Source organism: Coregonus lavaretus (genome assembly GCF_964263955.1).
Source record: "Coregonus lavaretus genome assembly, chromosome: 1".
NCBI lineage: Eukaryota > Metazoa > Chordata > Actinopteri > Salmoniformes > Salmonidae > Coregonus > Coregonus lavaretus.
This window is the reverse complement of record NC_139988.1, coordinates 71,236,143-71,295,876: the sequence shown is the minus strand read 5'-3', so window position 1 is coordinate 71,295,876 and position 59,734 is coordinate 71,236,143. Positions and strand designations below refer to the sequence as shown.

The following is a 59,734-nucleotide window of genomic DNA, read 5'->3' as shown; positions in this document are numbered from 1 at the left end:
CTGATGACCCGGTTGGACATGACTCCAACCGGGTCACCAGGAGGGATCAGCCAATGAAGATGGAGGTTCCACCCAGTTGACTTCATTTAAAATGGTGGAAGCCCTCAATGGCGCTACCCATGCTAATACGGTCTTTTGGACACTAGAGGCCTCTATCATTCTCTATGGTTTCAGCCAATCGGGCAACAAGTAGCTAGCTAGCTAGTAGGAGGAGGCACTGGCAGTTGACACGGCGCCACACTTCTATCTTCAGACATTGGACAGACTCTTCAACATGCTCTTGTGACCATTAATATAAATTGGCCTGACAAATTCAACTATTTGGGGAGGGGATGACAAACATATCACTTTGTCTGTAGGAAGGAGTAAACGACCGTTTGTCACTCGCAAATAAACACCCCGGAACTGATTAGCTTGCTAACGTTAGTAACGTTAAGCTCAGCTGGCTATCTTTTTGTTGGCGTTAGTTGCTAGCTAAACAACTGTCAACACGCGTGGAGAATAAACGTTTGGCCTGTGTGCTATCAGCAAGACGGCTTGTTCTCTACACCGAAAACTTCACGGCGACCTACCACCACTTGTAGCTCCGAAAATGACTTCAAGAGGGGGTTTTCCAGGTACTCCGATGAACCCCAGTGTTAACCCCATGAACGCTGGACATGCAGGCGGTGGAATGAGGATACCAGGAATCCAACAGAATTCGGGTTTCCGAGCCATGAATGCCACTCCTCAGTACCATCAGGTAACTTGTCGAGGTTTCCCCTCGGCTAACTTGTAACTAATTGTATGTAATTTACCGTGATAACTTTGCTATAGTTGCTTTATTGGCTAAAATATGGCAAGTAATGTTATTTAGTGACAAGTTGGGTACTGTAAAACGTTATCGCGTTTTACAAGTCATGACTCATGTTACAAAAAGTGTTGGCTAACTACTAGCTAGTAATGTTAGCTAGACACTGCTGTAAATGTCAGACAAGTGGCAATGCAGTTACTGTAGTTAGAACATTAATTAGTTCTCCCTATTCATCTGTGGTATATTGACTTTTAATTTCATCTGTCAACTTCCGCATTTCAAGAAAGTGAAAAACGGACCGCGGAATGAATTGTTGATCATACCTGTGTGAAGTTAGCCACATTAGTGTAATTTGCGGTCGCCTTCAAAATAAACGTCCCACAATAAAAATGATTCAAACGGATACAAATAGTGGAATCATGCCATATTTGGAATAGATAATGCTAAGCCATGTTGGAATGTTATATAAATTCAACAAAAGACAATTAGTTCATTTTACACTAAAGTGAAAATCACACTAACTGTATTATACTTTTAATTGCATTGGGGCATACTTACGGTGCCTTGCAAAAGTATTCATCCCCCTTGGCGTTTTTCCTATTTTGTTGCATTACAACCTGTAATTTAAGTGGATTTTTATTTGGAGTTCATGTAATGGACATACACACAATAGTCCAAATTGGTGAAGTGAAATGAAAAAAATAACTTGTTTCAAAAAATTATAAAAATATAAATAACGATAATAAGTAATAAGTGGTGCGTGCATATGTTTTCACCCCCTTTGCTATGAAGCCCCTAAAATAAGATCTGATGAAACCAGTTACCTTCAGAAGCCACACAATTAGTTAACTAAAGTCCACCTGTGTGCAATCTAAGTGTCACATGATCTGTCACATGCTCTCAGTGTATATATACACCTGTTCTGAAAGGCCCCAGAGTCTGCAACCCCACAAAGCAAGGGGCACCACCAAGCAAGCGGCACCATGAAGACCAAGGAGCTCTCCAAACAGGTCAGGGACAAAGTTGTGGAGAAGTACAGATCAGGGTTGGGTTATAAAAAAATATCAAACTTTGAACATCCCACAGAGCACCATTTAAATCCATTATTTAAAAAATGTAAAGAATATGGCACCACAACAAACCTGCCAAGAGAGGGCTGCCCGCCAAAACTCACGGACCAGGCAAGGAGGGCATTAATCAGAGAGGCAACAAAGAGACCAAAGATGACCCTGAAGGAGCTGCAAAGCTCCACAGTGGAGATAGGAGTATCTGTCCATAGGACCACTTTAAGCTGTACACTCCACAGAGCTGGGCTTTACGGAAGAGTGGCCAGAAAAAAGCCATTGCTTAAAGAAATAAATAAGCAAACACGTTTGGTGTTTGCCAAAAGGCATGTGGGAGACTCCCCAAACATATGGAAAAAGGTACTCTGGTCAGATGAGACTAAAATTGAGCTTTTTGGCCATCAAGGAAAACGCTATGTCTGGCGCAAACCCAACACCTCTCATCACACCGAGAACACCATCCCCACAGTGAAGCATGGTGGTCGCAGCATCGTGCTGTGGGGATGTTTTTCATCGGCAGGGACTGGGAAACTGGTCAGAATTGAAGGGATGTTGAATGGCGCTAAATACAGGGAAATTCTTGAGGGAAACCTGTTTCAGTCTTCCAGAGATTTGAGACTGGGATGGATATTCACCTTCAGCAGGACAATGACCCTAAGCATACTGCTAAAGCAACACTCGAGTGGTTTAAGGGGAAACATTTAAATGTCTTGGAATGGCCTAGTCAAAGCCCAGACCTCAATCCAATTGAGAATCTGTGGTATGACTTAAAGATTGCTGTACACCAGTGGAACCCATCCAACTTGAAGGAGCTGGAGCAGTTTTGCCTTGAAGATTGGGCATAAATCCCAGTGGCTAGATGTGCCAAGTTTATAGAGACATACCCCAAGAGACTTACATTTACGTCATTTAGCAGACGCTCTTATCCAGAGCGACTTACAAATTGGTGCATTCAACTTATGATAGCCATTCAACTTGTGGGGGAGGGGGGTGTAGAAGGATTACTTTTATACTATTCCAGGTATTCCTTAAAGAGGTAGGGTTTCAAGTGTCTCCGGAAGGTGGTCAGTGACTCCACTGTCCTGGCGTCGTGGGGGAGCTTGTCCCACAATAAGAACTAAGACGCTAATATTTGTGTAAACTCTACACAGTTGTGTGAGTGCCACTGAGTAGGCTGATACCCCTTTTAATGGGTGCACAATCCATAGGTTAGGCTGTACACTGCATATAAGTATGCCCCAATGCAATTCTAAAGTCTAATACATCCACAGTGCAATTTCAAATTAACTAATTGTCTTTTGTTGAATTTATATAACAACATTCTGACCTTGATTAGCATTATGTAGTGCAAATATGGCATGATTCCACTATTTCGATCTGTTTGAATCACGTTCAATTGGGAACTTTTATTCTGAAGGCCAACAGCAAATTACACTATTGTGGCTAGTCCTTATTATGGCTAGCTTCATACAGGTAATCATGCATCACGTGTTTGCAAGTGTTTAGCAAGTTAACAGTCATCCCAAATGCAAGCTTTTTCATCACCACCATATGCATGACTATATGTAGTTAGTTCATGCATAACGTGTTAGGCTACTTACACTTTCATTACTAATACATGGTTCCTCTTTGAAAGATATCATAACAAACATTGATCACTTCAGTTAGGAAGGAAGTTGTCAGCTTGCCATAAATGTAACCCGTCTGTCCCATTGTGCTTTCCATTTCCAGCACCCTGGTATGCCACCCAACAGGGGGATCCCGATGGGGCCAATGGGGGGCCCTGGACCCTCTTATGGGGGCGGGAACATGCCCTTACGCACAGGAATGGGGCCGTCAGCCATGGACGCCTCCCGAAAGCGATTCCTTCAACAACAACAGCAGGGGGGGCTGGGAGGCCCAAGGCGTGGGTGAGTTAGGGGGTGGACTGTCTGGGGGGCCCACAGCCTGTTTTTAAAAGGGGACATGGGGGTTGTTGTGGTGGGATTTGTGTGGCACCATTGCACAGCATATTGATTAACCATGATTTAGGATTATGGCTGTACAACAATATTTTTGGTCTTGCCAGACATTGGCCTTGTCCGTAATCTGTCGTGCCTACTACTTACTTACTTACTAAAACTACACACTGTCTACTAATCGAACTACATACTATTTAGAACATACTGTTTAGTAAAAATGAATGCAGTAAGCAACAAATATCAACATACTAGGCTCACCCATCCTGAGAATGAATAATCTAATGTGAAATTGCGCTGATTCCCGCCATTTGTTCATTTGGGTACAACGTGTGCCCTTATCTCATTATCAGCTGTTGTCAGACACTCATGAGTCTGGAAATACTATTTTCTTCCTCAAAAGTGTGCAGCGAATTCTACTAGATGAAAAGCCAAAGTGAGTATAACATCCTGGCATTTAAAGCATACTCGATGTTCGAAATTTTGCATACCTAAAATGCCTACTATTTAGAAAGCTAGTATGGTTATTCGGGCACGGCCATTGTCTATACCAGGTTATCTTTCTTGGTGAATTCTCAGGCAAAGTTATTTTTGAATGAATGATGCAGAGTTCAAATGCTGAATATTTAATGTCATGAAGACATGCACCCTAACTGCACTACTGTCAACGATAATGCATCTGGTAACCACAACCAATAGAGCTACATGTGACCCCCCCCCAGACGTTCACAGCCTTTAGGGATCTTCCAGGGTCTTTGATGGTGGTGTAGGGACACTACTGACTCTTTTGTACCCCCGTCCTCACAGTCAATGGTCTGTCTGTTGCTCCACTCATTCTGCTGCACAGAAAGAGTGCACAGAGGAGTTAAAAACAAAGAAACCTTAACCAAAGACGACGTCCCATGACCATGCCCCACTGCCAGACAGAGCCACGTGGACAAGGGCATCTTTTTTTAACCTCAAAACAGAATGACGTCATCTGCTTGTAAATGTTCGGGAGGACGGATGCCTGGTGGTTATTTCTATCATTTTGATCTACAACAAGGGTCTTGTGTGTTTAAGAGATTTTACTTAATACTTTACAGTTCATATAAGGAAATCAGTCAATTGAAATAAATTCATTAGGCCCTAATCTAAAGGGCTTTATTACAGACAGTGATACTCCTCAATTTCGTCTGGGTGGCTGGTCTCAGACGATCCCGCAGGGGAAGAAGCCGGTGTGGCGGTCCTGGGCTGGCGTGGTTACACGTGGTCTGCAGTTGTGAGGTCAGTTGGACGTACGTCCAAATTCTCTAAAACGACGTTGGAGGCGGTTTATGGTAAAGAAATGAACATTCAATTCTCTGCCAACAGCTCTGGTGGACATTCCTGCTGTCATCATTCCAATTGCACGCTCCCTCAACTTGAGACATCTGTGGCATTGTGTGACAACTGCACATTTTAGTGGCCTTTTATTCTTCCCAGCACAAGGTGCACCTGTGTATTGATCATACTGTTTAATCAGCTTCTTGATATGCCACACCTGTCAGGTGGATGGATTATCTTGGCAAAGGAGAAATGCTCACTAATAGGGTTCTAAATACAGTGGGGGGAAAAAAGTATTTAGTCAGCCACCAATTGTGCAAGTTCTCCCACTTAAAAAGATGAGAGGCGCCTGTAATTTTCATCATAGGTACACGTCAACTATGACAGACGAAATGAGATAATTTTTTCCAGAAAATCACATTGTAGGATTTTTAATGAATTTATTTGCAAATTATGGTGGAAAATAAGTATTTGGTCAATAACAAAAGTTTCTCAATACTTTGTTATATACCCTTTGTTGGCAATGACACAGGTCAAACGTTTTCTGTAAGTCTTCACAAGGTTTTCACACACTGTTGCTGGTATTTTGGCCCATTCCTCCATGCAGATCTCCTCTAGAGCAGTGATGTTTTGGGGCTGTCGCTGAGCAACACAGACTTTCAACTCCCTCCAAAGATTTTCTATGGGGTTGAGATCTGGAGACTGGCTAGGCCACTCCAGGACCTTGAAATGCTTCTTACGAAGCCACTCCTTCGTTGCCCGGGCGGTGTGTTTGGGATCATTGTCATGCTGAAAGACCCAGCCACGTTTCATCTTCAATGCCCTTGCTGATGGAAGGAGGTTTTCACTCAAAATCTCACGATACATGGCCCCATTCATTCTTTCCTTTACACGGATCAGTCGTCCTGGTCCCTTTGCAGAAAAACAGCCCCAAAGCATGATGTTTCCACCCCCATGCTTCACAGTAGGTATGGTGTTCTTTGGATGCAACTCAGCATTCTTTGTCCTCCAAACACGACGAGTTGAGTTTTTACCAAAAAGTTCTATTTTGGTTTTATCTGACCATATGACATTCTCCCAATCCTCTTCTGGATCATCCAAATGCACTCTAGCAAACTTCAGACGGGCCTGGACATGTACTGGCTTAAGCAGGGGGACACGTCTGGCACTGCAGGATTTGAGTCCCTGGCGGCGTAGTGTGTTACTGATGGTAGGCTTTGTTACTTTGGTCCCAGCTCTCTGCAGGTCATTCACTAGGTCCCCCCGTGTGGTTCTGGGATTTTTGCTCACCGTTCTTGTGATCATTTTGACCCCACGGGGTGAGATCTTGCGATCGAGGGAGATTATCAGTGGTCTTGTATGTCTTCCATTTCCTAATAATTGCTCCCACAGTTGATTTCTTCAACCAAGCTGCTTACCTATTGCAGATTCAGTCTTCCCAGCCTGGTGCAGGTCTACAATTTTGTTTCTGGTGTCCTTTGACAGCTCTTTGGTCTTGGCCATAGTGGAGTTTGGAGTGTGACTGTTTGAGGTTGTGGACAGGTGTCTTTTATACTGATAACAAGTTCAAACAGGTGCCATTAATACAGGTAACGAGTGGAGGACAGAGGAGCCTCTTAAAGAAGAAGTTACAGGTCTGTGAGAGCCAGAAATCTTGCTTGTTTGTTATTGACCAAATACTTATTTTCCACCATAATTTGCAAATAAATTCATAAATCCTACAATGTGATTTTCTAGAATTTTTTTTTTTTCTCAATTTGTCTGTCATAGTTGACGTGTACCTATGATGAAAATTACAGGCCTCTCTCATCTTTTTAAGTGGGAGAACTTGCACAATTGGTGGCTGACTAAATACTTTTTTTCCCCACTGTACATTTGTTCACATTTATTATAAGTTGTTTATGCATATGGAAAATTTCTGGGATATGTTATTTCAGGTCATGAAACATGGGACCAACACTTTACATGTTGCGTTTTTATATTTTTGTTAAGTGTTTATATTAGATACTTGATTAGGGAGTCGCACCAAGGGCTGAAAGTGAAAGGCTCTCCAAGGCCCTGAATAATTTGATTTACTTGTTAAGGAAGGGGGAGCTAGTTTAATTAGATCAAAGAAAACAAAAGCTTTTGTTGATTCAGTTGTGATAAGTGCAAGCCTTTGGGTCCAAGAGTTGTGAGCCTGAACAGGCATCATGGTCATATTCAATAGGCACGAAGCGGAAGAAAACATATTGAAACGTAGAGGTACCATCTGAAGTCGTCCAATAAGAAACACTCGTTTTCTGTTGCAAAACATTTTGGTACGTTTTGCCTGAATGAACACAACCCAATCCTCTCGCTTTTCCATGTGTGGAATAGTGTAGCTATCATCATAAAGGTGTTGCTGTTTGAATAGGCAACATTTCTAAGTGCCTTATAGTATGCCATTAAAGATACGTGAAGCTCTAACACTTTGTCTCGATTTGTGTTTTTGCAGCAAAAGGCGCAGGATGGCCGACAAGGTGCTTCCACAGCGGGTGAGTATAAACGTTGCCCCCTTGAAAAATAGATATGCATACAGTATACGGCTCTGGATCGATCCATTTATTCCCGACTGGGGAGGAAGAACACATATCCCTCCCATATTGAAACCTCCTTGTTCCAGATCCGAGACCTGGTTCCAGAGTCTGAGGCCTACATGGACCTGCTGGCCTTTGAGAGGAAGCTGGACCAGACCATCGCACGCAAACGCATGGAGATCCAGGAGGCCATCAAAAAGCCCATTACGGTACAGCTCGAACTAATTTGTATGTATGGTATTGTAAGATAATAACGACCATAAATTGACCAATTAACATAATTTGGTCTTCCAGTGTTTCCCTTAGATTCCCTTTCAGTCAGTATACAAAGGCTCCCAAAACAAAATCCAGGGCAGCATCCAGTTTATGCCAAATTCTTTTAGTCTGTCTAGATCTGTAAAAATTATTTTAGATCTGTCAGGCAGGGTGGCCTCCCCGACATTGGTATAGGAATGGGAAACACTTTCTTTGTAAAAGGTTGCGTGATGTGTCCCTCTCAGCAAAAGCGCAAGTTGAGGATCTACATATCCAACACCTACACACCCGGCAAGCCAGAAGGTGAAGAGGCAGAAAAAGTGTCATCCTGGGAACTAAGGGTGGAGGGAAAACTCCTTGAGGATGTAAGTGACCCAACTGTGTCTGTTTGTGTATCTGATGGCAGTGGTAGCTGGCCTAAAACTTGTGACATCACTTACCTAAAACCACACAAGACAAATAAAATAATATTTCTAGCCAAAGCTTAGTCGTAAGTCACAAGCCAGTAGGTATTGGCTGTGATCCACCATGTAGGGAAAACAATTTTTTTTTTAGAGCAGAGGAAACGATACCTGAATAAAACTGCATCCATAGTGCTTGTTTGTTATACTTGTATAACAACACCACTTTATTTTTGCGATGTACACTCAACACCGTATGTATTTGGACAGTGAAGCTAAAATTTGTCTCTATGCTCCAGCGTTTGGGATTTGAGATCAAATGTTTCATATGAGTCGACATTACAAAATGTCACCTTTTCGAGGGGATTTTCATACATATCTTTTTAACCGTTTAGAAATTAATGCACTTTATACAGTGCCTTCGGAAAGTATTCAGACCCCTTGACTTTTTCCAAATTTTGTTACGTTACAGCCTTATTCTAAAATTGATTAAATAAAAAAATATCCTCAGCAATCTACACACAATACCCCATAATGACAAAGGGAAAACGGGTTTTTAGAAATTTTACGAAATGTATTACAAGTAGAAAACAGAAATACCTTATTTACATAAGTATTCAGACCCTTTGCTATGAGACTCAATTTCCATTGATCACCCTTGATGTTTCTACAACTTGATTGGAGTCCACCTGTGGTAAATTCAATTGATTGGACATGATTTGGAAAGGCACACAACTGTTTTTAAAAGGTCGCACAGTTAGCAGTGCATGTCACAGCAAAAACCAAGCCATGAGGTCGAAGGAATTGTCCGTAGAGCTCCGAGACAGGATTGTGTCGAGGCACAGATCTGGGAAAGGGTACCAAAACAATTCTGCAGCATTGAAGGTCCCCAAGAACACAGTGCCCTCCATCATTCTTAAATGGAAGACGTTTGGAACCACCAAGACTCTTCCTAGAGCTGGCCGCCTGGCCAAACTGAGCAATCGGGGGAGAAGGGCCTTGGTCAGGGAGGTGACCAAGAACCTGATGGTCACTCTGACAGGGCTCCAGAGTTCCTCTGTGGAGATAGGACAACCATCTCTGCAGCACTCCACCAATTAGGCCTTTATGGTAGAGTGGCCAGACGGAAGCCGCTCCTCAGTACAGTAAAAGGCACATGACAGCCCGCTTGGAGTTTGCCAAAAGGCACCTAAAGACTCTGACCATGAGAAACAATCAATCAAATGTATTTATAAAGCCCTTTTTACATCAGCAGATGTCAAAGTTCTATACAGAAACCCAGCCTAAAACCCCAAACAGCAAGCAATGCAGATAGATGTAGAAGCACGGTGGCTAGGAAAGAACCACTCATCATGGTTCTTTCATGATTATCCATAGCCATGGTAGCATCCACATTAATATAGGAGTGTTCAGAAACATCTTCTATTCTTACTCACAATAAAAGTGACTCCAAAATGAGACAATGCATTATTCACCATTCAGTTCCTATTGGGCAAAATATTATCTGAAACCAAAACAAACTACAAATGCATCCAACAACTTTGTAGAGATACAAGCTTTATGTAGTCATTAACCACATTTCCATACAACCATTTCATGCGGGTTATTTGCCTGATGCATTAAAAAAAACAGTCATGACAGGCCTGATGGAAATTTGGTGGATAATGTTGTTGTTGGTGAAATCGATTATGTGACAATTGTGGTGGAAATGCTTTTATGCGCAAATATTGATATTAAAACCATGTCGCTGGAAAACTTGGAGTCATGAGATTTAAAATAGGGAGTTGCAGAGTTTTTATAGGCAGATGAAATAAGTTTAAAGTTCATAAGTTTATAACTTATGGTGGATAAAGTGGACGGTAATGAGCTTTTATGCAAATTTCCAATAAATATCGAGGGTAGGCTATTATTTGAAAGATGCTGGTGACATGATGATCGGTGCTTGGCTGCCAATTATTTAAAAAATAAAATAGTGGACAGGGTATTTTTTATTTATTTATCAGCAAATTGTCTATAGAGCATGTGTCAAACCAGATTGGGCAAGTATGCCATTTTCTCGCAACAGTTTTTGTGACAAAACCGTCAGTAGAGTTGAAAATGGAAACACATTGAACTTCAGATTTATTTTATTCGGTACATGAAAATGTAAGCGCAAAATACCTTTTTATGTACACTACGTCATCATGCACAGCTGTTTATCTGCAAAAAGTCTGTTTGATGGAAACAAATTTGCATATTATTTTAAATGCAGAATTTAGAATATTCGCATGAAAATCTGTCGCCAATTGTATGGAAACCTAGCTACAGTGTGCAAGGAATATGGGACCAAATACTAAACTTTTGACTACTTTTAATACACTATAAGTGAATTTGACCTAATACTTATAACTTCTTCAAATGGGGGGGGACTAGGTACATAAAGTGCTTTCATTTCTAAACGGTAATTTGATCTCAAATCCCAAATGCTGGAGCATAGAGCCAAATTCAACATATTAACATAACTATCCAAATACATATGGTGTTGAGTGTATGCTCACTGCTCAGAAATATTATTGTTTTCGCCGCCACCATTTCATCGGAATCTAATGCATGTTTTTGACAATTTACTACCAGAGCCTGTCTCAAGTATTTTAGGCACTGTTATCGTGTCTTAACTTCAGCGTTCTCCAACTCCGTTGGCCTGTTTCCTTGGCTTACACTACCCAGCCAGATGTTTTTTCAGTTTTTCTCTCATGTTCCCCTTTTCTCCGAAACAAGGAATTGAAACCATGGCTCGTTCTTTCTGTTACGTGCCATGAGTCGACATGCACCCTTCATACTTCTCCTCTTCCAGCTGACAGTCATTGTCTGCATCCCAAACGGCTCCCTATATAGTGCACTACTTTTAACCAGAGCCCTATCGTAGTAGTGCACTATATATGGAATATGGTGCAATTTGGAACGCAGCCAATGAATGGCTTGGCTGCAGCCACATTTTAAAAAGGGGGGGATTTTTTTCTTGTTTTCCATTGCCTCAGTGGTTAGAGCGTGTGTAGGAAGGAGAGAGAGGGAAGGGGTGAGAGGGGGCATGTTGCGCAAACAGTCATTGGCAGGGGTGAGTTTTGGTGGGGGGTGTAAAAACTTAGCCAACTTCTCCAGAATGTTAGGTTTTCGCCAGCCACAGCCCCCTGATGTGGTCAGTACCAAACAATGCAGCTGTAGCAAAACACTGTAAAACAAAAAAATACCACAGTGTGAATGATTTTGTTTTCTTTCCTTCTATTCTTTCCTCACATGCTATTCCTAGCCTGGGAAACAGAAGAGGAAGTTTTCGTCTTTCTTTAAGAGTCTGGTCATTGAACTCGATAAGGAACTGTATGGGCCTGATAACCACTTGGTGGAGGTATGAAGGACACCAATACATACTTTGTCAACTACATTAACAAAATGTTTTTAGAATAGTACCCCTGAACAAGCATTCAAATTGCCATCACTGTTCAGTTGGTCAAACATTTACCAATATAATAACATATGTAGCACACAGCCATGTTGATCATACGAATGGTGTTGGTCCTTGTATAGAGAACGAATTGCATGAAGAAAATCTAAACAAAACTAAAGAAGAATAGATGTCAGTGTGCTGTTTTTGCACCTTGTCATGTTCTTTAGGGCACACAACGGAAAACGTTTTGCATCGGAAAAAGGAAATTGTATAAGTGTTTCTTATTTGACAAGTGCAGTTAGACCCTCCCTGTTTCAGTCCGACTTTTACCATTTGGTGCCTAATGAACATGACTCTGGGTTGTATTCAATAAGCGCAAAACGGAATAAAACAAGCCGAAATGGGGAGGGACTTGCTAAACTTGTCCAATAAGAAACAATTGTTTTTAATTTAGTTTGCAAAACCTTTTGCCCTAATTAATACGACCCACAGTTCTAAACTCTCTCTGTATTTTCTCAGTGGCACAGGATGCCCACCACCCAAGAGACAGACGGCTTCCAGGTGAAGAGACCAGGGGACGTGAGCGTAAAATGCACCCTGCTCCTAATGCTGGACCACCAGGTATACACACACCAGTGTATATTTTGGCACTTTTATTTTATTTAGTCTAGTCTTAGTCAATATTAAGTCTTAGTCACATTTGTCATTTGAATAATGATTTAGTCTAGTTATTGTCAAAATGACAAACGGTTGGCCATTAGTCTACTATATAAATGCCCTTTCAGTTTAGTCACATCACATTTGTATTGCCTCATTAACCTATAGTAAACATAAATCACTGACTTCGATGTGCACAAACATACATAGCCTTGTCCTACCAACATATTTTTCTGCATAACATCCTATTCTCTTCCCAATAGCAGAAATATGACATTTGACTTTGAACAGGAGCTAATGATCGTTTCGCCCAGTGATGGTGTCGAGTCACTTAACCTATAGGCCAAATCGAGTCAAGTTCCCTGTGCTTGAGCCCGAGTCACCAATGGTCGCGTCACGAGTCCCTATGTCCAAGTGCTCAAGTCTTGGTCCAAGTGCTCAAGTCTGAGTCACTGGGGTTTAGTGTTCTTTTTGGTTTTTACCTATAGTCCAGGCAGGGGTCATGTAATTGATGATGTGTCTATACAGTGCCTTGCAAAAGTATTCATCCCCCTTGGCGTTTTTCCTATTTTGTTGCAATACAACCTGTACATTTCATGTAACAGTCAAATGGTGAAGTGAAATAAAAAAAATAACTTGTTTAAAAAAATTATAAAAAATAAAGAACGGAAAAGTGGTGTGTGCATATGAATTCACCCCCTTTGCTATGAAGCCCCTAAATAAGATCTGGTGCAACCAATTACCTTCAGCAGTCACATAATTAGTTAAATAAAGTCCACCTGTGTGCAATCTAAGTGTCACATGATCTGTCACATGATCTCAGTGTGTGTGTGTATGTGTGTATATATATATATATATATATATATATATATATATATATATATATATATATATATATATATATATATATATATATATATATATATACCTGTTCTGAAAGGTATATGTGTATGTGTATGTGTATGTGTATGTGTATGTGTATGTGTATGTGTATGTGTATGTGTATGTGTATGTGTATATATATATATATATGTATATATATATATATATACATATATATATATACCAATTTGTAAGTCGCTCTGGATAAGAGCGTCTGCTAAATGATGTAAATGTGCCATATACTTTCATTTTAAATTTTTTTATAATGGATTTAATGGTGCTCTGTGGGATGTTCAAAGTTTCTGATATTTTTTTATAACCCAACCCTGATCTGTACTTCTCCACAACTTTGTCCCTGACCTGTTTGGAGAGCTCCTTGGTCTTCATGGTGCCGCCCCTTGCTTAGAGGGGTTGCAGACTCTGGGACCTTTCAGAACAGATATATATATATATATATATATACCTGTTCTGAAAGGTCCCAGAGTCTGCAACCCCTCTAAGCAAGGGGCGGCACCATGAAGACCAAGGAGCTCTCCAAACAGGTCAGGGACAAAGTTGTGGAGAAGTACAGATCAGGGTTGGGTTATAAAAAAATATCAGAAACTTTGAACATCCCACAGAGCACCATTAAATCCATTATAAAAAATTTTAAAATGAAAGTATATGGCACATTTACATCATTTAGCAGACGCTCTTATCCAGAGCGACTTACAAATTGGTGCATTCAACTTATGATAGCCAGTGGGAAAACCACCTTTTTTTATTTTTGGGGGGGTGGGGGAAGAAGGATTGCTTTATACTATTCCAGGTATTCCTTAAAGAGGTAGGGTTTCAAGTGTCTCCGGAAGGTTGTCAGTGACTCCGCTGATGTGGGGGAGCTTGTTCCACAACAAACCTGCCAAGAGAGGGCCGCCCACCAAAACTCATGGACCAGGCAAGGAGGGCATTAATCAGAGAGGCAACAAAAAGACCAAAGATAACCCTGAAGGAGCTGCAAAGCTCCACAGCGGAGATTGGAGTATCTGTCCATAGGACCACTTTAAGCCGTACACTCCACAGAGCTGGGCTTTACGTGGCCAGAAAAAAGCCATTGCTTAAAGAAAAAAATAAGCAAACATGTTTGGTGTTCGCCAAAAGGCATGTGGGAGACTCCCCAAACATATGGAAGAATGTACTCTGGTCAGATGAGACTAAAATTGAGCTTTTTGGCCATCAAGGAAAATGCCTGGCGCAAACCCAACACCTCTCATCACCCCAAGAACACCATCCCCACAGTGAAGCATGGTGGTCGCAGCATCATGCTGTGGGGATGTTTTTCATCGGCAGGGACTGGGAAACTGGTCAGAATTGAAGGAATGATGGATGGAGCTAAATACAGGGAAATTCTTGAGGGAAACCTGTTTCAGGCTTCCAGAGATTTGAGACTGGGACTGAGGTTCACGTTCCAGCAGAACAATGACCCTAAGCATACTGCTAAAGCAACACTTGAGTGGTTTAAGGGGAAACATTTAAATATCTTGGAAAGACCTAGTCAAAGCCCAGACCTCAATTCAATTGAGAATCTGTGGTATGACTTAAAGATTGCTGTACACCAGCGGAACCCATCCAACTTGAAGGAGCTGGAGCAGTTTTGCCTTGAATGGGCACAAATCCCAGTGGCTAGATGTGCCAAGCTTATAGAGACATACCCCAAGAGACTTGCAGCTGCAATTGCTGCAAAAGGTGGCTCTACAAAGTATTGACTTTTGGGGGGTGAATAGTTATGCACGCTCAAGTTCTGTTTTTTTTTTGTCTTATTTCTTGTTTGTTTCACAATAAAAAATATTTTGCATCTTCCAAGTGGTAGGCATGTTGTGTAAATCAAATGATACAACCCCCCCCCAAAAAAATCTAATTTAATTCCAGGTTGTATGGCAACAAAATAGGAAAAATGGGGGGGGGGGGTGAATACTTTCATAAGCCACTGTATTTCTCAGTGTTTTAGAATTAGTTGCTTATAAGGCTATATATTGATTTTGTATTTATCAGAGTTATTGACCTCCCAATAAGCCAGTTTCTTTGATATTCAGAGGCTGACTTTGCTTGGTAAGTAATCTAATTCTATCACTATCGATTGATTAAGCTATACACTTTCTGTACACCCAGACAGCTTTTAGGGAAACACTTGTGACCTCTCGTTGGGTTAAGCCACAGAAGAAGAGTAGCCAGCAGTTAAAGCTTACATTTTTCTACGTTGGTAGGCCTACTGTCTGGGGTGGAAAGGTAGGCCTAACTTTTGAAAGTACCATGCTCAGATTCATATTGACATCTCAGATTAAATTATTTGCGAACAAGACACTGATTTGGCATTGGAGAAATATGATAATATAAACACAGGCCTATCTCTCTGTCCATTCTTAGCCTGTAATTTGTGTGGCATTTAAAAAATATTCTGCTAATATGTGAAGTCACGTAAGATTGCATGAAATGTTTATAAAAGGCAACAACAAAAAATCTCTGACCTGCAAATACGATGATAGATTCGCATGCTTTTACTATAAAGGAGATCTTTCCACCCCTACTCTTGTCCACGGTAGTCTGTGAACCCACAACCTTCTGGCCCGCAGCCTTGTGCGCTATAAAAATAAATTCCTGTGTTGCCATGCAATGCTTACAGGACGAAGAACAGTTTAGAAAGAAAACGGCATATCTAAGGCTGTGGACTGTCCAAGAAGTGAGGGTATGTTCTCTGCTATCCACTTTGTTTTAATTATTATTTTGAGGGTAGGGGAGGGTCACTTGTTTTTTCAAGTGCTCTGAGGGTTTAGGTAAAATATATTTTGCATGTTTGTTCTACATAGAAATCTGCTATCTGAACGTTCCAAAACGTTGTGTCCTGCTGAACACGCCCTAGGTTGCTTACACTGCTGCTACTCGCTGTTTATTATCTATGCGTAGTCACTTTACCCCTACCTACACTACCAGTCAAATGTTTTAGAACACCTACTCATTCAAGGGTTTTTCTTTATTTTTACTATTTTCTACATTGTAGAATAATAATGAAGACATCAAAACTATGAAATAACACATGGAATCATGTAGTAACCAAGAAAGTGTTAAACAAATCAAAAAATATTTTATATTTGAGATTCTTCAAAGTAGCCACCCTTTGCCTTGATGACAGCTTTGCACACTCTTGGCATTCTGTCAACCAGCTTCACCTGGAATGCTTTTCCAACAGTCTTGAAGTAGTTCCCACATATGCTGAGCACTTGTTGGCTGCTTTTCCTTCACTCTGCGGTCCGACTCATCCCAAACCATCTCAATTGGGTTGAGGTCGGGGGATTGTGGAGGCCAGGTCATCTGATGCAGCACTCATCACTCTCCTTCTTGGTCAAATAGCCCTTACACAGCCTGTAGGTGTGTTGGGTCATTGTCCTGTTGAAAAACAAATGATAGTCCCACTAAGCCCAAACCAGATGGGATAGCATATCGCTGCAGAATGTTGTGGTAGCCATGCTGGTTAAGTGTGCCTTGAATTCTAAATAAATCGGTGTCACCAGCAAAGCACCCCCACACCGTAACACATCCTCCTCCATGCTTTACGGTGGGAACTACACATGCGGAGATCATCTGTTCACCCACACCGCGTCTCACAAAGACACGGTGGTTGGAACCAAAAATCTCCAAAGGACAACATTTCTACCGGTCTAATATCCATTGCTCATGTTTCTTGGCCCAAGCAAGTCTCTTGGTGTCCTTTAGTAGTGGTTTCTTTGCAGCAATTCGACCATGAAGGCCTGATTCACACAGTCCCCTCTGAACAGTTGATGTTGAGATATGTCTGTTACTTGGACTCTGAAGCATATATTTGGGCTGCAATTTCTGAGGCTGGTAACTCTAATGAACTTATCCTCTGCAGCAGAGGTAACTCTGGGTCTTCCATTCCTGTGGCGGTCCACATGAGAGCCAGTTTCATCATAGCGCTTGATGGTTTTTGCGACTGCATTTGAAGAAACTTTCAAAGTTTTTGAAATTTTCCGGATTGACTGACCATGTCTTAAAGTAATGATGGCCTGTCGTTTCTCTTTGCTTATTTGAGCTGTTCTTGCCATAATATGGACTTGGTCTTTTACCAAATAGGGCTATCTTCTGTATACCCCCCCTACAACTGATTGGCTCAAACGCATTAAGAAGGAAAGAAATTCCACAAATTCACTTTTAAGAAGGCACCTGTTAATTGAAATGCAGTCCAGGTGACTACCTCATGAAGCTGGTTGAGAGAATGCCAAGAGTGTGCAAAGCTGTCATCAAGGCAAAGGGTGGCTATTTGAAGAATTTCAAATATAAAATATATTTTGATTTGTTTGACACTTTCTTTGGTTACTACATGATTCCATATGTGTTATTTCATAGTTTTGATGTCTTCACTATTATTCTACAATGTAGAAATTAGTAAAAATAAAGAACCCTTGAATATGAGTAGGTGTTCTAAAACTTTTGACCGGTAGTGTACATGTACAAATTACCTCAACTAACCTGTACCCCCGCACATTGACTCGGTACTGGTATCCCCTGTATTTAGCCTCATTATTGTTATTTTATTGTGTAACTTTTTTCTGAAGTTTTATTTTAAGTTTATTTAGTAAATATTTTCTTAACTCTATTTTCTTAACTGCGTTGTTGGTTAAGGGCTTGTAAGTAAGCATTTCACAGTAAGTTACCTGTTGTATTCGGCGCATGTGACAAATAACATTTGATTTATAGCTAGCTAATGAGAACAACATGACTGAACAAGGTGTATCCTAAACAAATGGTTAACGGTCCAGTCCGCAAGTGGACTAGTTTTAGAACGGCCCGCTATATGCTTTATGAATGTAAATGTGACCCGCCAATGCGCGATAGAAAGAAAACACGTAGCGACGGTATTATTGGTCATATCATCTGAATGGTAAGGGCTAGAATCAAGCCGTTTTCTCTGAGGAAAAGAGGGCGACTTGGCTACAGAACCTGGCTATGAAATGCAGTGTGGTAAGTGGGAGGGTTGAGCGAGACAACAAATTCAATGCCAGCCTACTTTTCTATACGCGAGGGAGAGAAAAACATAGCTAGACTGTTAAACTATTAATCTCAATGCTGCTATTGTTTTTAATTTTGTAAAGCAGCTTGTGTTTCTTAAATTAAAGCAGCTTGTGTTTCTTAACCAGGCAAAGGGTAGCTAAATAGAAGGCTGGTGGTGACTGGTTAGCTATGGGGAAGCAAGAGATGTGTATAATCAGAGGCGGAGCCAGTGGAGCCTGTCTGCCTACACTCATCCCTTGCTCCTCCGCAGCTCACCAACTGTAGGCGGTGTGTAGCACATCCTTCCCACTGCTGAACAGAACTGCGCTGTGCATCTGTGCTGTAATACGGCATGGTAACACTTAGACATTATAGTGCCAATAAACCAAAGTAGCTATGGTGAAATATCACATGCTAGAAAGGACAAATGTTTACGAAGAATCTGGTAAAGTTTTAGTATTGTTAATCCACTAATGCACTCTGTCCATGTGCCCCTTTGGCATACAGGAGCTAACTTAACAGGGTGATGGCAACTTTGTTCATAGAATTGTGATGTATGTTTTGACTGTTATTACTACGTAGTCACTCAGACGTTATCAGGGTCATGTTTGCCAGCAGCATACCACCCTGTATCCCACTACTGGTTCGCCTCTGAACCTAAGCAGGGTCGGTCCTGGTACTTCCCTGGATTGGAGACCAGATGCTGCTGGAAGAGGTGTTGGAGGGCCTCTAGTCTAAGGAGATCCAAATGCCCCAGAGCAGTGAAGGGGACATTGCCCTATGTAGGGTGCCGTCTTTTGGATGGGACGTTAAACGGCTGTCCTGACTCCCTGTGGTCGTTAAAAATCCAGTGGCACTTATCGTAAGAGTAGGGGTGTTAACCCCAGCGTCATGGCTAAATTCCCATCATGGCCACCTAATCATCCCCCCCATTCCTAATTGGCATATCACTCCCTCACCTCTCCACCTGATTGCTGATGTGTGGTGAGCGTTCTGGCACAAAAATGGTCGCCGTGCATCACCCAGGTGGGTGCTACACATTGGTGGTGAATGAGGTGAGTTTCCCCCAACTACAGTGGGGAAAAAAGGATTTAGTCAGCCACCAATTGTGCAAGTTCTCCCACTTAAAAAGATGAGCGAGGCCTGTCATTTTCATCATAGGTACACGTCAACTATGAAAGACAAAATGAGAAGAAAAAATCCAGAAAATCACATTGTAGGATTTTTTATGAATTTATTTGCAAATTATGGTGGAAAATAAGTATTTGGTCACCTACAAACAAGCAAGATTTCTGGCTCTCACAGACCTGTAACTTATTCTTTAAGAGGCTCCTCTGTCCTCCACTCGTTACCTGTATTAATGGCACCTGTTTGAACTTGTTATCAGTATAAAAGACACCTGTCCACAACCTCAAACAGTCACACTCCAAACTCCACTATGGCCAAGACCAAAGAGCTGTCAAAGGACACCAGAAACAAAATTGTAGACCTGCACCAGGCTGGGAAGACTGAATCTGCAATAGGTAAGCAGCTTGGTTTGAAGAAATCAACTGTGGGAGCAATTATTAGGAAATGGAAGACATACAAGACATACAAGACCACTGATAATCTCCCTCGATCTGGGGCTCCACGCAAGATCTCACCCCGTGGGGTCAAAATGATCACAAGAACGGTGAGCAAAAATCCCAGAACCACACGGGGGGACCTAGTGAATTACCGGCATAGAGCTGGGACCAAAGTAACAAAGCCTACCATCAGTAACACACTACGCCGCCAGGGAATCAAATCCTGCAGTGCCAGACGTGTCCCCCTGCTTAAGCCAGTACATGTCCAGGCCCGTCTGAAGTTTGCTAGAGTGCATTTGGATGATCCAGAAGAGGATTGGGAGAATGTCATATGGTCAGATGAAACCAAAATATAACTTTTTGGTAAAAACTCAACTCGTCGTGTTTGGAGGACAAAGAATGCTGAGTTGCATCCAAAGAACACCATACCTACTGTGAAGCATGGGGGTGGAAACATCATGCTTGGGGGCTGTTTTTCTGCAAAGGGACCAGGACGACAGATCCGTGTAAAGGAAAGAATGAATGGGGCCATGTATCGTGAGATTCTGAGTGAAAACCTCCTTCCATCAGCAAGGGCATTGAAGATGAAACGTGGCTGGGTCTTTCAGCATGACAATGATCCCAAACACACCGCCCGGGCAACGAAGGAGTGGCTTCGTAAGAAGCATTTCAAGGTCCTGGAGTGGCCTAGCCAGTCTCCAGATCTCAACCCCATAGAAAATCTTTGGAGGGAGTTGAAAGTCTGTGTTGCCCAGCGACAGCCCCAAAACATCACTGCTCTAGAGGAGATCTGCATGGAGGAATGGGCCAAAATACCAGCAACAGTGTGTGAAAACCTTGTGAAGACTTACAGAAAACGTTTGACCTGTGTCATTGCCAACAAAGGGTATATAACAAAGTATTGAGAAACTTTTGTTATTGACCAAATACTTATTTTCCACCATAATTTGCAATTGGTGGCTGACTAAATACTTTTTTTCCCCACTGTATGTAAAGTGCTTTGAGTACCTCAGTTGGTAGAAAAGTGCTATATAAATCCAATCAATAATTATTATTAATTAGGCACCAAACAGAAGAAAACTGACTGAAACAGGGAGGGACTAACTGTCCAACAAGAAACACTCATTTTTGTTTTCCGTTGCAAAGTGTTTTTAAAAGATTTTCCGTTGCGTTCCGTAATGCACATGATCCTGATCCTGATCCTGATAATAGATATGGGGGAAGGTCAACTGAAGGATGCATGACAGATGTGTCAACCCTTTCGCAATATGTATTTCATTTTAGGGAAGTGGAGGCGTGCCGATTTTTAAGCCAAACTGGCAATACCACATTTGCAATACTATACTTCCAAACATGTTTTATATCTGCATGTTGATTTTGAGGGTGGAATAGTGATGTTTAAATGTCCAGTAACCCACAGAGACGATGTGATGGGGAGTGTGTTTATCTGTTCTCCAATTGGCTATATTGACCTAGAAGCCTTCATCCCCCTGCCTCTCTCCTTTTTCTTCTCCTCTGCATCTTTCCTGCTCCCCCCCCCCCCCCCCTTACACCTCTTCTTCCACCACCTCCTCTTCACACAGCCCCCACAGTACAAGCTGGACCCGAGACTGGCCCGGCTGCTAGGTGTACACACCCAGACACGGGCCAGCATCATGCAGGCGCTGTGGCTTTACATCAAGAACAACAAGCTGCAGGACAGCCACGAGAAGGAGTACATCAACTGCAACCGCTACTTCAGACAGGTGCAATCCCAAACAAGCCTTTAAGGCGTAAAGGGATGACTTACTTATTCATGATTGCAACTAGTGGAGCAAAGGGCCTCAAGGCTTAAAGGGATAATTCATCTCAAAATTGAACATTGTCAGTGTTGAATTGGATGTCGCCAATGTTTTTGAGGCCTGCAGAATTATCTTAATGTAGATATAGCATGATCGACAAAACCACACAATCCTAAATAGATTATAGCTCGAATTTAGACTTTTGTGGAATAAAAACCAATGACAAAATGTGTTTTTTGGGGTGAACTGTAATTTAAACATTACTTGACACATAGCCCTAGAGAGCAATTGTGAAAGCTCTCAACCGTTGTCAACTTAATTTGGCATAAATACAACACAAACATGCAGAAATATCAGCAAACAATAAATCCACAATGAAAGAAACTCCTACGTAGGGTCCATTTACGTTGGTAGAATGTGTGTGATAAGTTGTCCTAAAGCAGGGATTTTCAAAACTCAACGCGGGGACCTCTAGCTGTTCCATGTGTTTGAACTATTACAGAGCTACTGTACACCTGTCCTAAAGCACAGGTGTCAAACTCTTTCCATTGAGGGCTGGGTCACTGATCATTTCGGAACATAATTTTGCACACATTTAAAGAAAATAACAAAACAGCAAAAACTCTGCCTTCCATGGAATGAGTTTGACACCCCTGTCCTAAATGAATATAGTTTTTTTGTAAATAAATCAAAACTTTACTTCAACAAAGTTAGCTATCTCTTTAACTTGTCTGAACTGCAGATTTTAGGCTGCACACGTATGCGTTTCTCTGAGATTCCCATGAAGCTGGCGGGACTTCTGCAGCATCCTGACCCCATCATCATCAATCACATGATCAGGTGTGTCTCTGAGTGTGTATGAGTGGCTATTGACCAATCCCAAATCGACACTTCTGAGCGGAATGGATGGGAATAAGCCAGGGATCTCAAACTTGCGGCCCACAAGCTGTTTTCTTGTTGTGGCCCCCATACTGATATCTAATACTTATTGGAATCGGGCCCTATTGGAAGTGTTCCTAAACCCATATTCATAGTTTATTACTATAGCTTAGTAATATCATAGTCATGTCAAAATCTGGGATACCATTTCTTACATCTGTATTTAATCATTAATGTACAGTAATCTTTTTAAAGGGATTTTTCTATGTTCATCTCTTAAAACCGATCATGACTGTCATATTAATACTTCTCTGTTCTATGCTCACCTCTGTAGCGTTGACCCGAATGACCAGAAGAAGACGGCGTGCTACGACATTGACGTGGAGGTGGATGATCCTCTGAAGGCCCAGATGAATGGTTTCCTGTCCTCAACTACCAATCAGCAGGAGATCGCCACCCTGGAGATGAAGGTCGATTGAATTGACTAATCAATACTTTCACTAATAAAACTTCCATGACAGAACTAGTGAGTAGATATCTTCGTAAATTGGGAGAGCCTCTCTTGCTCAGGTCTTAGTTTGAAGTGCAATGTTTGAGCATCTGGCCATTTCTCTTATTAGGTGATAGATGAAGTCATTGAATCAACATGGCTAGTGCTTAGCCTGGTCCCAGATATGATTGTGCTGTATAGCCAAGACAGTTGGCAAGACGGCATAAACATATCTGGGTCCAGGCTTATTAGTGCTGGCCTTTCCAATTCAACTATAAAAACATACAGCTCTTCATGTCTTCATTTGTAGTATCTCATCAGGCATGTCCTCACTCGGCTCTTCACAGATCCACGAGACCATAGAGTCTATCAACCAGCTTAAGACCCAGAGAGACTTCATGTTGAGCTTCAGCAACAACCCACAGGACTTCATCCAGGACTGGCTCAAGTCCCAGAGTCGAGACCTCAAGGTACTGACTGACTGTAAATAGCTTGGCATAAAGGGCTGCATTCCATTCCAAAATGCTGCTCCCTTCCCTCCCTCTCTTTGGTTCTTTCCGCACACTTCCATAGCCAAATATTTTCACTATGTAAATCCAACGACTTGTGTATCTGTCCTACTTAATAAAATGTATGTATAGGAATCCATTGCCTTGAATGTGATGTACACAAATACATATCCTCTTCTCGTGTTGTGTAGAGGAGATTGAGATGGTGGACCAACTTATTGAAGTATTGTACACTTACCTGTAAATTATTGTTGTTTCTCAGTTGATGACGGACGTGGCAGGCAACCCAGAAGAGGAGAGGAGGACAGAGTTTTACCAGGCCCCCTGGGTACCAGAAGCTGTGGGCCGATACGTCTACTCTAAGGTAGGCATCCAGCACCATGGGATGGGTCTCAATACTTTTCATTAGGGCTATATTTGTTGGATCTGTGCAGTGCACTCTGTATTGGTCTATCACTAAAAGGGAACAAGGTTGACACACCTGTATGAATACTTTTAGGTTGTTTTTATGTATGGAGGGCTGGTCGACATTTATAAAGGAATGCTTACCATGCCGTTTCACTGTTAAAGGGATAGTTCACCCAAATTACACAATTACACATTGATTTCCTTACCCTGTAAGCAGTCTATGGACAAGGTATGACCGCAATCCATGCTTCGGTTTTATTTTCCTGGCACTGTTTCCAAATGCAAACGTTTTAGCATTTGTGGCACAAATCCCATTCAAGTCATGGTACCTAATATTAGCATTTTTCATATCCAAATCATCCAAAAGTATCTAAAATTAATTGTGACGCTCAACAAAGTCACTTAGATGATTTCAATATGATGTGTGAAAAAGGGTAATATGGGTACCATGACTTGAATGGGATTTGTGTCACGAATGCTAAAATGTTAGCATTTAGAAACGGTACCAAGGAAACGAAACCAAAGCACGGATTGCTGTCATACCTTGTCCACAGACTGTTAACAGGGAAAGCAAACAATGTCATTTTGTAATTTGGGTGAACTATCCCTTTAAATATATACATGTATTTCTGTGTCTTAGGTGCAGCAGAGAAGACAGGAGTTGGAGCAGGTGCTGGGAATCCGACTCACCTGAGTCCTTATGGAGCGTAGCTCCCCAATCCATTAAAATAAAACAAGGCACATTTTAAGATGGTCTTAAACCTCCAGTTTTACATGAATCATATCCAAAACACAACCACAGAACTGGAATCAGCTTGCATCAATCCGCATTGCCTTTTTCAACCACTTTGTAATAGCATATGTTATTATATATATTATTCCATAACTATTGTAGCTAATGTGGTCTTTCAATCACAAAGCCTTATGTCCTTATAGGAATTGTTTGGTGCCATGGTTTCAGCAGGGTAAAGGCTTTTGAGTACTTTGCTGGTATCTGTTAATAGCATTTCTTTTAAAGTAATTACTTTAGGACCAAAGTGAGGATTTACATAGTCTATCTTATAGTCTTGTCTTTCTCCACATTATGAGGGATACTGACTGCCAGCTGATTCAAATATTTGCCTTATAATATTGCAAGATGTACAAATGAGTTGTAGCTTTCTTCCCACATACATTTGCTTATGATGTCTTAAGCATTGGTACTGTCAAGTTGTTTTGACTCAAGTTGTTGTGTGCCATTTTGAAATGATTTTTTTACCCTAGTTCTTCAAAGCCAAAGAGATTATTTAGCAGACACTCTTATCCAGAGCGACTTACAGTTAGTGAGTGCATACATTTTCATACTGGCCCCCCCTGGGAAACGAACCCACAACCCTGGCGTTGCAAGCGCCATGCTCTACCAACTGAGCTACAGGGGACTAGTATTAGTTAGGGGAAAGTACCTAAAGCCTAGTAACCTTATCACAAACAACACTTGGGAAGCTTGTTATGAATACAGATAATATCATAGAATCCACGTTTGGACAGGACAGTCAGGAAATCGTAGTGCTGGTAAATGATGGTTTGGGGCTTTTCTATTTGCTAGGAAAGGTGCCCACTTTGTCTAGCTGTTGCAGTCAATTTGGATTTGTGTTTCTCTGTTTACTTGCTGTTTTGATTGGTTGTTAGGGTATTTCACTGTCTGAATTCCAAGGAGGGGGGGGGGGGGGGGGGGGGGAGAGAGTGGCAGTTTGAGTGGGTGCAAGTGGGTCTCCCTAAAAGGAATTAAAGGGATACTTCAGGATTTTGGCAATGAAGCCCTCTATCTACTTCCCCAGAGGCAGATGAACTCATGGATAACATTTTTGTCTCTGCATCCAGTATAAGGAAGTTAGAGGTAGTATCGCGAGCCAGTGATAACTGGAAGTCTATGGTATCTACTAGCATGCTATGCGCTAACTCTAGTTAGCAACTTCTATCAAACTGCACGCAGAAACATGGGTATCCACGAGTTCATCTGACTCTGGGGAAGTAGATAAAGGGCTTTATTGCCAAAATCCTGAAGTATCCCTTTAACTTAATTTAGGAAGTCTGAAACTGTTATTTGAATGAATAGAATCCAAACCATAGTAGTACAATGTGTGTATGGTTGTTGTCCACCATTGTATTTTTGTTAGTATTTTCATGTAAGTCTTAAAGGGATAATCCACCCCAAAGCACTAATTCCTATGATTAACAGTGTTAAATAAGACTAATATATGAAGAAAGAAATTGTGAACATATGTTTGATTTTGTCGTTATAACAAGGTTGGTGGCAATGTAAAAATCAATGTGGAAATCTGTTGCAGCTTAAGTGGACGACAAAACCCACAATGCAATGCTCTTTCTCTGGGCTCTAGCTAGGTAGTTAGCTAGCAAACGTAACTACACACAATGATGTCAAAGTCAATATCAGCATGTGAAGTAGCGAGCAAGCTGTAAAATCACCTAATCAAACTGCACTATCAATTTAGGAGTCTTGTAGTTCGTCTCTGCCCAGAGTTTCATATATACAGTCATTGGCCCACAGCAAGTGCAGAGTATGTTGCTTTGGCAACTATGGCTCTTTCCCACAGACACACAGGGTGCATTGCGATATGGTACTTGAAGGAGAAACTGGGTTGAATAATTTGGTACACTGTTTACATTGAGCACATCTAAGCAAAATATGTACTTTGTCATGACGGTATAAATGGATGGATGTGTTCTAGACAAGTACGCCCATACCATCTGTTGGCAGATTTGGCGATCTGGAGTGCAGGTCATTGTTTTAAAAGCGCAATTAAATGTGATAGTGTGTTATCGCTATCTCCAGTGACAAGAACCATGTAGCTATGATGCGTTCCTACACGATTTCCTGATTTTGACAGACTGACCACTTAGAAGTTAAATCATGTGGACATTTTTTATTTTACCCACTGATGGAACAGGCTTTCCCCAAATTGACAGGATTTTCATGATTTTAATTTCTGGGGTTGGATTATCCCTTTAATCTATACTGAACAAAAATATAAACGCAACATGCAACAACTTTACTGAGTTACAGTTCATATAAGGAAAGCAGTCAATTGAAAAAAAAGAATTAGGCCCTAATCTGGATTTCACATGACTGGGCAAGGGTGCAGCCATGGGTGGGCCTGGCCCAGACAATCAGAATGAGTTTTTCCCCACAAAAGGGCTATTACAGACAGAAACTACACATTTTAGTGGCCTTCTGTTGTCCCCTGCACAAGGTGCGCCTGTGTAATGATCATTCTGTTTAATCAGCTTCTTGAATTGCCACACCTGTCAAGTGGATGGGTTATCTTGGCAAAAGAGAAATGCTCACTAACCGGGATGTAAACAAATGTGTGCACAAACATTGAGAGAAATACGCTTTTTGTGTGTATGGAACATTTCTGTGATTTATTTTATTTTATTTTAGCTCATGAAACATGGGACCAACACTTTATATGTTGCATTTTATATGCAGGTTTTTACTTTAGGAAAATGTCAAAATGCCTATGAACATTCCAAAAATCGGATTTTGTCAAAATTGTTCTTGTGAAACAGGGCAGTTACGTTTCACGGAATCTCACTGTTGTGCCTGTTCCTCTTGATTTTCTACGACATCTTTGTAAAAGAGTTTGCATGTTTTGTATCCTCAATCGAAAGCTTTTATACAATTATACTCGGGAGTGCCTTTGGAATATTTTGTTAAATAAATATACTTGAAGAAACATTTCTACGTATTTTTATTTGGACAGTGAAGCTAAAACATTTCTGGGCTCTATACTCAAGCATTTTGGATTTGAGATCAAACGTTTTATATGAGGTGACAGTACAGAATGTCACCTTTTTATTTGAGGGTGTATTCATACATCTGTTTTACCTTTTGGAAATTTGCACTTTATGTACAAAAGTTTGGACACCTACTAATTCAAGGGTTTTTCTTTATTTTTACTATTTGTTACATTTGTAGAATAATAGTGAAGACATCAAAACTATGAAATAACACATGGAATCATGTAGTAACCAAAAAAGTGTTAAACAAATCAAAATATATTTTATATTTGAGATTCTTCAAATAGCCACCCTTTCTTTGCCTTGATGACAGCTTTGCACACTCTTGGCATTCTCTCAACCAGCTTCATGAGGTAGTCATCTGGACTGCATTTCAATTAACAGGTGTGCCTTCTTAAAAGTGAATTTGTGGAATTTCTTTCCTTCTTAATGCGTTTGAGCCAATCAGTTGTGTTGTGACAAGGTGGGTGGGGGTGGGGGGTATACAGAAGATAGCCCTATTTGCTAAAAGACCAAGTCCATATTATGGCAAGAACAGCTCAAATAAGCAAAGAGAAACGACAGTCCATCATTACTTTAAGACATGAAGGTCAGTCAATACGCAAAAACCATCAAGCGCTATGATGAAACTGGCTCTCATGAGGACCTCCACAGGAATGGAAGACCCAGAGTTACCTCTGCTGCTGTGTATGATACACTACATAATGAGAAGTATGTGGACACCTGCTTGTCGAATATCTTATTCCGATATCATGGGCATTAATATGGAGTTGGGGACCAACTGCTATAACAGCCTTCACTCTTCTGGGAATGTTGGAACTTTGCTGCAGGGACTTGCTTCCATTCAGCCATGAGCATTAGTGAGGTCGGGCACTGATCTTGGGCAATTAGACCTGGCTCGCAGTTGGCGTTCCAATTCATCCCAAAGGTGTTCGATGGGGTTGAGGTCAGGGCTCTGTGCAGGCCAGTCAAGTTCTTCCCCACCGATCTCGATAAACCATTTCTGTATGGACCTCACTCACAGAATCATCTAGAATGTCATTGTATGCTGTAGAGTTAAGATTTCCCTTCACTGGAGCTAAGAGGCCTAGCCCGAACCATGAAAAACAGCCCCAGACCATTATTCCTCCTCCCCCAATCTGTTGGCACTATGCATTGGGTCAGGTAGTGTTCTCCTGGCATCCGCCAAACCCAGATTCGGCTGTCGAACTGCCAGATGGTGAAGTGTGATTCATCACTCCAGAGAACGCGTTATATACCACTCCAGCCGGCCCTTCGGCATTGCGCATGGTGATCTTAGGCTTGTGTGCGGCTGCTCGTCCATGGAAACCCATTACATGAAGCTCCCGACGAACAGTTCTTGTGCTGACATTGCTTTCAGAGGCAGTTTGGAACTCAGTGGTGAGTGTTGCATCTGGGACAGGCGATTGTTATGCGCTACGCGCTTCAGCACTCAGCAGTCCCGTTCTGTAAGCTTGTGTGGGTTAACACTTCACGGCTGAGCCATTGTTGCTCCTCTACGTTTCCACTTCACAATAACAGCTCTAGCAGGGCAGAAATGTTATGAACTGACTAGTTGGAAAGGTGGCATCCGATGACGGTGCCACGTTGGAAGTCACTGAGCTCTTTAGTAAGGCCATTCTACTGCAAATGTTTGTCTATGGCGATTGCATGGCTGTGTGTTCGATTTTATACACCTGTCAGCAACGGGTGTGACTGAAATAGCCGAATCCACTAATTTGAATACGTGTCCATATGCTTTTGTGTATATATCGTGTATTTATGCCTCTAACTTTCTCACTGGTCCTAGATCTGTTTGTACAGCCAACTCATACAGTCATTCTCATTGCCAAACTTTAGCATGAAAATTAACTTAAAGGAGAAGTTTACATTTTTACAACCAAATCAGAATTTGGGATGTAAATGGTATGTTATAGAAGTGTCCAAACTGTTGTGTTTTTGTTGCTATTTCACTTGTTTTTGATAAACTTACCCCAACCAGCGATTGACTTTCTTATTCTGCTGTATGGGTGCTCAAATAAAACATTAACAAAAGCTCCAAAAACACCCAAATAAGTCATTTTAGAAATGGAAAGTACAGTGATGCAGGTCTTGTAGATGTTGTACACATGAAATTATCTCATTCCAAACTTTATCCGCAACGTTAAATTCAATTTTGTGCAACTTGCAGATAAAGTTCGGAATAACACAATTTCATGTGTACAACTTCTAAAGACCTGCATCACTATAGTGATAGTGTTCCCCTTTCTAAAAGGACGTATTTGGGTGTTTTTAGAGCTTTTGTTTGTTTCATTCAAGCCCCCATACTGCAGAACGAGGATGAGGAAGTATATTGTTGGTTGGTGTAAGTTTCTCAAAAACAAGTGAAATCGCAAAAGTGTCTGGACACTTCCATAACATGCCATTTACATCCAAAATAGAGATTTGTTTGTAAAAGAAAAAGTTAACCGTTTAAAAGAGTTGTTTGTTCATCACAAACAGATCTGGGACCAGGCTATGTTTTCAGCTATACAGTGGAGGCTTAAGAGCTGGCCTCTCACGCATGCCCAATGTGTTCATGTTCAGGCTGGTTAAGAAGCCTGTGGCCGTTTACAGAATAGGACTGCTTAAACCGGTATGGCTGGTCTTACCTGTTTATTACTCTCCTCAAATAACGGCCGAACTAACCACACATCTATGTCCTTGTGTGCTGCTGGGAGTTGGCTTGAACAAACTTGTGCTGGAATAGACAAGCCAGTCCGTTTAACTGATAAGTCGAAGACCACATATTCAATGCCAGTCTATTTTGAAATGCATTCAAAACGTAATGATTTATCATATACATTGAGTGCACAAAACATTAGGAACACCTTCCTAAAATTAAGTTGCACACCCTTTTGCCCTCAGAACTCAATTTGTCAGGGCATGGACTCTACAAGGTGTCAAAAGCATTCCACAGGGATGCTGGCCCATGTTGACTCCAATGCTTCCCACAGTTGTTTCAAGTTGGCTGGGTGTCCTTTGGGTGGTGGACCATTCTTGATACACACGGGAAACTGTTGAGTGTGAAAAACCCAGCAGAGTTGCAGTTCTTCACACACTCAAACCGGTGCGCCTGGCACCTACTACCATACCCCGTTCAGTGGCACTTAAATCTTTTCACCCTCTGAATGGCACACATACACAATTCATGTCTCAAGGCTTAAAAATCCATCTTTAACCTGTCTCCTCCCCTTCATCTTCACTGATTTAAGTAGATTTAACAGGTGACATCAATAAGGGATCATAGCTTTCACCTGGATTCACCGGGTCAGTCTGTCATGGAAAGAGCCGGTGTTCCTAATGTTTTGTACACTCTGTGTATATTGCACACTTATTGCACAGTATTGATATAGCTAATATGGTACATCAGGCCCACTCATAGGACCATGCAAATTGATTTTACATTCTTCAACAAATTTGACTGGCACAGCTTTTCGAAATAGATATGGTATTTGCAACAAGGACAAGTATTATTACCCATGGGGCGGCGCACAATTGGCCCAGCGTCGTCCAGGGTAGGGGAGGGAATGGCTGGCAGGGATGTACCTCAGTTGGTAGAGCATGGCGTTTGCAACGCCAGGGTTGTGGGTTCGATTCCCACAGGGGGCCAGTATGAAAAATAAAAAAAATAATGTATGCACTCACTAACTGTAAGTCGCTCTGGATAAGAGCGTCTGCTAAATGACTAAAATGTAAATGTAATTACCTTTCATTTCAAGTTTAGTGTTTGACTGTACTATACCTCCAGTACAGCAGGCGGCAGTAGGCTCCAATTTTAATTGTAGAACATTTACTGAAGAAGAGATTCGTATTTCGGAAGTACGCTTTTGTCCAACGGAAGTTTGGAATTTCAAGATGGCGCTGGACGGAATGGACCATCATGTAAGTGATTTTTTGGTCTTTATTATGAATTCTTCACACTTAGGGGAATATTGTAGGTACGGCATTGAATAGAGACACTTAACAATGTGTTCTGTAAAGTTGGTAGATGTCAGAAGTTGATAGAACCGTTTTGAAGAGACCAAAACGATTGTCAAAATAGAGAATCCTGACGGTTTGCTGTCTCATTGTAAACTAGCTAGCTAGTTAGCTACTTTTAGCAAGCTAGATAGCTCGCTTTTAGTTTTCTAGCTAACGTTAACTCATCTAATTGATCATTGTTTCAGTGACATTCCTTATATTTGTGACTATAAATAACTCAGTAGAAGTTAGGTAAAATTGACAAAATTATTGCTAGTTAGCTAGCTAGCACCCTAACGCGTTAGCTTCTTTAGGAAATATACATTTAAAGACTACGTTTTGTAGCTAGCTGACGTTAGCTAAAGAGCTGCCAGAATGACACTTGTCAGTTAACTGTAGTTATTATATTGCTGGCTATATTTCCAAGAGGAGTATTTAGACAATTCTAGGTTAGTTTAGCTAGATAATTAGGCCTGTACAGCTAGCTACAAGGCCTTAGTCACCTTAATGTTAGATAATTAGCCAGCAAGTTAACTTTAGCTAGCTACATTGTTTACTTGACAACTTTACAACAAAGATCTCACTGTTATTGAATGTCTGTCTGTGTTTTGCAGATGGAGATGGAGGACAGTAAATGTGGTTCTGGTCTCCGGCAATACTACCTGTCTAAAATAGAAGAATTACAGGTAAGCAAACACAAGTTTTCATTTAATTGACTGTTAGCTACATGTTGTCTATTGACACCATAGTGACACTGCTAATATCCTTTGTGAAGCTAAGAAATAAATGGTCTCTCTGCCTCCAGTTGACAGTGAATGACAAGAGTCAGAATCTCAGACGTCTACAGGCTCAGAGGAATGAACTCAATGCAAAAGGTAGGAATGATTGTTAGCTATCCAGCACTTTCAAACAAAATGGCACTCAGAAACATGCACTTTATGAATTGGTAGTTATTGTTAAAAATCAATTTGCTTTGTCCCCAGTGCGTCTCCTTCGTGAGGAGCTGCAGTTGCTACAGGAGCAAGGTTCCTATGTTGGAGAGGTGGTGAGGGCCATGGACAAAAAGAAAGTGCTGGTCAAGGTGTGTATAGTAGCCTTGTTTTGCTGAAATATAGGCCTAACCCAAACACAAACTTTTACGGTGGTATACTGTAGCTGCAGCTAGATGACACTGACAGTCTACTACTGTAACTACTTCATTGTTTCCAGGTTCATCCAGAGGGGAAATTTGTGGTGGATGTGGATAAGAACATTGACATCAATGATGTAAGTATGGACACGTTGTTGATATTTGACCCCAATGTGGTGTGAACTTAATGTTTAAATGTACAAAGGTACATGTATCTGTGTACATAAAGATTATTAACACATAACCATAATTGAACTATAATATTTATTTTGTTTTTGTCTAGTTGGTTTGGGTGTTAAGGGAACAAAATTCAGTTGGAAAACAAATATCCCCATCCAATTCAGGTGGCTGCACAGAAGGAAAAAAACATGAAAACACAATGAAATTAAGAATAAATGCAACAAACTTCCTCATTATTCAGGACTGTATCACACTGATTAACCCCGCTGCCCATTCCCACCAGGTGACTCCAAATTGCCGTGTGGCGCTGCGCAACGACAGCTACACCCTGCACAAGATTCTGCCCAACAAGGTAGACCCGCTGGTCTCCCTCATGATGGTGGAGAAGGTACCCGACTCCACCTATGAGATGATTGGCGGCCTGGACAAGCAGATCAAGGAGATCAAGGAAGTGATCGAGCTGCCAGTCAAGCACCCAGAGCTCTTCGAGGCCCTCGGCATTGCGCAGCCCAAGGTGGGTGGCCCAAAAGGGAAAGCCCCTTATTGGGTTCTTGGTTAATTCACAGGTCATATCAACTGTATATGTTACCCAGTACCCACTATGAGCTTATAAGGTAAACTCAATTACTTTTTGCATTAGAGTTGACCTTATAAGCTTATAGAGTAGGCAACATATACTGTCTTAAAGGTATACAACACTCCCAAAATCAAACTTGTCAGACTTTTTCATACCTTGTTGGGAGTGTCCTAAGTTATTTTTCTGTCAATGCTCCACAGCATTTATCACATATAAACCTCAGCAGTCTTGATTCCCAGAAGGAACAGAAAAAAGTGACACCAGTTAATTCTAGCACAATAAAATACATCATGACATTTGAGATGCACCTTGGGATGTCTAACCTCCATTGTTGTGTGTCTCGCCACCAGGGCGTGCTGCTGTACGGCCCCCCGGGCACAGGGAAGACCCTGCTGGCCAGAGCTGTGGCCCACCACACCGACTGCACCTTTATCAGGGTGTCTGGCTCAGAGCTAGTGCAGAAGTTCATTGGAGAGGGTGAGTCATCAATTGTCATTCGGTCAGCCATTTCGGTTACCATTCATTTACATTTACGTCATTTAGCAGACGCTCTTATCCAGAGCGACTTACAAATAGGTGCATTCACCTTATAGCCAGTGGGATAACCACTTTACAATGGTGTTTTTTTTATTATTATTTTTTTGGGGGGGGGGTTGGGGTAAGGGGGGGTAGAAGGATTACTTTATCCTATCCCAGGTATTCCTTAAAGAGGTGGGGTTTTCAAATGTCTCCGGAAGGTGGTGAGTGACTCTGCTGTCCTGGCGTCGTGAGGGAGCTTGTTCCACCATTGGGGTGCCAGAGCAGCGAACAGTTTTGACTGGGCTGAGCGGGAACTATGCTTCCGCAGAGGTAGGGGAGCCAGCAGGCCAGAGGTGGATGAACGCAATGCCCTCGTTTGGGTGTAGGGACTGATCAGAGCCTGAAGGTACGGAGGTGCCGTTCCCCTCACAGCTCCGTAGGCAAGCACCATGGTCTTGTAGCAGATGCGATCTTCAACTGGAAGCCAGTGGAGTGTGCGGAGGAGCGGGGTGACGTGAGAGAACTTGGGAAGGTTGAACACCAGACGGGCTGCGGCATTCTGGATGAGTTGTAGGGGTTTAATGGCACAGGCAGGGAGCCCAGCCAACAGCGAGTTGCAGTAATCCAGACGGGAGATGACAAGTGCCTGGATTAGGACCTGTGCCGCTTCCTGTGTAAGGCAGGGTCGTACTCTCCGAATGTTGTAGAGCATGAACCTACAGGATCGGGTCACCGCCTTGATGTTAGCAGAGAACGACAGGGTGTTGTCCAGGGTCACGCCAAGGCTCTTCGCACTCTGGGAGGAGGACACAACGGAGTTGTCAACCGTGATGGCGAGATCATGGAACAGGCAGTCCTTCCCCGGGTGGAAGAGCAGCTCCGTCTTGCCAAGGTTCAGCTTGAGGTGGTGATCCGTCATCCATACTGATATGTCTGCCAGAGATGCGATTCGCCACCTGGTTATCAGAAGGGGGAAAGGAGAAGATTAGTTGTGTGTCGTCAGCGTAGCAATAATAGGAGAGGCCATGTGAGGATATGACAGAGCCAAGTGACTTGGTGTATAGCGAGAATAGGAGAGGGCCTAGAACTGAGCCCTGGGGGACACCAGTGGTGAGAGTACGTGGTGCGGAGACAGCTTCTCGCCATGCCACTTGGTAGGAGCGACCGGTCAGGTAGGACGCAATCCAAGAGTGAGCCGCGCCGGAGATGCCCAGCTCGGAGAGGGTGGAGAGGAGGATCTGATGGTTCACAGTATCAAAGGCAGCAGACAGGTCTAGAAGGACAAGAGCAGAGGAGAGAGAGTTAGCTTTAGCAGTGCGGAGAGCCTCCGTGACACAGAGAAGAGCAGTCTCAGTTGAATGACCAGTCTTGAAACCTGACTGGTTTGGATCAAGAAGGTCATTCTGAGAGAGATAGCAAGAGAGTTGGCTAAAGATTCGACAGGGTTCCCAAGCGTCTAGTAATTCCGTAATGTCAGGGGATTTCCTGAATCAGGGAGATATTTTGCTGCTTCCGTTCTCCAAATAGCTGCTGTTTAGCCAGCTCCAGCACGTTTTAAGTGCATTTCAGTCCATTTTCATGTAGCACTTAGTGATAGTAGGCTAAATGTCTCGCACCATGTGATTTGTAAAACAGAAGCTGTTATTAGTATTTCGCTAAAATCACACTGCTGGCTGTAACCCTGCTCTGTCTTCCCCATCCCAGGTGCCCGCATGGTGCGTGAGCTGTTCGTCATGGCCCGTGAGCACGCGCCCTCCATCATCTTCATGGACGAGATTGACTCGATCGGCTCGTCACGTCTGGAGGGGGGCAGCGGGGGCGACAGCGAGGTGCAGAGGACCATGCTGGAGCTGCTGAACCAGCTGGATGGCTTCGAGGCCACCAAGAACATCAAGGTGGGTGACACGTACGTACACACAGATACACCACTGTCTTCTTGATTATGCTTTATAATGTGGCCTACTCTACAATAACACTCACTCTATATAACACCACACACCCTCTGTTTGCACCCTTACTTACTTGTATGCTATCCCTCTGCTATAACACTCTTGACACCACTTCCTCAGTGGCTTTTCTCCGCTGATTGATTTCTGTCACTCTCCTGTCGGTACTCTCTGACAACACTTTCCTTCCATGCTCACCATCAATCACACTCTAGCTACTCTATTGTCCTCTATTCACTGTCCTCCCACCCACTCTAGCACTCTGCAACCTATCAATCTGTATTTGCATGTTCTCTGTGATGCTATATATTTTTTAAATTAAGATGATTATAACATTTACATTTTAGTCATTTAGCAGACGCTCTTATCCAGAGTGACATACAGTTAGTGAGTGCATACATTTTTTCATACTGGCCCCCCGTATAGTAGTTAGCAATAAATGCAGATAAAGAATATATTCAATATATTCGGCGTGTTGATCTCAGAATAGGGGGTCTGGCCAAAAGTGTATCAGCCAATGAGCTATATAAGAGAGGTGCAAAAAATCTTCTCCCTGTGTGATCACTAACGTTGCCTTCCTTGGCAGCTGTGTCATCACACACTCCACATAACAAACTTAGTTCCTGACTGGGTAATTTGCAATGCAACTCGAGATATGCAAGTGTTCGAAATAATGCTTCGGTTATAGTTGATCAGAAGCACATTATAGTTGCATGTATGTTTCAATATCGCAAATTATTACACACAAAGTTATTAATGTTAGCTAACTAGCTAGCTGATGTTAGCATCTGAGTTGGCAAGCTAACATTTCCACCCGCCAATGAATAATGGTGTATGTTTCTCATATCGAATTTGCGTCCTACAAATAGAAAATCAGAGTTCAGAGCGTGATGTCACATACTGTATGTTGTGGACATGTTATAGTCACGGTAGTACCACTATTACTTATTGCATGGCGCCCTCACCTAACATGGGCAGACTAAAACAAGTCTTATAATAATTATTATTAGTCTTCACTTAACATCCATTACCATTTTAAACATTTATATCACATGTAAATCTTAACATCAACACTGAAGCTGCTAGTCAATATACCCTAGGAAAGGGGAGAGAACACGTAACGTGACCTTTCAAAAGAGACAGGTCAGGGATGTCTAGTAACACCCCATCACTTGTCCTGTTGAGCAATTTCTTTTCATTTTGTATTTTTCCTGTTCAAATTAATACAACTTGAATCACCGAAACAGACAGGTAGTCAGAGACAGCTGCGTGTAGCATCATTGTCAGCCTGACTAAGACCTTCAGATAGTGCTGAGCGATTAACCAAAATGGTGGTTATTTTTAAACAACTAATGTCAGTTCAATTATTTTAATTCTGTTTCTTTTTTTTCTTTTTCTGTGAGCTCAATGCGCAGTTTCTCTAGAGATAAATCAGATCAGGCCCGAACTGTGCGATATACACTGAACAAAAATATAAACGCAACATGCAACAATTTCAAGGATTTTACTGAGTTACAGTTCACATAAGGAAATCAGTCAATTGAAATAAATTAATTAGGCCCTAATCTATGGATTTCACATGACTGGGAATACAGATATGCATCTGTTGGTCACAGATACCTTAAGGTAGGGGCATGGGTCAGAAAACCAGTCAGTAACTGGTGTGACCATCATTTGCCTCATGCAACACATCTCCTTCGCATAGAATTGATCAGGCAGTTGATTTTGGCCTGTAGAATGTTGTCCCACTCCTTTTCAATGGCTGTGCGAAGTTGCTGGTTATTGGCGGGAACTGGAACACGCTGTTGTACACGTTGATCCAGAGCATCCAAAACATGCTCAATGGGTGACATGTCTGCTGAGTATGCAGGCCATGGAAAAACGGGGACATTTCAGCTTCCAGGAATTGTGTACAGACATGGGGCTATGCATTATCATACTGAAACATGAGGTGATGGCGGTGGATGAATGGCACGACAATTGGCCTCAGGGTCTCGTCACGGTATCTCTGTGCATTCAAATTGCCATCGATAAAATGCAATTGTGTTCATTCTCTGTAGCTTATGCCTGCCCATACCATAACCCCACCGCCACCATGGGGCACTCTGTTCACAACGTTGACATCAGCAAACCGCTCACCCACACAACGCCATACACGCTGTCTGCCATCTGCCCGGTACAGTTGAAACCGGGATTCATCCGTGAAGAGCACACTTCTCCAGCGTGCCAGTGGCCATTGAAGGTGAGCATTTGCCCACTGAAGTCAGATACGACGCCGAACTGCAGTCAGGTCAAGATCCTGGTGAGGACGACGAGCACGCAGATGAGCTTCCCTGAGACGGTTTCTGACAGTTTGTGCAGAAATTCTTCAGTTGTGCAAACCCACAATTTCATCAACTGTCCGGGTGGCTGGTCTCAGACGATCCCGCAGGTGAAAAAGCCGGATGTGGAGGTCCTGGGCTGGCGTGTTTACACGTGGTCTGTGGCTGTGAATCTCTAATATGACGTTGGAGGTGGCTTATGGTAGAGAAATAAACATTAAATGATCTGGCAACAGCTCTGGTGGACATTCCTGCAATCAGCATGCCAATTGTTGTGTATTTGGTTTGCTAATTTAGTAACTAGTTCGCTATCCAGCTAAGTGGTTAGCGGCTTCCGAAATCAATAATTTGTTTGGTAACAGCAGAGAATCTCCTCCTGGATCAAGAGCCTTGTTTTGCTAATATTAGTTTTGTGCGTGCAGCAAACTGTGAACAGCATTTTTTATTTACTTTTATACTTGTATAGTTTAGGTCAGAAGCTGTACAAAATGTTAGCAATGCGCTTGTTTGCATTTAGTTGGTATTCTCTATGAGGATTCCTTAGTACCTGTTAGCATTTTGTTAGTATTCTGGTAAGTGACGTGTTTTGAACTTTGAGTATTAGTGCTTTTTAAATAAATACCTGCGGTCAACTTGTGCACTAGGTAATAGATATAGCAGATTGCGTTTATCATTTCGCCCGTTTAGATAATCTTTCATTATGGAGCTTACCGGTACTATATCATTTCTCAAAACAGCTGTTTGAGCCAGCCACGTATGTTTGTTAACAAAGAAGCACAACAAGCAAAGTGGGAGCTTCGTGAGGTGAGTCATCTCGGCAGCGCAACTTAATTGAGGTTATCAAGTTACACTTGTATGAAATTCACTACTGTTTGCCAGCAATATATCTTATAAATATTAAGTTAACTTCTAAGATGTGCCAAATCAATTCTCTCCAGCTGGGTTTTGCTAATGTTAGCTAAGTGGCTAACGTTAGCTTGCAAGATGAAGCATCTTGGTAACAGCAGCAGAGACAATCCCCTCCTGGATTAAGTTATTTGTTTTTGTGGTTGCTGCAAACTGCGTTTTGAGATACTTGCATAACTTTATGAGCTGGGTTGTCTGTCCTAGTAGTAAATGTTTGCATGCGCTCGTTAGCATTTACCTAGCATCTGCTATGAGAATTCCTTAGTACACTGTGTGTGGACACCCCTTCAAATTAGTGGATTCGGCTATTTCAGCCACACCCATTGCTGACAGGTGTATAAAATCGAGCGCACTGCCATGCAATCTCCATAGACAAACACTGGCAGTAGAATGGCCTTACTGAAGAGCTCAGTGACTTTCAACGTTGCACCGTCATAGGATGCCACCTTTCCAACTAGTCAGTTCATAAATGTCTGCCTTGCTAGACCTGCCCCGGGCAACTGTAAGTGCTGTTATTGTGATGTGGAAACGTCTAGGAGCAACAACCAGGGCTCAGCCGTGAAGTGGTAGGCCACAAAAGCTCACAGAACGGGACCACCGAGTGCTGAAGCGCGCAGTGTGTAATAATGGTCTATCCTCTGTGGCAACACTCACTACCGAGTTCCAAACTGCCTCTGGAAGCAACGTCAGCACAAGAACTGTTTGTCGGGAGCTTCATGAAGTGGGTTTCCATGGCCGAGCAGCCGCTTACATGCCTAAAGCTCGCCGCCATTGGACTCTGGAGCAGTGGAAACACGTTCTCTGGAGTGAAGAATCACGTTTCACCATCTGGCAGTTCAACGGACAAATCTGGATTTGACGGATGCGAGAAGAACACTACCTGCCCGACTGCATAGTGCCAACTGTATAGTTTGGTGAAGGAGAAATAATTGTCTGGGGCTGTTTTTCATGGTTTGGGCTAGGCCCCTTAGTTCCAGTGAAGGGAAATCTTAACAATACAGCATTTAATGACATTCTAGACGATTCTGTGCTTCCAACTTTGTGGCAACAGTTTGGGGAAGGCCCTTTCCTGTTTCAGCATGACAATGCCCCCGTGCACAAAGCGAGGTCCATACAGAAATGGTTTGTCAAGATCGGTGTGGAAGAACTTCACTGGCCTGCACAGAGCCCTGACCTCAACCCCATCGAACACCTTTGGGATGAATTGGAACGCCGACTGCGAAACAGGACTAATCGGCCAACCTCAGTGCCCGACCTCACTAATGCTCTTGTGGGTGAATGGAAGCAAGTCCCTGCAGCAATGTTCCAACATCTAGTGGAAAGCCTTTCCAGAAGAGTGGAGGCTGTTATAGCAGCAAAGGGGGACATTGCTGGACATCCTTCTTAAATGGAAGAGGTTTGGAACCACCAAGACACTTCCTAGAGCTGGCCACACAGCCAAACTGCGCAATCGGGGGAGAAGGGCCTTGGTCAGGGAGGTGACCAAGAACCTGATGGTCACTGACAGAGCTGTAGAGTTCCTCTGTGGAGATGGGAGAACCTTCCAGAAGGACAACCATCTCTGCAGCACTCCACCAATTAGACCTTTATGGTATAGTGGCCAGACGGAAGCTACTCCTCGGTAAAAGGCACATGACCGCCCGCTTGGAGTTTGCCAAAAGGCAAATGAAGGTCTGATGAAACCAAGATTGAACTCTTTGGCCTGAATGCCAAGCATCACGTCTGGAGGAAACCTGGCACCATCCCTACGGTGAAGCATGATGGTGGCAGCTTCATGCTGGGGGGATGTTTTTCAGCAGCAGGGATTGGGAGACTAGTCAGGATCGAGGCAAAGATGAATGGAGTAAAGTACAGAGAGATCCTTGATGGAAACCTGCTCCAGAGCGCTCGGTTCAGCTTCCAACAGGACAAACGACCCTAAGCACACAGCCAAGACAACGCAGGAGTGGCTTCGGGACAAGTCTCTGAATGCCAGAGCCCGGCTTGAACCCGATCTACCATCTCTGGAGAAACCTGAAAATAGCTGTGCACCAACACTTCCCATCCAAGCTGACAGAGCTTGAGATGATCTGCAGAGAAGAATGGGAGAAACTCCCCAAATACAGGTGTGCCAAGCTTGTAGCGTCATACCCAAGAAGACTCGAGGCTGTAATCGCTGCCAAAGGTGCTTCAACAAAGTAAAGGGTCTGAATATTTACGTAAATGTGATATTTCCATTTTTTATAAATTAGCAAAAATGTCTTAAGTATTGTGTGTAGATTGATGAGGGGGAAAAAACTATTTTAATTTTATTTAATCAATTTTAGAATAAGGCTGTAACCCAATAAAAGGTGGAAAAAGTCAAGGGGTCTGAATACGAAGGCACTGTAGTATTCAATGTGTCAAAGCAATTATTTAAATATACCTTTTAAAATGTTGTGGATGAGTTCTAGAAACTGCAATAATGTGGGCCTGGAATTCGAGAAAGTAATGAATAGTTTAATTATTATGTCATAAGAGGCACTGAAGAACATAGGAGCCAAAGGTTTGATTTGGGGGTTTCAGTTTGAATGCCAGTTCTAGAGTAGATTCACTGTTGCAGGTGGTGTACAGGCCCATTGATAATGCACATTTTGACTCTTGGGTCAAATGGTTTAAGGGTTACATGTTTGGTGTAGGTCCATGATGTGATAAAATGTCAACATTCTCCTGGAATGGGCTACTGTTCATTGTATCACTTTCCTCTGATACAATACTCATCACATCTCATACTCCTCTCTATCTTTCTACTGCTTTGTATGATGCCCAAGTCCACATTGACTGCTAGCCAGTACATTGATAACTATGCTTTTCACTATGTACCTGGATTTCAAATGTTTCCATTTCCAGAGAAAACCTCTAAAAACAAAATGCACAGAAACTTGTGCAATTGTAAATGCAAGGCTACTCAAGACTATAGTATTCAAAGTCATTATGATTGAACTAACTAGCATATTTTTTTCTAGTTCTGTTAAATTTATAGAACAAATGTTCAGTCTGGAGTAGCAGGGAATCATTTATGTGGTCAGACATGTTAATTCCCTAAACCCTTTGTCCAATGTTCTTGCAATTTACAACCTACTTTTCTAACATGGCAATATATTTTCTCCCCTTTACGTGTAGTAGATGTATTGAATTTTTTGTTTGTTTTTGAAGGTGGTCACATAGGCTAACCCTAACAGGCTAACATATAGAAAAGTGCATACCAAAGAAGCCAATAGGGAGAAGGCTGAATAACACCAAAAGGACTAATACTGTGTGTTTGTGCTGTCTCAGGTCATCATGGCCACCAACCGTATTGACATCCTGGACTCTGCCCTGCTCCGGCCCGGCCGCATCGACAGGAAAATAGAGTTCCCCCCTCCCAATGAAGAGGTCAGTACTGTTCCAGCATGTTTTTTTTGCCCCTCAAATATTATGATAAAAAATATATATACATGAATAATATACAACTAGTCAAATCTGCCTTGGGCCGGGATTCTATCCGATCGTGCTTTGTCAGCTATGCACCTTATTCACAGTAAACGCTGCATATGTCGGCTCAATCAGAAATGACCTTTAAATGTCAAGAGTGCTATAACGCAGATTCTTCGCTGATCTGTAAAAAATTGATAGTTACATATCGGGATATACATTTTTACGATATCTTATCGTTTTGAAAATATTCCAATATTATTTTTACGCTTGTTGGCTGTAGCTGCACCAAAACTCCAGTATTTTTTCTTCATGGTTCTCCATCTTTTTTTAAATTGAGAGCCAATTTGTTTTCAGCTATTTGATTTCCATGACTGATCAAAACTCGTTTCCTCATGGCTCTCTTGTATCTCTGTAGCAGACATATGGTGAGCAATATGTTTGGTACATTGAGTCGCAATAAAATCTGTATATAATCGCAATACATAACATATCTTCACCTAAGTATTGTGATAATATCTTATTGTGAGATCCCTGGCATTTCCCAGCTCTATTAGAATTTCATCTGGAATAAAAAGTGCTGTATTATGGTACCATTGTTTAAAAATTTTTTTAAATAAAGGATTAATATAATTGAATCTAGTCCAGCATCCTCATGCTCTGAAATGTGTGTATTTGCGTTGACACAGCTTGCTACTACAGTGTCTTAATTCTTGCTCCGTCCCATTTATTTCTGCTCCTCAGGCCCGTTTGGACATCCTGAAGATCCACTCGAGGAAGATGAACCTGACGCGTGGTATTAACCTGAGGAAGATAGCAGAGCTGATGCCAGGAGCTTCCGGGGCTGAGGTTAAGGTGAGAGACTGAGACACACTGTTTGGAATGGGGCCAACCATATGAAGGCTACCACAGGGCTGAGACAGTTTGGAACGGGGTTCAGTGTATGAGGGCTGGTAGGGAAGTCTGTTAGCCCCTACCCCTTAGGCCAGTGGTTCTCACTTTTTGACCCGCTACCCCCAAAAAGGAGTGGTTCAAAGCTCGAGACACCCCGCACACACGTACACAATCCCTGCGCCAATGAAGCCTGTCATTACAGCCATAAACGGTGATGCATTTTCAAAATGCAGGACACAGAAATAAACTGCATTTTACACCTGCATTTTGAGCTCAAGGCCATTCATGTTACAGTGCATTCGGAAAGTATTCAGACCCCTTTACGTTTCACCCTTATTCTAAAATGGATTAACCTCTAAGGGATCGGTGTCCCGTATACGGGACGGTTGCGCTAATGTGATTAGCATTAAGTAACAGCAAACTTTCCAGGACATAGACATGTCTGATATGGGCAGAAAGCTTAAATTCTTGTTAATCTAACTGCACTGTCCGATTTACAGTAGCTATTACAGTGAAAAAAGACCATGCTATTGTTTGAGGAGAGTGCACAACAACAAAAAGCTTATCACAGCAACTGGTTTGATACATTCACCTCTGAAGGTAAATAATGTACTTACATTCAGTAATCTTGCTCTGATTTGTCATCCTAAGGGTCTCAGAGATCAAATGTAGCATAGTTTTGTTTGATAAAATCCATTTTTATATTCAAATGTAGGTACTGGGATCTACAGTTTGAACCCCTGCTGTCTCTGGCTCCACACCCACCCCGCCCGGCCATCTAGATGTGTGAAAGTTAGTGTATAAGCTAATGAGAATAATATAATAATATGCCATTTAGCAGATGCTTTTATCCAAAGCGATTTACAGTCATGTGCGCATACATTTTTACGTATGGGTGGTCCCGGGGATGATCCATCATGTATGACATTCCTGGGAGTGTGTAAACTTACATTTAGTATTACCATATCATTTTTGTATGTTCTCTATAGTTATGTACTTAAATGTGTCAATTGACTAATTCGGCACATTTGGGCAGACTTGATACAAAATAGTCCAGTATTGCAATGCTTCACTGGATCAATCTGAAACTTTGCACACACACAATTGCGCCTAAACTGCAATATTATATTGTGGCCTTTCTCTTGCGTTTCAAAGATGATGGAACAAAACATTTTTTATATTATATTTTACTAGATGTGTTATATTCTCCTACATTAATTTCACATTTCCACAAACTTCAAAGTCTTTCCTTTCAAATGGTATCAAGAATATGCATATCCTTGCTTCAGGTCCTGAGCTACAGGCAGTTAGATTTGGGTATGTCATTTTAGGCGAAAATTTGAAAAAAAAGGGTCCGATCCTTGAGGTTAAAGTACCTCATAATAACAAAGCGAAAACAGGTTTTTAGAAATGTTTGCACATTTTATTAAAATTAATAAACATACCTTATTTACATAAGTATTCAGACCATTTGCAATGATAGTCTAAATTGAGCTCAGGTCCATCCTGTTTCTATTGAACATCCCTGATGTTTCTACAACTTGATTGGAGTCCACTTGTGGTAAATTCAATTGATTGGACATGATTTGGAAAGGCAAACCCCTGTCTATATAAGGTCCCACAGTTGACAGTGCATGTCAGAGCAACAACCAAGCCATGAGGTCGAAGGAATTGTCTGGAGAGCTATGAAACAGGATTGTGTCGAGGCACAGATCTGGGGAAGGGTACCAAAAAATGTCTGCAGCATTGAAGGTCCCCAAGAACACAGTGGCCTCCGTCATTCTTAAATGGAAGAGGTTTGGTACCACCAAGACTCTTCCTAGAGCTCACCTGAAGCACAGATTAAATGTTTTTGAGACTAGAATTTGGTGCAACACCATAGGCCTATGTTAGTAACCAGATCGAATTGGCAAAAGGCATATCAAATACAAATGGAGTAGCCTATTATAATGTGTATGAATTCATTCAGTTTCACACTCGCCACCACTCAAAACCTTCTCCCGGTCCCCCGGGGAGTCGGGACCCCCAGTTTGAGATCCAATGCCTTAGCAGTTGTGTTGATCTGTTTTTCACCATTTTACATTTTGTTTAGTTCAATGTAGTGGACACATGTCCCACAGGGTTTTACATTTACAGGGTATGACTGTAGAATATCATGAGAGAATACCCACTGACTTGATACTCCCCAAGTTATAGAATGGGGCCCACTACATTAGGGCTAGCATATGCACAAGGGCAGAACATGTAAAACTAGCCTAGGAATTAGTGACCCTCTTCCTGGAGTGCCTTAGTGCTCGACCACTGTGGGTCTTAATGACTTTGTCACTGTGGGTCATTGCCTTATTTCACCATGGTAACAACCTGTATGTGTGTTTCTGTTCCCTCTTGCATCTCAGGGTGTGTGCACAGAGTCAGGGATGTACGCCCTCAGGGAGAGGAGAGTGCACGTCAACCAGGAGGACTTTGAGATGGCTGTTGCCAAGGTTAGTCTTCTGTCCTGTTTATCTGTCTCACTTACTGTCCATCACTCTCCAAGAGACCTTTTGTCTCTGTTTTACCTTATTCCTCTTATCCCCACATGCCTAATATATCAATACTAACTTGTGTTGATCAGAGATTAGGTATACATTCTTTCTTATATCTGTACTGGTCTCAGATCTGTTTGTTGTCTTTCCAACTACTATGGTCATTGTCTTGCCAAAACAGTTTGACATGACAGCAACTATAGGAGTTGGCTATACACAGCTCAAACAGATTTGGGACCAGACAAACTTACCATCTGTATCTTGTCATTAAAATGGACAGTCAGACCCTTTTCCCCTGATTTTGTTGTTTCGTTTTGCTTGTCACTGATTTTAATATAAAATGAAATGGTATTTGTCACATGCTTCGTAAACAACAGGTGTGGATTAACAGTGCAATGCTTACTTATGGGCCCTTCCCAACAATGCAAAGAGAAAGAAAATAGAGAAATAATAGGAAAGTAAAATGCGTAATATAAGTAATAATAGATTCACTATGAGTAACGATAACTTGGCTATGTACAAGGGTTAATAGTACGGAGTCTATATGCAGGGGTACGAGGTAATTGAGGTAGCTACTTTTGTATATATTGTATGTGAATTCTGCTATTTCAGCCACACCTGTTGCTGACAGTTGTATAAGGTTGAGCACACAGCCATGCAATCTCCATAGACAAACATTGGCAGTAGAATGGCCTTACTGAAGAGCTCAGTGACTTTCAATGTGGCACTGTCATAGGATGCCACCTTTCCAACAAGTCAGTTTGTCAAATTTCTGCCCTGCTAGAGCTTCCCTGGTCAACTGTAAGTGCTGTTATTGTGAAATGTAAACGTCTAGGAGCAACAGCGAGGAACTTGAAGCTCTCGACCTGCCCCACTTCAGCCCTGTCGATGTGAATGGGGGCGTGCTCGGCCCTCCGTTTCCTGTAGTCAACGATCAGTTCCTTTTGTCTTGCCGACGTTGAGGGAGAGGTTGTTGTCCTGGCACCGCACTACCAGGTCTCTGACCTCCCTATAGGCTGTCTCATCGTTGTCAGTGATCAGGCCTACCACCATCGTGTTGTCGGCAAACTTAATTATTGTGTTTGAGTCGTGCGCGGCCACGCAGTCATGGGTGAACAGGGAGTACAGGAGGGGACTGAACACGCACCCCTGGGAAGCCCCCGTGGTGGATGTGTTGCCTACCCTCACCACCTGGGGGAGTCCCGTCAGGAAGTCCAGGATCCAGTTGCAGAGTGAGGTGGTCAGTCCTAGGGTCCTTAGCTTAGTGATGAGCTTGAAGGGTGTTATGGTGTTGAACACTGAGCTGTAATCAATGAACAGCATTCTCATGTAGTGTTGCTTTTGTCCAAGTAGGAAAGGGCAGTGTGGAGGGCAATAGGGATTGCGTCATCTGTGGATCTGTTGGGGCAGTATGCGAATTGGGGTGTGTCTGGGATGATGGTGTGAGAGTATGGCTCCTTATAAGGTCAATTATCACTGGCTAACGACCCCTATCCTTTGTGTCTTTCCAGGTGATGCAGAAGGACAGCGAGAAGAACATGTCCATCAAGAAACTCTGGAAGTAGACCTTTGGGATTTTTTTGACCCCAACGCAGATATTTACCCGCAAAGTCACATATGTATATTTTTCCTCTTTTGTTTAGGGTTGGTTTATAATTGTTACCTAAAGTTCATTCTAAAATAAATTGTCTCCCCACTGAGAAACAAGTCCCCCCTTTTCCCTTTTTTTCCCTCTGCTGTAGCCTGGTTCCAGATCTGTTTGTGCTGTATACCTAACATGACCATAGGGGGTTGGCTATACAGCACAAACTGATCTGGGACTAGGCTACCTCTCCTGAGTCTTGAATATAGTAAGTGTTTATTTTTCGGAAGTCAAGACCAGGGGGGTATACTACAAAACAGGATCAAGGAGTTGCCCAGGTAACTTTTGATAATCAACCAGTAGCGGTATGTGGGTAAATAACTGAGGAAGCCAAGCCAGTAAAAAAAGCCATATTACAACCTATGTTCTGATAATTGCGTTGTTTGCTCTATAACCTATTTGTTCATACGCCACCGTGATATACAATAAGACAAGTCACACTGGCTGTTTCATCATAAAACCAGAGAGCAACATCTGTCCGGTGTAGTCCACAAAGCAAATATTGCATTTAACAAACAGTTATATCACCTGTAATATGGTCAAGCAAGTTTTTTGTTTGATAGTTTACTAAATAAACAACTACTAATTTAGAAAAAACTTAGACATCAAAAACAATTTAGTCCAATCAATGTTGCTAAATATCATGTGGCTGTCCATGGTATGTGTGTAAGAAGAAAAAAAAAATGCCTCACCCTACTTGTAGACATCCTCTCATGTTGGCAAAACGGTCTATGGCTTTGTCATACAGTACACTTTTAGTTTTTGTTGTCATAGGTTACCAAACTAAAGTGCTTTCTAGTCTAATTTCCTGGCATGGGCAACAATGAACCAGCGAAGTTGGCTGGCTAGCTAGTTAATGTGAGCCTACTAAGCTACATCTAGGCTACATATTGAACTTCAATTGTCTCAGGCCAGTGGCACAACATATTAATTTATGGTTAGATCAGAAGCCTGTACAGATAATTAAGTCCAAAACCCCATCTCCATCCATGGCTTAGGAAAGGGACGATTTAGCAAGCTAGCTACTGCAGGACATCAACACAAGCAAACGAGAAACACGTTTTTCTGAAAATGTGTTTTGCTTAGGAAGTGATTTGATTGGTCTGAAGCCAAATCCAAACTGGCCTCCATTGGGGGGTGTTTTGCTGCACCAGGTCAGCTCAACGCTGATTGGCTAATTTATAAAAAAGATTATCAAGGGAGGCCCACATTTTTAGACGGGTATAGACGAGATCTTCCTGACCACCCCCGGAGGTATCAGATCAGGTATTTTGCCAATAAACATCAGAATTGGGCTGCCTGTATATACACAGCCATCCTGAGAACCCAATTCAGAGTATTTTCATATCCAAATGTTTTTCCTTCTAACTTTTATGTGACCTATATCAGATTTATGCATTCACACTGATGTAGCCTCCAAAGTAACACACAGATGCAATGCTCATTTCCTGCCACTGTTCCTTGAAATGTGGCTACTAAGCTATATGGAATTGTTTTAAGAAGGTCATACCAAGGGTCATTTAGCTATTTGGTTTTGAATTTTAAGACCCCTTAAAGTATCAAAAATATAAACAAACTATTTGGTAAATAATTTTTGGCCTTATTGCTATTAGCCCATACAAACACATTGAATAACAGATTCACTACATGGAACAACAGATAGTCCCCAAAAAAATCTAAAGGAATTATCTTCTGAAGTGTCTCCTATATCCGAGAGACATAGGATCAGGAAAATACACCGAACAAAAATATAAACGCAACATGTAAAGTGTTGGTCCCATGTTTCATGAGCTGAAATACAAGATCCCAGAAATGTTCCATACGAACAAAAAGCTCTCAAATGTTGTGCACAAATTGGTTTACATCCCTCTTAGTGAGCATATCTCCTTTGGCAAGATAATCCATCCACCTGACAGGTGTGGCATATCAAGAAGCTGATTAAACAGCATGATCATTACACAGGTGCACCTTGTGCTGGGGACAATAAAAGGTCACTAAAATGTGCAGTTTGTCACACAACCAGTGGCGTAAAGTACTTAAGTAAAAATACTTTAAAGTACTACTTAAGTTGTTTTTTGGGGTATTTGTACTTTACTTTACTATTTATATTTTTGACAACTTTTACTTTTACTTCACTACATTCCTAAAGAAAATTATGTACTTTTTACTCCATACATTTTACCTGACACCCAAAAGTACTCGTTACATTTTGAATGCTTAACAGGAAAGGAAAATGGTCCAATTCACGCACTTATCAAGACAACACATGGTCATCCCTTCTGCCTCTGATCTGGCGGACTCACCAAACACAAATGCATCTTTTGTAAATTATGTCTGAGTGTTGGAATTGGCTATCCATAAATATTAAAAACAAGAAAATGGTGCCGCCTGCTTTGCTTAATAGAAGGAATTTGAAATGATTTATACTTTTACTTGTACTTTTGATACTTAAGTTTATTTAGATTCAGAATTTTAGTATTTTACTCAAGTAGTATTTTACTGGGTGACTTTTACTTGAGTAACTTTCTATTAAGGTATCTATACTTTTACTCAAGTATGACAATTTGGTACGTTTTCCACAACTGCACACAACACAATGCCACAGATGTCTCAAGTTTTGAGGGAGTGTGCAATTGGCATGCTGACTGCAGGAATGTCCACCAGAGCTGTTGCCAGAGAATTGAATGTTCATGTCTTACCATAAGCTGCCTCCAATGTCGTTTTAGAGAATTTGGCAGTATGTCCAACCGGCCTCACAACCGCAGACCACATGTAACCACGCCAGCCCAGGACCTCCACATCCAGCGGTTTGCTAATGTCAACGTTGTGAACAGAGTGCCCCATTGTGGCGGTGGGGTAATGATATGGGCAGGCATAATCTGCGAACACAATTGCATTTTATCGATGGCAATTTGAAAGTACAGAGATACCGTGACGAGATCCTGAGGCCCATTGTTATACCATCCATCCGCCGCCATCACCTCATGTTTCGGCATGATGATGGATGGCCCCATGTCGCAAGGATCCGTACACAATTCCTGGAAGCTGAAAATGTCCCAGTTCTTCCATGGCCTGCATACTCACCAGACATGTCACCCATTGAGTGTGTTTGGATTGCTCTGGATCGACGTGTACCACAGCATGTTCCAGTTCCCGCCAATATTCAGCAACTTCACACACCCATTGAAGAGGAGTGGGACAACATTCCACAGGCCACAATCAACAGCCTGATCAACTCTATACGAAGGAGAAGTGTCGTGCTGCATAAGGCAAATGGTGGTCACACCAGATACTGACTGCTTTTTAAAAGTTATGTGACCAACAGATGCATCTCTGTATTCCAAGTCATGTGAAATCCATAGATTAGGGCTTAATGAATTTATTTCAATTGACTAATTTCCTTATATGAACTGTAACTCAGTATAATCTTTTAAATTGTTGCATTTTGCTTTTTTATATTTTTGTTCAATATATTTATCCCCTTATTTAAGGAACTAAACTATCTCCATATACTTCCATTCATTTTTTAAAATGGTACTGGGGACCTTCAGATGAGTCTTGTGAGGCTTGTGGGCGTCCTAGAGCAAAACGGAGAATGCCATATGGTTCGTGAGTTTCGTCTTTGGCCTACATAATACTGTAGGCCAAACCGTTCGGACGCTACAGACCTTTTTGTGAGAAGACCGATTTTTGGGATGTCTCATGGTCTGACAAACACCGCTCTAGCTCTGCCACCTTTCACCGCAGATACGGTAGGGCGATATCGGCCGACGTATTGGATTTAGACGCATCCCATGGGAGAAAAAAACCCATCTGAAATGTACATATGACAGGGTACGCCATTTTCAGAGACGGTTTTTGGCTCGTGGGCGCTACTTTCAGAACTACTCTGTAAAAAGTATACAAAAGTACCGGAGATGATCTTTTTAAGTATTTTGGGTAAGGTTGGAAAACACAAGTCACATTGGGATTCGAACTGTCGGCCTTGTATCACAACCAGTATTCAACACCAATCAGCCTGTTAACAACCCTTAGTAAACTTTTGGAAAAAATTGTGTTTGACCAGATACAATGCTACTTTACTGTAAACAAATTGGCAACAGACTTTCAGCAAGCTTATAGGGAAGGACATTCAACAAGCACTGCACTTACCAAATTACTGATGATTGGCTGAGAGAAATTGATGATACAAATATTGTGGGAGTTGTTTTGTTAGACTTCAGTGTGGCTTTTTACATTATCGATCACGTATGTGTTATGGCTTTACAGAACACAGTGTGTTCTTTAATGGAAGCCTCTCCAACATAATCCAGGTAGAATCAGGAATTCCCCAGGGCAGCTCTCTTGGCCCCTTTTTAAAATATTTACTAATGACATGCCACTAGCAGATGACTCAGCACTATACAACATTTTACATTTTAGTCATTTAGCAGATGCTCTTATCCAGAGCCAGAGTGCATACATTTTCATACAGCAATGAGCTGCAGTTAGTTTCAGAATGTGTGGCAAGGAATAAGTTGGTCCTAAATATTTCAGAAACTAAAAGCATTGTATTTTGGACAAATCATTGACCAAACCCTAAACCTCAACTAAATGTTCTAATAAATAATGTGGAAATTGAGCAAGTTGGAGTAACCCTGGATTGTAAACTGTCATGGTCGAAACATGTTGATACAACAGTAGCTAAGATGGGGAGAAGTCTGTCCATAATAAAGCGCTGCTCTGCCTTTTTAACAACACCATCAACAAGGCAGGTCCTACAGGCTCTAGTTTTGTTGCACCTGGACTACTGTTCAGTCGTGTGGTCAGGTGACACAGAGGGACCTCGGAAAATTTGAATTAGCTCAGAACAGGGCAGCACGGCTGGCCCTTAAATGTACATGGAGAGCTAACAATAATATGCATGTAAATCTCTCATGGTTCAAAGTGGAGGAGAGATTGACTTCATCACTACTTGTTTTGTAAGAAGTGTTGACATACTGAATGCACCGAGGTGTCTGTATAAACTACTAGCACACAGCTCGGACACCCATGCATACCCCACAAGACATGCCACCAAAGGTCTCTTCAAAATTCCCAAGTCAAGAACAGACCATGGGAGGCGCACAGTACTACATAGAGCCATGGCTACATGGAACTCTATTCCACATCAGGTAACTGATGCAAGCAGTAGAATCAGATTTTTAAAAACGGAACATCAGGGACTGTGAAGAGACACAGGCACACATACACATGATAAGGCACGCACTCAACACACACTTACACATGGATTTTGTATTGTAGATATGTGATAGAGTAGTGGCCTGAGGGAACACACTTAATGTGTTGTGAAAAGTGTTATGAAATATAATGTCATGTAATATTTTAAATTGTATATAACTGCTTTAATGTTGCTGGACCCCAGGAAGAGTAGCCATATCAGAAATGTGTGACCTTATTTGACCTTTTCTGCTGCTTTTGAGACACGGTTCGATCCCAGCTTGGGGCATTACTTGTTGAGTAATTAAAACACTAAACAATCACAATACAGTAACTATTGGTCACTATGTATTATTATTCTAATATGTATTCATCATAGAATTCTGTCAGTTATTAATGATAATATTAATGATGAACCTTTTTTTACTGCACTCTAGGGAGCTGTAGGCCTAGATATCTTAATGTATTTACAGACTGTGTGTGTGCACGTGTTACATTTTTTCTTGTCAGCCACCAATCTCTGCTTTTCTGCTTCATAAAAAGCTGAGGTCTGGAACTCCCTCCAGGTCATCTCTCTCTCCATTCCTTGGCCTTGGTTGCCTGATGACTCACCCGGCATTTTAATCGCTACATACACTACCGTTCAAAAGTTTGGGGTCACTTAGAAATGTCCTTGTTTTCGAAAGAAAAGCAATTTTTTGGTCCATTAAAATAACATCAAATTGATCAGAAATACAGTGTAGACACTGTTAATGTTGTAAATGGCTATTGTAGCTGGAAACGGCTGATTTTTTATGGAATATCTACATAGACGTACAGAGGCCCATTATCAGCAACCATCAGTCCTGTGTTCCAGTGGTACGTTGTGTTTGCAAATCCAAGTTTATCATTTTAAAAGGTTAATTGATCATTAGAAAACCCTTTTGCAATTATGTTAGCACAGCTGAAAACTGTTGTGCTGATTAAAGATCAATAAAACTGGCCTTTTTGAGACTAGTTGAGTATCTGGAGCATCAGTAATTGTGGGTTCGATTACAGGCTCAAAATGCCCAGAAACAAATCACTTTCTTCTGAAACTCGTCAGTCTATTCTTGTTCTGAGAAATGAAGGCTATTCCATGCGAGAAATTGCCAAGAAACTGAAGATCTCGTACAACGCTGTGTACTACTCCCTTCACAGAACAGCGCAAACTGGCTCTAAAGGACTGCTGTGACTGCAGATCTAAAAGAGAAAGGCACAATTTTCTTAACTGACAATAATCATACAACTAAACAGAGAATGAGGCCTAGATTCAATCAGATCAAGCGTTAACCACTGACACCCGCATAGCTGATGTTTTGGCGGTGTCTGAGGTGTAACTGCTTTGGATCTGTCAAATCGGTAAGCAGCTGCTCTTGATCATTGTCACGAAGCCACACCCGTCCTACTCACGTTACAAGTTCAGAACGATAAAGTGTAGGCTATATAGAAATAATGACGCTCAAATTCAAAATCATTAAACGAAATAATGAGGATTTCTATCAGCCTAATCAAAGTGTAGATTACATCTCACATTCCGGCTTTTCAACTTGTAAACAGGGCTGCATGAGATTTCTGTTAATGCGACTCCGTGCAGCCAATGGCAATGTCCGCTTTAAGTATAATGCCAGGAGCCGCCTGTGGATTTGACAGCTCTAACACAGTTCCACCTCAGACCCCGCCAAAACAACCACTATGTGGATGTCGGCTAAATCGGATGTGATTGAATAGAGCCCCAAGTGAGGGAGCGTATGCGTGTGTGTATACATGTATGTCTTAATGACCTGTATCACCTGTCGCGGCCGGTGTAGCAGGTGCAGGGGCAGACGACTGCAGCGGTGAAGGCTGTGGTTGTAATAGGGGTGTCAGATCTAAAAGAGAAAGGCACACATTTTTTAAGTGAAAATAATTATACAACAAAACAGAGTGAGTGAGTGTGTATTTGTGTGTGTGATAATTACCTGGACCACATCACACTGCTTCAGGTCTACAAGCCTCTGGAAGTTCCAGCATGCCACTTCAGGCCTGGAACAGCTTGGTGGAAACACACTTACCTGTCACCCACCGAGCCTGGTTGGCAGATCTGAAAGATATTATTTTAATGACAAAGCCTTGACTACACACTAACCTAAATTAAGTGTGTGTGTGTGTGTGGGACAACCACGCAGCAGACTTCATTTTCCCAACTGCTCATTGTACTAGCCCTCACAATCTGTGGTGTGTGAGATCTGTGTTATTGTGACTCGGAAGTGTGTCAACCTGACCACATCCTTGTAGTAGGACATTCAGTGATTAGCTTTGGAAAAAAACAGTGTACAGTTAAAAGGATATCCAATATTCAGATCTGGATTGACAAGTACGCTAAATCATGTGAAGTTACAAAACCTCTAGAGCTTAGTCTACACAAATGTAATAAAGGATGCAGGACCTGAGCCCTAGGACCATGCCTCAGGACTACCTGGCCTGATGACACCTGGCTATCCCTGTCCCCAGTCCACCTGGTTGTGCTGCTGATCCTGTTTCTGTCTGTGGCTATGGAACCCTGACCTGCTCAGGACTCACCGGAAGTGCTACCTTGTCCCAGACCTGCTGTTTGATCGTGTCTCTCTCTACCGGACCTGCTGTCTCAACTTCTAAATGATCAGCTATGATTATTATTTGACCCTGCTGGTCATCTATGTACGTTTAAACGTCTTGAAGAACAATCTGGTCTAAATGGCTGTACTATATTAAATTGCTGTATTATAATCTCCACCAGCACAGCCAGAAGAAGACTGTCCACCCCTCAGAGCCTGGCTCCTCTCTATGTTTCTTCCTAGGTTCCTGCCTTTCTAGGGAGTTTTTCCTAGCCACTGTGCTTCTACATCTGCATTGCTTGCTCTTTGGTGTTTCAGGCTGGGTGTCTGTATAAGCACTTTGTGACAACTGCTGATGTAAAAGGGGCTTTCTAAAATAAATTTGATTGATTGCTTGTAGGTGCTTCTATTCATGTCAGTAACTCTAAATATGACATTGAGTTATCTTACATTTCCTCAATAGGAAGTTGTACCTTAAGCCAACACTTTTTCCTGGTCTTTCCTGCTGGGGACAGGGAGCTTCAAGTTTGGGAATGGAGGGCCTAGAGAATTGGAATATGAACATTAATTAGTGCCCACATCTATGAATGACTGAAATTCAATGTGGGTTAGCTGTGTATCTCATCTGATTGAGAATTGCTGATGATATACTGTATACAGTGGTGGAAAAAAGTATTTAGTCAGCCACCAATTGTGCAAGTTCTCCCACTTAAAAAGATGAGAGAGGCCTGTAATTTTCATCATAGGTACACGTCAACTATGACAGACAAAATGAGAAAAAAAATTCCAGAAAATCACATTGTAGGATTTTTAATGAATTTATTGCAAATTATGGTGGAAAATAAGTAGTTGGTCAATAACAAAAGTTTCTCAATACTTTGTGATATACCCTTTGTTGGCAATGACACAGGTCAAACGTTTTCTGTAAGTCTTCACAAGGTTTTCACACACTGTTGCTGGTATTTTGGCCCATTCCTCCATGCAGATCTCCTCTAGAGCAGTGATGTTTCGGGGCTGTCGTTGGGCAACACGGACTTTCAACTCCCTCCAAAGATCGAGCTCTTTGGCATCAACTCAAATCGACGTGTTTGGAGGAGGAGGAATGCTGCCTATGACCCCAAGAACACCATCCCCACCGTCAAACATGGAGGTGGAAACATTATGCTTTGGGGGTGTTTTTTCCTGCTAAGGGGACAGGACAACTTCACCACATCAAAGGGACGATGGACGGGGCCATGTACCGTCAAATCTTGGGTGAGAACCTCCTTCCCTCAGCCAGGGCATTGAAAATGGGTCGTGGATGGGTATTCCAGCATGACAATGACCCAAAACACACGGCCAAGGCAACAAAGGAGTGGCTCAAGAAGAGGCACATTAAGGTCCTGGAGTGGCCTAGCCAGTCTCCAGACCTTAATCCCATAGAAAAATATGTGGAGGGAGCTGAAGTTTCGAGTTGCCAAACATCAGGCTCGAAACCTTAATGACTTGGAGAAGATCTGCAAAGAGGAGTGGGACAAAATCCCTCCTGAGATGTGTGCAAACCTGGTGGCCAACTACAAGAAACGTCTGACATCTCTGATTGCCAACAAGGGTTTTGCCACCAAGTACTAAGGCATGTTTTGCAGAGGGGTCAAATACTTATTTCCCTCATTAAAATGTACATCAATTTATAACATTTTTGACATGCGTTTTTCTGGATTTTTTTGTTGTTATTCTGTCTCTCACTGTTCAAATAAACCTACAATTAAAATTATAGACTGATCATGTCTTTGTCAGTGGGCAAACGTACAAAATCAGCAGGGGATCAAATACTTCTTTCCCTCACTGTACAGTGGGGAAAAAAAGTATTTAATCAGCCACCAATTGTGCAAGTTCTCCCACTTAAAAAGATGAGAGAGGCCTGTAATTTTCATCATAGGTACACGTCAACTATGACAGACAAAATGAGGAAAAAAAATCCAGAAAATCACATTGTAGGATTTTTAATGAATTTATTTGCAAATGATGGTGGAAAATAAGTATTTGGTCAATAACAAGAGTTTCTCAATACTTTGTTATATACCCTTTGTTGGCAATGACACAGGTCAAACATTTTCTGTAAGTCTTCACAAGGTTTTCACACACTGTTGCTGGTATTTTGGCCCATTCCTCCATGCAGATCTCCTCTAGATCAGTGATGTTTTGGGGCTGTCGCTGGGCAACACAGATTTTCAACTCCCTCCAAAGATTTTCTATGGGATTGAGATCTGGAGACTGGCTAGGCCACTCCAGGACCTTGAAATGCTTCTTACGAAGCCACTCCTTCGTTGCCCGGGCGGTGTGTTTGGGATCATTGTCATGCTGAAAGACCCAGCCACATTTAATCTTCAATGCCCTTGCTGATGGAAGGAGGTTTTCACTCAAAATCTCACGATACATGGCCCCATTCATTCTTTCCTTTACACGGATCAGTCGTCCTGGTCCCTTTGCAGAAAAACAGCCCCAAAGCATGATGTTTCCACCCCCATGCTTCACAGTAGGTATGGTGTTCTTTGGATGCAACTCAGCATTCTTTGTCCTCCAAACACGACAAGTTGAGTTTTTACCAAAAAGTTATATTTTGGTTTCATCTGACCATATGACATTCTCCCAATCCTCTTCTGGATCATCCAAATGCACTCTAGCAAACTTCAGACGGGCCTGGACATGTACTGGCTTAAGCAGGGGGATACGTCTGGCACTGCAGGATTTGAGTCCCTGGCGGCGTAGTGTGTTTCTGATGGTAGGCTTTGTTACTTTGGTCCCAGCTCTCTGCAGGTCATTCACTAGGTCCCCCCGTGTGGTTCTGGGATTTTTGCTCACCGTTCTTGTGATCATTTTGACCCCACGGGGTGAGATCTTGCGTGGAGCCCCAGATCGAGGGAGATTATCAGTGGTCTTGTATGTCTTCCATTTCCTAATAATTGCTCCCACAGTTGATTTCTTCAAACCAAGCTGCTTACCTATTGCAGATTCAGTCTTCCCAGCCTGGTGCAGGTCTACAATTTTGTTTCTGGTGTCCTTTGACAGCTCTTTGGTCTTGGCCATAGTGGAGTTTGGAGTGTGACTGTTTGAGGTTGTGGACAGGTGTCTTTTATACTGATAACAAGTTCAAACAGGTGCCATTAATACAGGTAACGAGTGGAGGACAGAGGAGCCTCTTAAAGAAGAAGTTACAGGTCTGTGAGAGCCAGAAATCTTGCTTGTTTGTAGGTGACCAAATACTTATTTTCCACCATAATTTGCAAATAAATTCATTAAAAATCCTACAATGTGATTTTCAGGATTTTTTTTTCTCAATTTGTCTGTCATAGTTGATGTGTACCTATGATGAAAATTACAGGCCTCTCTCATCTTTTTAAGTGGGAGAACTTGCACAATTGGTGGCTGACTAAATACTTTTTTTCCCCACTGTATGTAAGAATGCTGTTCATTGACTATAGCTCAGCATTCAACACCATAGTACCCTCCAAGCTCATCATCAAGCTCGAGGCCCTGGGTCTGAACCCCGCCCTGTGCAACTGTGCAACTGTGTCCTTCTTGACGGGCCGCCCCCAGGTGGTGAAGGTAGGAAACAACATCTCCACTTCACTGATCTTCAACACTGGGGCCCCACAAGGGTGCGTGCTCAGCCCCCTCCAGTACTCCCTGTTCACCCATGACTGCGTGGCCAAGCACGCCTCCAACTCAATCATCAAGTTTGCAGACGACACAACAGTAGTAGGCTTGATTACCAACAATGACGAGACCGCCTATAGGGAGGAGGTGAGGACTCTGGGAGTGTGGTGCCAGGAAAATAACCTCTCACTCAATGTCAACAAAACAAAGGAGATGGTCGTGGACTTCAGGAAACAGCAGAGGGTGCACCCCCCTATCCACATCGACGGGACCGCAGTGGAGAAGGTGGAAAGCTTCAAGTTCCTTGGCGTACACATCACTGACAAACTGAAATGGTCCACCCATGCAGACAGTGTGGTGAAGAAGGCGCAACAGAGCCTCTTCAACCTCAGGAGGCTGAAGAAATTCGACTTGGCACCTAAAACCCTCATAAACATTTACAGATGTACAATTGAGAGCATCCTG

General features: G+C 42.1%; 2 protein-coding genes across 3 annotated transcripts; both read left to right on the top strand.

Annotated features, from left to right (window-relative positions):
- Positions 1-203: 203 nt before the first annotated feature.
- Positions 204-25,156, top strand: smarcd2 (SWI/SNF related BAF chromatin remodeling complex subunit D2). Of its 2 annotated transcripts, XM_084160112.1 has the most exons (14): positions 204-742; positions 3,589-3,767; positions 7,597-7,636; positions 7,765-7,887; positions 8,179-8,298; positions 11,621-11,716; positions 12,275-12,376; positions 15,951-16,013; positions 21,483-21,644; positions 22,423-22,520; positions 22,894-23,029; positions 23,397-23,519; positions 23,821-23,922; positions 24,607-24,762. In XM_084160112.1, the coding sequence occupies exons 1-14, from the start codon at positions 593-595 to the stop codon at positions 24,658-24,660; spliced, it is 1,548 nt and encodes a 515-aa protein (XP_084016238.1). In that variant the 5' UTR covers positions 204-592; the 3' UTR covers positions 24,661-24,762. The 2 variants fall into 2 exon arrangements, with proteins under 2 accessions (XP_084016238.1, XP_084016239.1); XM_084160113.1 differs by lacking the exon at positions 15,951-16,013 and having other exon boundaries at positions 24,607-25,156.
- A 6,488-nt stretch (positions 25,157-31,644) lies between these two features.
- LOC311135150 (26S proteasome regulatory subunit 8-like) lies at positions 31,645-48,201 on the top strand. Its single transcript, XM_084169048.1, has 12 exons — positions 31,645-31,691; positions 32,384-32,455; positions 32,575-32,644; positions 32,753-32,850; positions 32,979-33,035; positions 33,362-33,592; positions 34,006-34,132; positions 35,879-36,069; positions 42,642-42,740; positions 43,524-43,634; positions 46,070-46,156; positions 47,710-48,201. Exons 1-12 carry the CDS (start codon positions 31,665-31,667, stop codon positions 47,761-47,763), a joined length of 1,224 nt encoding a protein of 407 aa, XP_084025174.1. The 5' UTR covers positions 31,645-31,664; the 3' UTR covers positions 47,764-48,201.
- Positions 48,202-59,734: the final 11,533 nt, after the last annotated feature.

Excerpts from the sequence above, each read along its gene's own strand:
- LOC311135150 (XM_084169048.1), top strand. The coding sequence starts at position 31,665 with ATGGCGCTGGACGGAATGGACCATCAT. Across the intron at positions 33,593-34,005 it reads TCGGCATTGCGCAGCCCAAG|GGCGTGCTGCTGTACGGCCC; the intron begins GTGGGTGGCCCA and ends TCTCGCCACCAG. Across the intron at positions 42,741-43,523 it reads TCCCCCCTCCCAATGAAGAG|GCCCGTTTGGACATCCTGAA; the intron begins GTCAGTACTGTT and ends TCTGCTCCTCAG.
- smarcd2 (XM_084160112.1), top strand. The coding sequence starts at position 593 with ATGACTTCAAGAGGGGGTTTTCCAGGTACTCCGATGAACCCCAGTGTT. Across the intron at positions 743-3,588 it reads CCACTCCTCAGTACCATCAG|CACCCTGGTATGCCACCCAA; the intron begins GTAACTTGTCGA and ends TTCCATTTCCAG. Across the intron at positions 8,299-11,620 it reads AGGGAAAACTCCTTGAGGAT|CCTGGGAAACAGAAGAGGAA; the intron begins GTAAGTGACCCA and ends TGCTATTCCTAG.